At 44.4% G+C, this 65,152-nt stretch overlaps 2 protein-coding genes across 3 annotated transcripts; one reads left to right on the top strand and one right to left on the bottom strand.

Annotated features, from left to right (window-relative positions):
* Positions 1 to 9,611: 9,611 nt before the first annotated feature.
* Positions 9,612 to 14,140, bottom strand: RPS23 (ribosomal protein S23). Of its 2 annotated transcripts, none has more exons than XM_086629479.1 (4): positions 14,050 to 14,140; positions 12,157 to 12,316; positions 10,224 to 10,344; positions 9,612 to 9,801 (listed from the first exon to the last, which is right to left on the bottom strand). In XM_086629479.1, exons 1-4 carry the CDS (start codon positions 14,129 to 14,131, stop codon positions 9,655 to 9,657), a joined length of 510 nt encoding a protein of 169 aa, XP_086485605.1. In that variant the 5' UTR covers positions 14,132 to 14,140; the 3' UTR covers positions 9,612 to 9,654. The 2 variants fall into 2 exon arrangements, with proteins under 2 accessions (XP_086485605.1, XP_086485606.1); XM_086629480.1 differs by lacking the exon at positions 14,050 to 14,140 and adding an exon at positions 12,607 to 12,638.
* Positions 14,141 to 19,073: 4,933 nt separating this feature from the next.
* LOC104383418 (V-type proton ATPase subunit S1-like protein) lies at positions 19,074 to 35,228 on the top strand. The gene is made up of 7 exons (XM_086629031.1): positions 19,074 to 19,288; positions 28,219 to 28,259; positions 29,902 to 29,963; positions 31,399 to 31,640; positions 32,549 to 32,599; positions 33,372 to 33,615; positions 34,840 to 35,228. The coding sequence occupies exons 1-7, from the start codon at positions 19,194 to 19,196 to the stop codon at positions 35,140 to 35,142; spliced, it is 1,038 nt and encodes a 345-aa protein (XP_086485157.1). The 5' UTR covers positions 19,074 to 19,193; the 3' UTR covers positions 35,143 to 35,228.
* The last annotated feature ends 29,924 nt before the right edge of the window (positions 35,229 to 65,152 follow it).

Here is a 65,152-nt window from a genome sequence, read left to right as displayed (position 1 = left end):
GTCTCTAAAATGGAGACACACGGATTTGACAGATGGACCACTCAGTGGATAAAGAACTGGCTGGATGGTCGCACTCAAAGAGTTGTGGTCAATGGTGCGATGTCTACATGGAGACCAGTGTCAAGCGGTGTCCCTCAGGGGTCTGTTCTGGGTCCAGTGCTGTTCAACATCTTTGTCAGCGACATGGATGACGGCATTGAGTGCACCCTCAGTAAGTTTGCCGATGACACCAAGGTGTGTGGTGCCATGGACTCACTTGAGGGAAGAGATGCCATCCAGAGGGACTTTAATAGGCTTGAGAAATGGGCCAGTACTAACTGCATGAGCATCAACAAGTCAAAATGCAAGGTCCTTCACCTGGGTCGGGCCAATCCTAGGCACAAATACAAACTGGGCACAGAGTGGTTTGAGAGTAGCCCTGAAGAGAAGGATTTGGGGGTGTTTATAGATGAGAAGCTCAACATGAGCTGGCAGTGTGCTTATGTGGCCCAAAAGGCCAACCCCATCCTGGGATGTATCAAGAGAAGTGTGATCAGCAGGTCAAGAGAGGTGAGTCTCCCCCTTTACTCTGCTCTTGTGAGACCCCCACCTCAAATACTGCGTCCAGTTCTGGTGTCCCCACCATAAGAGAGACGTAGATTTGTTGGAGCGTGTTCGGAGGAGGGCCACAAAGATGATCCAGGGGCTTGAGCACCTCTGCTACGAGGACAGGTTGCGGGAGCTGGGATTGTTCAGCCTTGAAAAGAGAAGACTTTAGGGGGACCTAATAGCAGCCTTCCAATACCTGAAGGGAACCTACAGGAAGGCTGGGGAGGGACTTTTTACAAGAGTGTCCACTGATAGGACAAGGGGAAATGGGTTTAAGTTGAAGGAGAACAGATTTAGATTAGATCTTAGAAAGAAATTCTTCAGTACAAGCGTGGTAAGACTTTGGAATAAATTGCCCAGAGAAGTTGTGGATGTCCCCTCCCTGGAGGTGTTCAAGCCAGGTTGGACGGTGCCTTGAGTAGCCTGGTCTAGTTGAGAGGCGTCCCTGCCCATGACAGGGAGGTTGGATTAGATGAGCTCTAAGGTCCCTTCCAGCCTATGCCATTCTGTGATTCTATGAAACCTTATTACAGATAATACTGTGATATCGCAGTTCCTGCTTCCAAGACAGAAACAGAAAGAGCTGGTCTTCAAGAAATGCCTATGAAACTATGCTTATAAATTTTGCACAGCAGCATCTTAGCAGTTGAATCTTCTCAAGGTCTAACAGCTAATACTGAAAATAGTACTCAAAATTATTCCAGGCTCTTTTCTTCGCCTTTATCAAGGAACAGCTCTTGTCCAGTATATGAGATCACTAAACCCAGCATTTCAGCAATAAGTTACTCCAAAGCCGTCACATATTCAGGATTGCATTTTATTGTTTCTATTATTTAAAAGTGGAATTTCTTCTGTATATTCAACTCTCAGTGCAGTACCAGGTAACATCTGTGTTGCTTTGGGAAAATGAGCGTAACTGATCCTCAGATACGCTGACGCAGCATTCAGTGCTGACATATAGGGAAAAACTCCATCAGTCCTTTCCACTTCCCTGATCCTAAGGTCGGCAGGAGCTAATTCAGACCTTGGTTTAAATAAAGGTACCTGAGGCCAATTCTAAGTTATGCTGGGAATAAAGGTCCCAAGGGCTAGCCAGCTCAGCGTGAGCGTGCCGGTATGCTGGATAGGGGCAGGAGAAGCTGACACGAGAGCTGCTTAGCAATGCAGGGCAGCCGAGGAGGGCTGATTGCTTTTAGTCTTCTGTTTCAGTGTATCACAAATGAAGATCACAGAGCAAGGAAGAAGATTTAAGAGCTCTTAAAACTGCTGTTATCTGGGTTTTTTTTTTGTTTTCCTCCTATGAGAGTCTCCCTTAAATTTGAAAATGGCTATGGATGCAATTATCAAGCGTATGTTACCAAAAGTGTTAAAAAGACAAAGTAATTACTGTTACGGTACATGAATGGAAAGCTGTATTTTGTAAATCTTAAATGGAGAAATGGCTTTTCAGGTTGTTCTGATCCAGATTAGGATAAATAATGTGCTTTCATTATTAATTCCAAATGGCTGGCAAAAGAATTTTGCACCAATGGAATTCTAAAGACTGTACTGTATTTCAGTCCACCAATAACATACGATGTAAGTTAAAAATAAGCAACCAATCAAAATATCTGAAAACCCAGAATCTGAAACCTGATGCATTTCACATTTCCAGCTCTGATGTGGCATATGTTGGACTCTGGATGCAAGTGACATATTGTTGAACATATAAAGTAAAATCTGTAATTCCATCTCAACTGCTCAGGACTTGTGTTCTGGTTTATATTGCAAATAAAATGTGATTGGGAAAGAATCCAAGATGACTTGTGTGGAAGCTACTTCTAATCTGTTTTTCACTGATTGCACTACTATGCTATTCCTACTTGCCCAAAATTCAACAGCTCTCAGGGGAGGCTCGCATAAAGACTGCAGATAGGGACCAAACCTGTGAACAACTACTAGTACAATGAGAAATACTAATTGACTACAACAGTAACTCCCACAGGGTATGGCAAAGCTTCCTTCAGAGGCAGCGAAGCACAGAAAAGCCAGATGTTCCCATACGATAGCATGAGGCACCTTTAACTCTAGAACTGTACATGCTCAGTCAGATGTAGAGACATAAAATGGTTTGGGTTGGAAGGGACCTCCAGCAGCAGAGGCCAGGTGGAGGGACATTTTATTCAGGGGCTTCCTTGCCCCACCTTTGTTGCTGCCCAGGATTACGCAATAGATGGAGAAGTATTCCAGTAAGGAAGTTTTCACCGGAAGTCATCTGCATCACCAGAAACAATCCTCAGTGTTGAGCCTGTCTCTTCTGGAATACATCACTTTAAAATGCTCAGAGGCTTCCACTGAGCAAGTGCTGCAGTCGATGCTGCACCGCTTCCAGGGGCAGGTAGAGCCCATGGCAGGGGAGAACATGGGCAGAGCATAGGTGGGAAAAGATTTCATGAAACGCGGAAATGAACTGATCCTTCTTTCCATTGCACCTGATCCAAACCAAATCCTGATCTGAATTTTGGTGAATTCCAGCCAGGCCTCTCTCCGCCAAGCATTGATTGCTTCTCCAGGGTTTGTAAAGTTCATTCTACCAGATTCAGCAGTCAGGTATTGTTGGCTTCATACGATTAGCCAACTCTTTTAGTATTTACACATGCTTTCCTAATGAATTAGAAACATTGACTGCTGTAGTATTGCACGAGTTCACCTCCTCCTCTCTGATCTCTGTGGAGGGGATTCTGCCCCTCTGCTCTACTCTCATGAGACCCCACCTGCAGTACTGCATTCAGCTCTGGGGCACCCAGCACAAGAAGGACATGGAGCTGCTGGAGCGAGTCCAGAGGAGGGCCGTGAAGATAATCCGAGGGCTGGAGCACCTCTCCTATGGAGACAGGCTGAGAGAGTTGGGGCTGTTCAGCCTGAAAAAGAGAAGGCTCTGGGGAGATGTTCTAGCAGCGTTCCAGTACCTGAAGGTAGCCTACAAGAAAGCTGGAGAGGGACTTTTTACAAGGGCGTGTTGTGATAGGCAAGGGGCAATGGCTTTAAACTGAAAGAGGGCAGATTTAGATTAGATATGGGAAGAAATTTTGTACATTGAGGGTGGTGAGGCAGTAGAACAGGTTGCCCAGAGGAGTTGTGGCTGCCCCATCCCTGGAAGTGTTCAAGGTCAGGTTGGATGAGGCCTTGAGCAACCTGATCTAGTGGAAGGTGTCCCTGCCTGTGGCAGGGGGGTTGGAACTAGATGATCATGAAGGTTCTTTCCAACCCAAACCATTCTATCATTCCCTTCCATTATGGACGATTTGGGTTGTATAACACATAGTTTCAATGCTCCTTTATTAGGCTTAAAATCCCACTAAATATGAGGTTTGGCTTGGCTCATCTTCCTTTGACTTGTTTCTACAGTGTGCAGATCTCACAAGTTATTCCTGGGCACTAACATAATCCACAGGCATATTTGCTAGAAGAATCCTGGTGCCCAAGTGTTGACTAGATGTTATGTAGTTGTAAAACCAGTGATAAAGTGCAACTCAAAATGTGCAAGTAGCTTCAATAATGTTGTGCTGTGCTTGTTCTGCTCCCAGGTATGTGCGTTTTCCTACTCCTGGTGACTATTATTATCCCTTTACCTTAACAGCAGTCTCATTTCTGCTACATCGCAAGAAGTTTAAACAAACAAACAAACAAACAAGCCCCTAATGCAACCAAATCTGTTAAATGTGCACATGCTTATGGAGTAACAAGCACCTGTGTTCTTCTCATCCATGTTTCTGATCTAACAAGATTTCGTGTGAATTTACTCTATAAGCTGCTGTGCCTCTGTGTAGCATCTAGCCACCATTCAGCGACACAGAGGCGACAATGCAGTAAGTGTCCCATTTTCCTAACAGGAACTCACTGAAGCAGTTAAAAGCTAAATTTCCCGGTTGTAAAAGTTTCTTTGTTAAAGTCCAAATAAACAACTTCTTGGCTTAAACCTTCTGTGTGTCAGCTTTTCCCCTCATTGTACAGATAGCAACATCTAGTGGCAAAATGGTCTCATGACAACGCCCTACTTTTGGAAACTGGTCCAGCTCCGTCTGGTTTATTTACCTCTGGGTAAATCTTCATCTCTACTGCCTGACTTGACTTTAGCATTTGAAAAGATTTTGAACGGCAAAGACTTCGATAGTCCTCTTCACTGGCTGCAGTAAAATCCTTTTTCCTCAAAGGATTTTCACTGGTAGCCCCAATAATAATTTTTGCTACGCAAAAAAAAAAGGAAATCAAAGTAACAAAACCAAACAGGCTCAGTTTGCTGGAATAACAAAACCAAAGCTGCTGATTTTCTTAGTTGAAGTAATGCATCTCTTGTAGAAATTGAGCTGGAATCCTAGCACCAGCAGTTGTGTAGGATAACATTTGCATACATAAGACCATGATTTCTAGATTAAACTAGCTGACTGGGATCTGTCTTCTCCACTAGGAACTGCTGTCTGCGAGCAGTGAGTCATAGTTCGGTGTTTGGGTTTGCTCATCCAGTAGCTTCTATTCTTACTGTAATTAAGGATCACCTGTGTCATGGTTTTATGGGGGGGGGGGTGGGCATTCTGGTGGCAGGAGAGGGGCTTTGCTCCCTGTGACCTCCCTGGTTTTGGAACCGGGTTAGACTTGGTTCTGGCCACCAGATCAGACTCCCATCCCTCTCAGGGTTGAGCCAATCAGCGCCTCTGCGAATTGCCCTACTTAAGTCGGGACAAAGGAACCGGAAAAGGTGCTTTGCCCAGGAGCCAGGAGAGAAGGGAGGAGGGCACTGCCGCCGCTCCCTGGCTCCCAGCACCGCCCACTGAGGATGGCGGTGGCAGAGCCGGCTGGGGAACTCAGGGAGCACCCCACTCCCGGGGTACCCACTGGGCTGAGTTCACCTGGAGAGGACTGAGATCTGAGAGAAACAGCTGCATCGACACCAGGTCAGTGAGGATGGAGCGGGAGGAGGTGTGCCGGAGCCGAGTTTCACCTGCAGCTGGTGGTGAGATGGCAGGCAGCCCCCCTGCAACCAGGATGGCCTCGGTGGAGTAGAGACCCACTTGCAGCCTGTGGGGAGAAGATGCCTGAGCCTGAGGATGGTCGTGTTGGGACGCATGACAAGGCAGAGAGGCATCTGGAGTCTGCGTGACGACCCACGCCGGAGCGAGTGGCTACAACTCCCTAAGTATCCGAGACTGTGGTAAAGCCCACACTGGAGCAATCTGTGGGGAAGGATTGCATCCTGTGGGCTGGACTCACGCTGGAGAAGTCTGTGGATTTTTCCTCATGAGCAGGGGATCCACTGGAGCAGGCGAAAAGGGTGTAAGGACTCCTCCTCCTTTAAGAAAGAAGCAGCAGTAACAGCACGGAATGAACTGACCTGCACTCCCCCAGTCCCTGCCCCCTGCGCCACTGGGGGGAGGAGGTAGAGCCGGGAGGAAAAGGAAAGGGGGTGGGGGGGAAAGGAAGGTGTCAGTTTTAAGATCTGGCTTTGTTTCTTTTTATCCTCTCAAGTAACTGGTTTTGTTTCCCTTTGTCCTTTTAAGTAACGGTTAATAAGTTGTTTTGCTTTTAAGAAAGCCCAGTCTGTTTGCCTGGGACCGTGGTTGGTGGGTGCTCCCTCTGTTCTTGTCTCAACCCTCAGTCCCTTTATTATATTTTTCTCCTCTCCACTTTACTGGAGAAGGAGAGACTGTGTGAGTTTTAGTTGCTGGATTGGCCTAAAACCACAACAACCTGGAAAAAAAAAAATATCAGTGATGTTCTAGCTGTTGTGCTTTCAATTTTATATCTGATTTCTCTCACGTGGGTACCTGAAGTTGGTTTGATGCATATTATTAGTAAATACAGCTGTGCTGATGGCAGCCAATGCTTTCAAACCTTGCTGTCTACTTAACCGTGTTCTGCTCCTGGATGAAGGCTGGATTTCAGAGACTTTGCAGTAGAATGTGTCTCTGCTGTGCGCTGCCTCCAAATACTGCCTATTCCCAGTTTCACAGAAGCATTAGACAGAGCCGCAGCAGACGTGGTAAGGACGTATCTGGGATTTCTGGGCATATAACAGCATGGTTGAAATTACTGTGCATAAACAGTAGCTTGGATCCAGTGAAGCTGTAAGAAACACTGGGCAGATGTAGAAGATCCTCAAAATCCATCCACGTAACGTTTTGGGTGAAAAGCGAACACAGCCAGAACGCATATATGGTTGCATGAAAGGAAAAAAAAAAAAACACAAGCAGTTAACCCTCCACTATCCAAGAAAACAGGAGGGCTAGGAAACCAGAAAGCACAGTAAAAAAAAAAAAAGCGCGATATTGGGTACCCCGGGGAGCCGTGGGGATAGCTGATGGCACGCTCCACCCAGACTCTTCACTTACGCTTCAATGTGCCCGACTGAAGTGTCTCACTCTGAAGATCCGAATGGGTGTTTAAGTCAGGTTCCAACATTAATTCTGGAGTCACAGAGAACAGCTTTTCCAGTGTTCTCCCACGAAGGTGGGAAAGTGCTGGTGCAGCGACAGCTGTTTTCGTCATGACTGAGGCTCCTGCATTCACATGGATTAAGGACACGCGAATTCAACATCGCTTCTGCGCCCGAACAAGGATCTGAATGCAAATCGCAGAAATTCCCAGATGACTAAGTTACACAACACCCAGTCCTAGGGATTCTTGGTCTGTTCTTCCATTTTACTCCATTTTCATATAAATTAACGAACACTAATTGAAACAGAGCCTTTTGGATGAACACACAGCTGAACCGTGATTATAATGAAGGAATTGTTTACGCTCTGACTTCAGACAAATAAATATTTTTGAGGTTTTATTGCATAAAATAGCTCTAACGTGAAACAAAGAACCCAACGCTCTGCTATAAGCTTTGTGCAAAATACACCTTCCAGGGGCCAAATTCAATATAAAATGCATGAGTGCAAGTATCAACAGAAGATTCGGCAATGATCTGAAGGCTGATACAGAGGGACACGTTGGCTTCCTGGTTGATGTTCTGTTCTCTAATTCTGTATTAGTTCTGGCATTCACATTTTAAAGTCACGTTGCAAAACTGGACAAAACATAAGAGAAAAATGATTGAAGACATGAACCGATGAAAGGTTCGGGTTTTCCAATAGCCAGATTATGGTGCAGACATCTTTGAAAAGTTAAAAAAAAAAACAAAAACCAAAAACCAACGAATATTTAGAAGTGGTTTTAATCTAGTGAAGAAAGCCAAAAAGCCCCACTCAAAGACACTGTTCAGCAGTTAAATGGTAACAGCTGGAATGCACTCAAAGAAACCCGTGTCTTCAGATCAGGCAGACTTGCCCAAGTCCAACTATTAAGACTTAATTTGCACTTAACATGAAAGCAACTGGGTGAAGTTCTACAGGCTGAGCAGGATAGAGATGAGATTAGATAAAATACATGGTTTAATAATCCCTTCGGGACGTAAACCTGATGGATTGTGTGTCTGGTGCTGTGGCCTGTCTTCACACTAGAAACCAGAACTGCTGTCGTCATTTGAAGACCATGAATAAACACCATTTTCAACATTTACAGTGATAATTTTCAATTTCAGGAAGGCTATTTTCCAAAATACACATTAAAATCTATGCAGTTTCTGCTCCCACCCTGCTTGAGGGGATGTTTTCATTCCCAATGAATTTAATAGTTCCAGAGAAACATTAGGTATTTTTTTGTCAGACCTAGCATTAAGAAATTTCATTTCAGTTCCTATGGGGATGACGTGATGACTGAAGATAAAATTCCAGCTACACTAGACAGCAGTCTATTTCTTCTAAAAAAGATTTGAGTCTGCAACTGAGTTCTGGATTATGTAGAATCTATCACAGTTAATACAAACATCTCCCTAACAGTATCTATGCCCAGCCACTGAAGAGACAGGCAAAAACAAGAGAGTAATATATAATACTTCAGCTTTCGGAAAAAAAAAAAAAACAACCCACACACAACCAAACAACCACCTTTACAAGGTTATGTGATAGTTGAACTATTTAGCATTCAAAGAAAAAGTAGTTATCCTGTGGTCCTGAAAAGCAATTAATTATTCTTTGTAGAGTACAGCACTATTTTACAAAACTGCCATTACCTCTTAAAAAAAACCCCATATATTCGTCTAGCAAAAGGTCACAGTAGATCTAACAGAGATACCAGATCTGATCTTGCTGCCTGATAAAATCTTTTGATCCAAAGTTATATTCCATCTGTAAGTGCTGTACTAACATCCAGTCAGAAATACCCACTCCAGACCCTTTACTGAAAGGGGAAACTAAGGAAATGCAACTTTTCTGCAAGGTATTGCAGCACACTTGTTAGTCTCCCAACCCCTTCCACTGCAGAAGCCATCCCTAACGAGATACACTGATTTGTGACAATGCAGCCCCCTTGGGATCATTAAGGCTGTGACACCAAAGCCGTAGTTAGCCCACTTTGACTTTTGGTGCACACAGGACATGCAGCTGTGTTGGACAAGTGCCAGGCTGACAAGCTGCAAACACAGGAAACCTTTCGATTCTCCTACAACACAGCTTACTTCCTCAGGTCAGACCTCCAATTAGCTGTGTTACAGTGTCATACTTGGACCCAAGCTTCAAAATCCTTATGGTTCTGCACAACTGGCAGCGTAACAGCCCAGAAATTGCTTCGTGGTGCCCTTTCCATGACAGGTTTCAAGAAGAGCAGTTTATGAGGGGACAGAGGCCCCAGAGTGATCTATCAGTCCATCCTGACAGCAGGGCAGTCGCTACTCTATTTAATAAATCTCTGAAATTCCCATCAGACAGCTGTGCTGCTCCACACAACACAAAGGTAAATTTGGAAATGCAGTGCTTTTCAAGCTCACCTGCTGGTTATAAGGATGCTCTGGCTCTCTTCTGTCATTCAACAGCAAAGCATTTCTTACAGAAGGAAAAGCCAGCTGCCAACAGCGAAACAGTAGGCCCCAACATCTCTGACACACGTCACTTGCAGATATACATTAAAAAATTGTAAGCCTTAAATAACAAGCATAGAAGTTTTTCCAATCAAAAATTTTATTGACATTATTGGCAAATTCATCTAAATTTATGACCTTGGTCTCTCCTTCTTGCCCTTGTACAAGGCCAACAGAGAAACATTGGCTACTTTGACAACCTTGAAGCGAACTCCAGGAATGTCACCAACAGCATGACCCTTCCGACCGAAACCAGCAACCAGAACTTCATCATTTTCCTGCAATGAAAGACCACAGAGTTAAAAAGCTATAAATAGTAAACCTGTGCGCATACTTCTGAAATGGGTAACTTTAGGAAGTCTAGGGTGTGGCTCAAATTTAAAGAAAAGGTAGAAATTCTGAAGGCTATTGATACACATTAATAAAGGTCTGTTATTCCCTTCAGTGTTTTGGAGAAAGGAAACTTAAGCAGATGTCATTCAGCTTGCAGCAGCACAGCTGAGAACTGGCTTTGCTAAGGCAGCAGAAAGTACAAAAACATCTGTCACGTTTGTCATTTACCTCTGTCACTACAGCTTTAAGATACAGGCGGTGCAGAACGCCACGAACCCTTGCCTAACTGCTGCCTAAATCCGTCAATTATGAGTTTCTTTACTTTGATACACAACATTAAGCTTAAAGATCATTTATTGAAAATTACCTCAATGAAGTTCAGGCAGCCATCATTGGGAACAAAAGCTGTTATTTTTTTGCCATTCTTAATCAGCTGGACTCTAACACATTTCCTGATGGCAGAGTTGGGCTGCTTAGCTTCTACTCCACTAAAATGGAAGCACATGGAATAAAGTAGCAAAAATCAGTATCATGAACTAGCAGATACTCATTACATCACCCAAATTACTGTGTTACTTTGTACTAAGTGTAAGCTCTATCTGTTCTTCAAAAGCTATTATTAGTTCTCTATTATATATCTAAAAGCTATTATTAGTTATGTCCATGTCCACGTGGAAGCCTGAGTTGAGTGGTGTTCCTCAGGGGTCAGTACTGGGACCAGTGCTATTTAACATCTCTGTTAGAGACAGGGACAGCGGGATCGAGTGCACCCTCAGCAAGTTTGCAGATGACACCAAGTTGTGTGGTGCTGTGGACACGCTGGAAGGAAGGGATGCCATCCAGAGGGACCTTGACAGGCTTGAGAGGTGGGCCTGTGAGAACCTCATGAAGTTCAACAAGGCCAAGTGCAAGGTCCTGCATGTGGGTCGGGGCAATCCCAAGCACAAGTACAGGCTGGGTGGAGAATGGATTGAGAGAGCACAGAGGAAAAGGACTTGGGAGTGCTGGTGGATGAGAAGCTCAACATGAGCCGGCAATGTGCACTGGCAGCCCAGAAAGCCAACCGTGTCCTGGGCTGCATCAAAAGAAGTGTGGCCAGCAGGTCGAGGGAAGTGATTCTGCCCCTCTACTCTGCTCTAGTGAGACCCCACCTAGAATACTGTGTTCAGCTCTGGAGTCCCCAACATAAGAAGGACATAGAGCTACTGGAACAAGTCCAAAGGAGGGCCACGAAGATGATCCGAGGGCTGGAGCACCTCTGCTATGAAGACAGGCTGAGAGAGTTGGGGCTGTTCAGCCTGGAGAAGAGAAGGCTCCAGGGTGATCTTATTGCAGCTTTCCAGTACCTAAAGGGGGCCTACAGGAAAGCTGGAGAGGGACTTTTTACAAGGGTGTGTAGTGACAGGACAAGGGGCAATGGATTTAAACTGAAGGAGGGGAGATTTAGATTAGATATAAGGAAGAAATTCTTTACATTGAGGGTGGTGAAGTACTGGAACAGGTTGCTCAGAGAAGTTGTGGATGCCCCATCCCTGGAAGTGTTCAAGGCCAGGTTGGTTTAGGCTTTGGGCAACCTGGTGTAGTGGAGGGTTTCCCTGCCCATGGCAGGGAGGTTGGAACTAGATGATCTTTAAGGTCCCTTCCAACCCTAACCATTCTATGATTCTATTTAGAGGTACTGAATATATAAAAGCTCAGTTCCTAAACTGATTAAAAATTTAAAGTTAATCACTTACAGACACATACTAATTCAAATAAATAAAAATCTAGGAGGGGGGGAAAAAGCGAAAAAAAAAAAAGAAACACCTTGGAGCCCAGGCAGTGTCCCAATGAAGCGTACAAATGACCAAAAAAAAGAGAAAAAGGCCAGAAGACAAATAGACAGGATCTTTGACACAAGGCAGGCACACAAAATCCACCCTCCTCCACCCAATCTTGAGCTGAGTTTAGTGGCATTTTTATCCTTTTGCTTCTAAATAAGCAGATTTTTTTAAACTGACACGTGTAGCAGAAAAAATATTTTTCAGCACAGCCACCTGGAAAAATAAACCAGGTTTTCAATCCAGCGTATAAAAACTAACAGAAATGTAGCATGTCACAGGTAGCACAGCCGTCCACCTATTTAAAAAGGTGCCTTTAAAATAAACCAGCGGTGCTTCTTTCTTGAGGTCCCTCTCAAAGGCCTGATTTTTCCGGGGGACTCTCCAGGGCAGCCAGGCGCCTCACGCCGCGCACCCCCGCCCGCCCGCCGGTGCTCGCCCCACGGCCCACCCACGCCGCCTCCCCCGCGCTCCACCTACACTTTCTCCAGGACGATCCCCTTGGCGTGGGAGGCGCCGCCGAAGGGATTGGCCTTCAGCGCCGTGCCCAGGTGGGCCTTCTTGTACTGCTTGTCGTGCCACTTCTGGTCGCGGCGGTGGCTGCGGAGCTTCCGGGCGGTGCGGAGCCCTCGGCACTTCCCTGCGGAACGTGGCCGGAGAGGGATGAGAGGGATGAGCGTGCCGCTCCCGCCGCCGCACACCCTCCCTCCCCGCCCCTTCCCTGGGCCCGGAATCCGGCCCAGCGCCGTGCGGCCATGCGGCGTGTAATGGCGGCGGAAGGCCCAGGGCCGGCGGCAGCTCGCGGGGCGGGCAGCGCACAGCGCTTGCGGACGCTCCCGCGGTGCCCCCGCCACCTCCCCTCAGGCACCTCGACCCCCGCCGCCTCAGCCCAGGCGCCCGGCCCGCCCCGCGCCCCGCCGCGGCGCTCACCCATCTTTCCCCCGCGGCGGCCGGACGCGAAAAGAAGGAGCCCCGCCCGCTGCGCGCCGCCTGGCTGCGCCCGCGAGGCCCCGCCGCGGGCTGCCCGCCCCGCGCCTGACTGAAACTGCCGCCCGGCACCGCGCGGGGCGACCCGGCGCGGCCTCGCCTGGGCGGGAGGGGCGGGAGTTCGGTTCTCTCAGGGCGCCGTGGCGCTGCGGTGGCTGCTCTTCTGCCCTTTTAGTGCGTTTAATCCGGGTTGTCCAGGAGCTGCCGGCCACGGTAACTTACGTTCAATGTGGAAAGAATAAATAATCAAAGAAACGTTGAATAAATAACAGTAATAATAAAAAACCCCACCGCATCAAAAAAGGAACCAGAAAACCCAGCGACGGTTTCAGGAGCAAACATTACTGTGATAAAAAGCAGCTCTTTAGAAGATGCGATTCCAACGTGGAGAATGCAATCGCTATTTGGTAATTTTAAGAACAGGGAAGTCCATCCAGTAAAAATGCTTTGGCCTTACTTTACAATCCTAAGAATATTGGGAATACTTAAAAGCTGACTAGGAAGGACGTTGATGAATAAATAAAATCAATATACTGAAACAAATTACGGCATTTGATGCACAAATACTGACTGAGACGTTGAGATCTAGGAAGGAGATGATTTGAGATGATGCTACTGTAGGTTTTGCTGTTTCTTTTTAAACTTTAGTTGGACTTTGTGACACTTCTGCTATGACAGCTTTTTTTTTTTTTTTTTTTCATTTCAACATGTTCTTCGAAATCAGTATTGTTTGTTTGATCCAAAACCAAAGAGAAGTGCTCAGGTTTAGTTAGGGTCATCCATTGCAAAAAGGCTCCCTCGGACACGTCACCCAGTGTTCAATAACACGCAGGGGACATATTTGTACATACAAGCCGTTTATTACCGCACAGGCAGGCATACAGAAATTATCAAACTAAATGTTCATTAGTACTCTAGCTTGCACAAAAGGAACTGATGATCTTGATCTCCTTCTTTTCCTTGTAGAGAAATAGTGGCTGCTTTGACAACCTTGAACTCCATGAATGTCACCAACAGGGTGACCCTTCCAACCAAAACCAGCAACAAGCACTTTGTCATTTTCACAGAATTTAGCAGTAGCGAGACTGTCAAAAACAACTGTACAATTTAATTGAAACAGCAAATAAGAATAAAGCCAAGTAAGGCTAACAACTAAGACTCGCTTCGGTAAATTTACGTGCATATGGACAGTGGAGTAGCTGCACGCTTGTGGAAATAGCCTCAAGTTGGAAAATTGGAGCTCAACGATTTCACAGTCTTGTGTTTACTCACTCGCAGAACACAGTAGTTCTACACTCCCCAAAGTGCAGGGTGACTAAAATTACTAATTCTGAGCAGTTACACCAGGGAAGTTAACTTTATTGATTTTGGATGCAAGTTATTTACCTCGATGAAGTTCAGGCAACCACTGTTGGGAACAAAGGCCGTTGTTTTCCTTCTGTTCTGGGTCAGCTGGAATCCAGCACATTGCCGGGTGGCAGAGTTAGGCTGCTTTGCTCCCACAGGACTGTGTGACAGAGGAGCAACCCAGACACCGAGCAGCAGTTTCTGCTGCCGGCACCCCGGTACTCATGGATGTGGCCCCATCCCCGATGCTTCTGGCAGTAGGTGCCCTGCCAGGCTCTGCAGAGGTGTGCTTGCAAAGGTGGCCACGAGACCCCGCTCTCACGGGTTCCTTCCTCTCCCTGGCTAGGTGTTTTTGCAGAGAAATATCCCAAATTAGGAACTCTGCGGGAAACGGCCGCCCGGGAGGACTGTTGGTGGCTGGGTGGAAACGGGCTGTTTTCTTTGGAGAACGCCAGCACTGTTACATAAGCATTTCTAAAATTAAGTGTTTCGGTATGCCGAGCAGATAAATCCACCCAAAATCCCACAATTTATCTTAAAACTCCCGGTATAATCCGATCCCCAGTGTTCCCTGTGAAATCTGATTTCTGATGTCCCGTGGAGCTGTAAAAAGGGGAGGAGGCCGAGGACCGAACCCCCGCTCCCCGCCGCAGCCGCTTCTCCGGTCCCCTCCGGTCCCTCCCGGCCCCGCGGGCCGCAGCCCCGCCCGCACCGAGGGGGCCGCGCGGGGAACTACAGCTCCCGTCGTCCCTCGCGCCGCCGCCATTTTGGGCCCGTGTGTCCCCGCCGCAGGCGCGGGTCGCTGCTGTCCTTCCGGGCTCTCTTTACCGCGCCCCTCTGGGAGCGTGTGAAATGCCTTCGGTGTTTCCTCATGCGCCTTTTCCAGAAGGGAGAAAAGCGAAAAAGGAGGTTGAAGGAAAAAGGGAGGGAGAATTAGGGCTTTTGTTACCTTATCTGTTAAACCCTCAGAACCTGTGGCGTCCTCTCACTTGAACGGCAAGTACTTTACAGAACACTGTTGGCTATAAAACAAACCAGACCTTCTGGTTGCCGCAGCTACGTTCTCCAGGGGTGTGGAGATAGGCAAGTGCTGGGACCCCCCTCCCACAGTGATAGCTCTACTCTTAGTTTTTTCTGCTCTTCCCCCGAAGGCAGGCCAAGAATCAAAGCTTCATTCTTGATCCTATCTCCACCCAGGTCAGCTGCAGTAGGGTCTGCAGGCTGTATGGAGATTTCTCAGGATAGGATGGCATCCTTTGGGGTGGTTAGGATGGGTGCCAGGAGTAGAAGGGAGGCAGGAGAGAGTCGAAGTTGTAACAGGATTAATTTTTGCTTCATCTCAGCCTGCATGGTGCAGATGGAGGCTGAAACGCCTGCGGGCAAATCAGTTGCCCAGAGAGAGGATTTTCTTGGAACAGAGACAAGCTATTTCTATATATTAAGACCACTTTTCTGTCCATGCTTCGGTTGCATTGTCAGTGTATTGTGATATATCTGCATCAGAGGAACAAAGTGTATCTCCAAGTAAAAAAGCAGTAATGATATGTTAAGTGCCAGTACCTTGTACCGTGGCTGATACCTCATACTTTGCTTGAGACGTGTTATTTTAGAAAGTTGCTCAGTTCATGGTGACCTGATATGGCATCTGAAGGTAACTCTAAACTGTGTTGAAAATAAATCGTGCCGTTGCCTGCCTGAGGAGATGCTAGCCAAAGAGAAAAATTATCCATGTTTAAACTCATGTCTGCAGTCTGATTCATTGCATGCAAGCTCAGTGTGTGTATAATCATTGCAGCATCAGGCAGAACAGCTGTCATCTCAGGGTCTCCATCAACGTTTATGTAATCGTCTCGTTTGGCAGAGGGTTTGCTGGACTGTGGTGACACATTCTAGAATGTGTGAGATGCCAGCAATACTGACTGGGTAACCTATCAGTCTCTGATTGTTTGCCTCACAAACCTCAAAAAACTGTGAGCCCTTACGCTGAATATAATTGCCAGCTGTTTTCTTGGCTACCTTTTCTGTGGGGAGATCCAAAAAAAAGAGCAGTGTTTGAAGTACAGTAAGATCTCTTGCTGTGCCTCCTCCCTTGTGGGAAGGTCTGAACTGCCACGATGCTAAGTAAAAAACAACTAAGTGGTAGCTGCTTTATCATCAAAGGACGAGCTTTGCATGAAGAGTAATCATGAGCAAAAACTTATTGCTGGAGGGGGGGAAAAAAGATAATAAACAGAAGTTTAATCCTCTTATTTGGAATATTGGCCACTTTTAGCCTGCCGTAGCCCATCTTGTAGGATGTAAACAAAACTTTGACTTCTCATCAACTTTGTCCCGCAGGAGGTTCATTGGGTGCCATCGTGGAGTTGAATGTGACCTCATGTATTCCATAAAACAGTGTGTAGGCTTTGCCCATGATCCTCTCTTCACCTTTTGTGCACTATATATGTAGTTGAAGCATGTTTTGTTTTATTTGATTGATTTCAACGTAGAACAGACACATGTACAGCAGCAGTTTGTCAACTGAATCACAAGAACTCATCAAATCATGCCCCTTGACAGGACTACTGTATGTAAGGCTCCATTCAAGTTTTCTGTTCAAACTCAGTAATGCAGAAATGGTGGTTTTGTAATCGTTCTTCACCAGAATGAAGTAAATGCATGGGATGAGTTCTTTGCTCTCAGTAGATCTCATTTCTTTCTAGATACCACGGGAGTCTGTTTGTGCTCGAAGCTCATAAAACAACGTTTTTAAGAACTGTATCAAATACTTAATATTATCGTTGGTTTTATTGTTATTATTAGCAAGTGTCACAAGGTAAGGAAAGACTTTTCTCCATGCTCTTTGCTTCCACCGTTATTTCAGATTATGATTGCTGATTAGTGCATTACTATCAGCACTCATGGTATTAGTGGATAATGAGGAAGTCAGTATATTTTCACTGATTTATATGGTTTTAACCTATGCTAGCGGTGTGGCATTGCATGTTTTCTTGATTGTCTGCAAAAAAACCCTTTGCTTCCGAGCAAATCAACATATACTTTTCCCCTCTGAGACTATGTGAACCTGGTCTAAGAGGGCAGGTTCCCTTTGGAAATTGATAGCAGCATGGAAACGCACAGGCTGGAATTACAATTAAAGATACATTGTTGTCACAGAATGGACTGCAGGACAATATCTTGGGTTCAGCCTGTGTGACTTACGGGAGCTGCAGTCTGCCACGTGTTGTTTATACGGCTTTCTCTCCCTTTCTCTTCCCTCATAGGACATGATTTGTTAATTCATCCATACTCGTTTGTATTTCAACATTTTTGTTTCTTAGCTTTTGATGAAGAACACTTAGAAAACAGGAGCATGTGAATGAAATCTCAAGGCATCATCAGAAAGCCTCTATGTGCCTCCCTCCCTTCCCCTTATTTAAGAGACAGTATGGATCACGAGTACTGAAATGTTTAACAGGTCAGTGGCATGAGTGGCTTCACAGTTTTTTAGAAAGGTGCGTGGCGCTTCTGCCTGCTTCCAGGACTGCTGAAAATTTTCAGCTAAACTGTGTCTCTGTGCTGGTGTAATTATTCTGAGTGTAGCATCATACATTTGTGGTTCTTCACAAAAAATTTAGAGGTTGTTTTTGACTGGTCTTTGTTTGTCAGTACACTGTCTTATCTCATTTTTCCAGCTGGGATTCTCACATAAGTATCTGGATTCCTCCTTAAATTGGATAGAAGCAGTACTACTGAGGACAAGCTGTTAAGAGATTTTTAAGATTAGTGAATACTCTCTGTATCACTGAAAGAGAAATGAATTAAGATGCTAAATCCTTTTTAATAGTTACGATGCTAAACCCCCTATCTTTATCTTATATCTGGAATGCAGCAGACAGGAGTTCTTAATCAGTGAAGCAGGGCTTACTTGTGTGATCACATCAGCAGGTAGCTGACGTTAGCTGCGGACAGAGCAAGAAGGCAGCGGGTGTGTGGGAGGTAGGTGTGTGTGTGCACAGACAGCTGTGTACACATAGCTGTTAGCGGGACTGATCTTTGAGTGGAGAAGGGCACAGTGTGACTAAGAGTCAGCCAAGCACTGGTCTGAGCTTGCTTTCGAGAGCGAGCTGCCCACACTGAATGCAGGTACCAAGAACCCGTTTCTGCCTGGGCCTCAGAGTTCCCTTGAGGCTGGTCACCGGTCCATGGCTGTGTTCATGAAGGTGGCCAGACTGCACATTAGCACGCTGTTGTCACAACTGCTCCACCAGTAAGTATCCTGGTTTCAGCTTTCCTGGTCCTGTGTAGGCACTTGGAATGCAAGTTGCGGTTTGTGAGCAATGTGTGGAAAATGCATGTGGGTCATAGGGTTTGAGGAGTCAGCTTATGTGCCTTGCTCACTTTCAGAGGGTCTGCAGAAGAGGTACCTGTGCCTGTGACCCATGTATCTTTTGAGAATGACCCATCTCAGAAGCAACCTGCCTTATTAACTGTGATGGGTATACACCCTGCTGTCTTAGTCAGAAACAGAGGCACTGTAGTTCTATGGGCTTTAAACAGCTATGATCTGGCTTAGAGTTATCTGTAAGTATAAAAATCATTCAGCCAGAAAGCTGGACACACACAAACTAAATTAGTGCTGAAGAAAGGAAACCCAATTCCAAATACTTGATATCTAAGCTCGATATGTCTGCTTTCACATCTGTAAAATAGGGATAAGACTGTTACTCTGAAGGTACTATAAGGTTTCGAAATACATGTAATTCTTTCTCTGATTATCATATGGAAAGAGAAATTTCAGAACTGTTTGGAAACAGCACCTTCACCTTTCTTTAAGGTTAGGGTTGACTGCAGGTGAGAAGTGCTCTTCAGTGTGATTTTAGAGCCTGGAGAGACCATCTGATTTTATCTCTTTTTTTCCTTATCAAACACCTCACATCATGGTACAATTTACCCAGAACGTGTAATCTTTGATTCACCGGGAAGCTGGAATGTGCCAGCAGTACGTGCCTGACGTCAGAACGAATCTGAGCACACAAAGAATTTCTCCCGTTGGTACCGGTGCAGTGATGGAGTGGTGAATCCCGACCCTGATTGGCTGGATCTGCTGCCTGTCACGCTGCCGGGCAGAGCGCGGGCACCCGGCTGCCCGCTGGACCAGAGGAGCAGATGTGCTGGGTGTGGAGGGACTGGCTCTCTTCTCAATGGAAAGAAACGCTGCCACTGGGTTCCTACTGCTCTTTTTGTATGTGGGATTTTCAGTGTCTGTGGAGCAAATGATTGCGACAGTGGATGGCAGGTCAGTAACTGAGCGCGTATCCACAAACTCTGTTGCTGGAGTTGAGTGCATGTTTTAAATGCTGTAATTTGGCCATTTGTGCTGCGTGGAAGCAGATTCGATCGCAGTTTAGGACATGATTTTACATTTCTTTTCAGGTTTGAAAACACCTGGGGCTATTGTTGAATTGTTTTGAAGCATACAGCACATTAAAAATGTAACTCTAAAACAATTTTATAAACAATACTAGAATTGGTTTTAAAATAAGTGGTCTCTGGGCATCTGTCTTGTATTTCATTACATTTTAATGACTCTTACACTGACTTTCCCTGGTTTGTCTAAAAACGGAGTTATGAATAGAATAACAGCAAGGATGTGAAAACTACTCCAAGAAACATAGGTCCTAAAATATTCTACTTGTGTAGAATGATATTGGAAGCATGAATTCAGTATTGCAAAGAAGTACTACACTTAGGAATTACTAGAGATTTAGATTTATCATTGCTTATGGTACTATTTCCTTCTTTAATGAGATGTAAATAGGAAGCCCAAGTCATAGCAGGGGAAAGAGAGGACTTTCTAGAGCCAAGCGTTATGAAAGTGAAAACAGCCTAAACTGTATTAGTTGAATCATGTCCCGAAGTCACTAATAACACACAGATCAAATATGCTGATGAATAGCACAGCTGGCAGTAAAATCTGTGCGTTTCAGGCAAGGAGGACATGTGGTGATTTGCTTAAGCTTGTATTAAGAGATCTGATAGTTACTGATAAATACTACAATATGTCTTCATTTAAATAGCTTACTTGCTGTTCTCCTCTGCAGTTTTCAGATTTGTTAGTGTCTTCTTAGCGTAATTGCACTTTTTTGCAATCAGATCAAAATCTGAGAGATGGCAAGCAGTGGAGCATTATGTGGACTTTACTGCAATAAACGTTATGAAATGAAGTCGCCATCCTGATGCCAATGAATTGAATGGGGATTTTGCCTTTGCATTTGGTGGAGGTGGGATCGTGCCTGCACAGTGTTAATCTGCTAGAAGTTCTATGAGCTCAGTTTCTTTTTGTATATTAAAAATGAAAGCTTGAGTATCTTATCGTTCCGATCCAGTTCTTATCTGACATCCGTTAAAGTGCAGATCAAACACCAGTACCCAATACGTTGTAAAATAATAACTTAATTACTAGAGTAAATCTGTCTCCCTGTGTCAGATCACACATGAGGCTACCAAAATATGACACAGAATACTTAAAAACTGTGAGAGTCATGGGCTTGTAGATATTTCTTAGTGATAGAATGTAAATGGATACATTTAAAACTCAGCTTTTTTTTTTTTTTAGGATGTTTCTTAGAAGGAACTAGCTTTTGTCCTGAATGTAGGGTCCCAGGCTTACACGTTTATGATTTTGATAACTTCATTGAGATTACTTATGACCAATGTCCCTAGGACTACAACCAGTTCATTGCTACCAGGCACTCAGCAAGCATTCATCACCTTTCATCATCATAACTATGTTCTTAGTGCATTTGAAGGTTCACATGGTATTTTTCAATTAAATGCTTCATGGATTAATTGAAACTAGTTCAGCAGCCAGTGAGGTAGTCCACAACTGGACATTGTTAGTATTAGAGCGATAATTCTGAACTGATGAAAATACTGCAGTAGAGTACATTTTACCCTCTGATGCAGTTTGTCGGAGCAGGAATATGAAGAGGAAAAGACAGTGCGAATATGGCTTCCTTTAACCTGATGGTGTGAAAACCGTCTGTGGCCTCCACACTTGATTGCTGTTGAGTGCCAGGCTTATTCACACGACTGGTTTGAGGTAAAAACAGACTACTCACGTGAAAGTCTTCAAGGGCTGGAGTCCACATGAACTTTTTCAGATGAACAAGCCAGACTTGGTTATCTTATGTGGATAGATAATGTCATCTGATAAGAGGGAGTTTACACTTCTTTATACTTATAATCTTATTTAATTGGGTTTTACATAGTGATTAGTCATCCAGTGCTTTGTATTAGGGCTAATCCAATTTCATGTAGGTTCCTGACATACTTGGTATGGTAAATTCAACATACGACATACAAAATATATGTCTGGGTATATCTGGGCTGATTATTTACAAATCAGTAAGGAAAAATATTAGTCACCAAAACATATAGCGTGTGTGCAACTGCATTTGAAGTTTTAGGCTAGAGTGGCTAGAAAAAATTATAAATTTAAAAGTCTAGTCTTTAATTCGATGTGCTAAAAATCATTTGCTGTCACTGATTTGCAGGTCTTGCCACTGTTTGCTCATAGTTTTGCAGGCAGTGGAGAAGGCAGCTCTGGTGCTAGCTAGTTTCCTGTCTTTTATACATGTAATTAACATTTTTATATACAAAAGGGAATATGTATTTTTAATGTGTTGCTATTTTCCCATTTTTTCCTTCAATGCTTTTGTTCTATGAAACATGCTCAGCAGCTGAGGGCAAAAGGGCCTTGCTGCCAGAGATCACCTGTGAAATCTCCAGCTTGCCTTTTGGTTAGAAAGGCTGCTGATTTAACAGCAGGATGGCTATTGAAGGCTGCCCATTCCTGTCACAGATCACACACTTCTGTGACACATCAAGGTTGAGCATCAAAGGCAGCTGACAGATCCGATGGCATCAACATCAACTCGTGCTTGCTCAGAAACCAGGAGAGGAGACGATCCTTCCCTTGCGCCGCTGGCAGGCTGCCTGTGCCGTAGCGATTGGGAGTTACTTCACTTGCGTGCCTCCGCCTGCCTCCCAAGCGTGCCTGCCATGGGGCTGATCGTATTTGTCAGACTGCGGTACTTCGCGGTGGTTCCCGGGACACTCTCTCCACTTCATTCCTCATGAAAGCATGAATATTTCATTAGCTGTGCATATTCATCTATGTTTGAGCATCTTCATGCTGAGAGCAGAAACTTGACATTTCTTCTGGAGCAGCATGACTGCACGTTGCTGTGGTTTTACGTGCGATGTCGAGGAGCTGAACTGCGTTGTCACGAGCTCCCAACCTGCGCCCGCGGGCTGTGTGGAGGCCGGTTACAACCGTTCTGCACAGGATGTAACTCCACAGGGGCATTCACAATGACTATGCCTTATATATTCATTGTAAGCTCTTGACAGGCTTGATGTTGCCTATCAGTGAGCATTCCTCAAGGTGATTTAATCGACATGACCAAGGTATTAGCCTTATCCCAGATGGGAAGCTAAGTAATGATTTTTTGTTTTAAATTGATAATCATGAAAACAAAAATAACCCTTCCTCTTCCCAGAACAACATAAATACTTTTCAGGTTGTCCTGGTTTCAACTGGGACAAAGTTAGGGGTTTTTTAGCAGCTAGAAGAGCTCTGTGTTTTGGATTTAGTCTGAGATTTGTTATGACAAGAATGTTGATAGTGCAGTGATGTTTACAGTTGGTGCTGAGACATCAAGGACATTTCAGCTTCCCGTGTTTTGCCGGTGTGCAGGAGCACAGCAGGCTTGGGGGGAGCATGGCTGGGACAAAGGGCCCACAATTCCTCTTATGATTTGAATTTAGGCTCAGTATTGAAAGTCAAATTGTCCAATGGAGTATTTCATGTCATGCAATGTCATGCCCAGTATATAGGTTGTCATGGTTTGATGTGGAGGGGGGGGTGGTTCTGGTGGCAGGAGAGGGATTTTGCTCCCTGCGACCTCCCCGGTTTTGGATCCGGGTTAGGCTTAGTTCTGGCCGCCGGATCAGACTGCCATCCCCCTCGGGGTTAAGCCAATAGGGCGCCTCTGCGAATTGCCCTATTTAAGTCAGGACAAGGGAACCGGAAAAGGTGCTTCGCCCAGGATCGACCAGAGAAGGGAGGAGGGCACTGCCCCCGCTCCCTGGCTCCCGGCCGGGCGGCTGCCTGCGTCGGGCCGGCGCCGCCCACGGAGAATGGCGGCGGCGGAGCCAGCTGGGGAACTCGGGGGCACCCCACTCCCAGGGTGCCCACTGGGCTGAGTTCACCTGGAGAGGACTGAGATCTGAGAGAAACAGCTGCATCGACAGCAGGTCAGTGAGGATGGAGCGGGAGGAGGTGTGCCGGAGCCGAGTTTCCCCTGCGGCTGATGGTGAGATAGCAGGCTGCCCCCCTGCCACCAGGACGGCCTCGGTGGAGCAGCGACCCACTCGCAGCCCGTGGGGAGAAGATGCCTGAGCCCGAGGATGGTCGTGTTGGGGGCACGGCAAGGCAGAGAGGCATCTGGAGTCTTCGTGACGACCCACGCCGGAGCGAGTGGCTACAGCTCCCTAAGTACCCGAGACTGTGGTAAAGCCCACACCGGAGCAATCTGTGGGGAAGGATTGTTTCCAGTGGGCTGGACTCACGTTGGAGAAATTTGTGGATTTTTCCTCGTGGGTAGGGGATCCATTGGAGCAGGGGAAAAGGGTGTAAGGACTCCTTCTCCTTTAAGAAAGCAGCAGCAGTAACAGCACGGAATGAACTGACCTGCACTCCCCCAGTCCCTGTCCCCTGTGCTGCTGGGGGGAGGAGGTAGAGCCGGGAGGAAAAGGAAGGTGGGGGGGGGAAGGTGTCGGTTTAAAGATCTGGTTTTGTTTCTTTCTGTCCTCTCAAGTAATCGGTTTTTATTTCCCTTTGTCCTTCTAAGTAATCATTAATAAACTGTTTTGCTTTGAGAAAAGCGCTGCCTGTTTTGCCCAGGACCATGGTTGGTGGGTGCTCCCTCTGTTCTTGCCTCAACCCTCAGTCCTTTTGTTTTTTTTTTTTCTCTCCTCTCTACTTTATTGGAGAAGGAGAGACTGTGTGAGTTTTAGTTGCTGGATCAGCCTAAAACCACGACAAGGTGAAGATAGACTGGGAAGAAGCTTGGGCACTTCCGTGGGCTCTCTTGGACTCTTGGAGTTATCTCTCTCTCCGCACCCCCCTCTCCCCTCCCCCCGGCCTGGACCTCTCACTCGACTGGGATTGTGGTGTTGGGAATTAACTGTTTCAGAATCATTTACTGGTGTGGCAGAGGTGTTGGTCACTGGGTGGTGAGCAATTATACTGTGCATCACTTGTTTGTATATATTATTGTCATTATACATACATATATTCATATATAATTATTACTATTAATTTTATTTTATGTTAATATTATTAAATTCTTCTTATCTCAACCCACGAGTCTCTTTCCCTTTTCCCCTTTAATTCTCTTCCCTATTCCCCAGGGGTGGGGGACAGTGAGCGAACGGCTGTGTGGTGTTTAGTTGCCAGCTGGGTTAAACCACAACACAAGTCAAATGAGGGAATAAAGTGAATCAACGCAATTTTGCACCAATCTTCTCTCATCCTAATGTTTTGGTCTGCACGCTACAGCATAGCAATTTCCAGACTGGAATAATGGGCCATGAGCTTTTAATTATGTGTATAGGGAGGAGCTATAAGTATAACTAAGCATAACGAAATTAACTGGCTGAAGGATAGAAGCCAGAGAGTAGTGGTCAATGGGACAGAGTCCAGTTGGAGGCCTGTATCCAGTGGAGTCCCTCAAGGGTCGGTACCGGGACCTGTATTGTTCAACATATTCATCGATGACTTGGATGAGGGAATAGAGTGCAAGATCAGCAAGTTTGCTGATGACACTAAACTGGGAGGAGTGGCTGACACACCTGAAGACTGTGCTGCCATTCAGAGAGACCTGGACAGGCTGGAGAGTTGGGCGGGGAGAAATTTAATGAAATGCAACAAGGGCAAGTGTAGAGTCTTGCATGTGGGTAAGAACAACCCCATGTACCAGTACAAGTTGGGGACTGAACTGTTGGGGAGCAGCACAGGGGAAACGGACCTGTGGGTCCTGGTGAACAGCAGGATGACCATGAGCCAGCAATGTGCCCTTGTGGCCAAGAAGGCCAATGGCATCCTGGGGTGTATTAGAAGGGGTGTGGTTAGTAGGTCAAGAGAGGTTCTCCTCCCCCTCTACTCTGCCCTGGTGAGGCCGCATCTGGAATATTGTGTCCAGTTCTGGGCTCCTCAGTTCAAGAAGGACAAGGAACTGCTGGAGAGAGTCCAGTGCAGGGCCACAAAGATGATTAAGGGAGTGGAGCATCTCCCTTCTGAGGAAAGGCTGAGGGAGCTGGGTCTCTTTAGCTTGGAGAAGAGGAGACTGAGAGGGGACCTCATTAATGTTTGTAAATATGTAAAGGGTGACTGTCATGAGGATGAAGCCAGGCTCTTCTCAGTGGCATCCAATGATAGGACAAGGGGAAATGAATATAAGCTGGAACATAGGAGGTTCCACTTAAACATGAGGAAGAACTTCTTCCCAATAAGGGTAACAGAACGCTGGAACAGGCTGCCCAGGGAGGTTGTGGAGTCTCCTTCTCTGGAGATGTTCAAAACCCGCCTGGACGCATTCTTGTGTGATCTGATTTAGGTGGTCCTGCTCCAGCAGGGGTATTGGACTAGATGATCCTTCGAGGTCCCCTTCCAATCCCTAACATTCTGTAATTCTGTGAAATCTATGTAGGTACAACTAAATATAGCTAATGTTAGTATAGCTAAATAATTTACATTAATTTCCTTTTGATGTGGGTCGTTTTTGTAGCTATATTGTGAAAAAATGCCTCAGAATTGCCCTTTCCAGCCTGAAGACGTAATCTGTCAGGAAGGAAAAGAAAAAGAATGCTGCATCAAATCACAAAACCCATGTTCCAAATTGTTAAACAACCTAAGAGAGTTTTGCCTGAGCAAGAAAACAAGGTTTATTCCATGCTAGCGTTGTCTTTCATTACCTGTCTGTCAAAATCAGGATTATTTCCGTCTATCTCTGAAGGCTGCTTGCTGTTGGCGTGAGACCTTCGAGCAGCTTGGAGACCTTAGTCCAGCACAGACCCTGGCACCTGGAGGGGAGCAGGAGAAAGTGGGACCCACTCTGAAAATGCACAACCTCCTTGAAGTCACAGGGATTTAACAGCTGCAACTGAGGAGAAAGTTGGATCTCACTATATGTAATTAAATCTGCTAGATTGATTTTAAACAGTGTTATCTACACTGAACTTTTTTGAAAGTAAGGTCTTTTTAAGGTTCTTTCAGCCAGATCACAGTCAGTGCTGCGAAGCCTCGCTGTCTTTTTGTGCTGTGTTATGTTTTCTCTGTAGACTATCTCCTGCTTTATCGGCCTGGTTGCTGAAGGGACCGAGCAGCCTGCCCGATGGTCTGGAGCAAAGCTGCTCATCAGTCCTGGTGTTTGGCAGCAAAGTGACAAGCTGTGATACAGACTCCGCTTCACTTTTGTCTGTTTTGCCTTCTGGGTTTGAGGAGTTTGCAAGGGGACACAGCTGATCTATTTGTGGCAGCAGAGAGTATGGCTGCGAAAATACATTCTTACTGGAGAGACGCTGATCAGAAGAAAGAGCCTGCTGCCCTCCTGAACCACGAGTGTAAACAAGACATTGTGTGTGAGATCTAGGCTTTGCTGAAGCTGTTAGCATTGCCATGGATTTCAGACAAGCCAGGTTCTCTGTGATCAAACTCCCTGACTGCCAGAGCTGCATGAGCATGACAGCAAGCAAGGCAGGCTCTAGGACATCCCATATTTCTCCTTTGGTTGTGTTATGTTGCTCAGACTCATATTTTTCTGCTGTAAGGATGCCGCGATGGAAATTAGGTTGGGATCACTCCTGCAGTACATGCTGGGGCATAACACAGATCTCCCTACCCGGGGAGTCCATCAGGGAGTGGGTTCACTCAGCAGTTCATGGGCTCCCTAGTGAGGCAAAGGCTTGGCTCTGCAATTTGAATACCTTACAGTACAATTTACACATAAATACTGAAAACTGCTTTTATTCCTGTTCCTTATATGCTGTTCTTAGTGCACATCTTTTAAAGTATTTTGCTTCTGTGTTGGATTGGAAAGGTGGTAAGAAACAAGGCAAGAAAACAAGATGGAAGTGTATTTCCACATCAAGTGGCTGTGCAGCAGGTCTGTCCTCACCATCGCTTATGGCCTGGAAGGCACTGGGAGGGCAGAAGTAAGGCAGGGCATATGGGATGATACTCAGCTGTGAGTGTGGGAGGGCCGGTGTGTTCTCCTACTGGAGAACGCTGACAGCAGGCTAGAGAATTGGATACGTGTCGTCAGGTCAGCCGCTCAATCCACTGTGGGGGGCTGCAGGTCCCAAGGAAGCTGCCGTGGTGTGGAGTGGACAGGAAGAAGTTCCTGTGACTCAAGGAGTGGAGTCTGGTCCTAAGGGAGAGCCTGGTTTCTTGGGCTTTGATCTTATAGGTCTTTTGGTGATGTACGTGAATCTACTGGGTTTGATTCTCTAGTTCAGGAATGCAGATTATACTTACACCAGCTGAAGACTTATCCCTCAGTTACACCCAAGTGAAAAGTCAAAGGCTGAAAATTTCACAAGCCTAGTAGTAGTCACTTGAGATGTGCTTCGCGTGCACCCTAGCTTGCAACTGACTCCATGAGATTTGGGGTTGCTTGGAACCATTCGGGAGCTGTCTTTACATGGCTGTGTATCTGGGCTTAAGGCATACTAGCCCAGTGCATTTGCACCATCCTGGAGAAGTTCAGCATGTTGCTTCTGATCCTCACTGGGGGCTGAGGATGGTACAGTGCTATCTTTGTATTCCCCTGCTTGTGGGCTGGAACTGGCTCGGTCTCTAAGCCAGAACTGATGTCTCATGAAAAGGGATAAGAGGAGTAATGAAACATTTAGTTGATATGGTAAGGACATAATGGGGCTGATCTGCCTGAGGGACATCTGAAAACAAGGGATTTTTAGCCTGGGTACACTGGCTTTGGGATTAATTTGCCCTGTTCCTGTGACATTAACCAGCCAAGGGTCTGAGTTTGTTTTGAATGTTTTACTGAATGAAGCAGGAACAGGAGTTCTCCCCAGTAAACTTGCTGCAGAGTTTAAATCCAGATGCTGTATAATACATATTTTTCTCCTCTCTTCTAGTTCACATGCGTTTTCAGATCAAGATTCTCTGCAAAGAAATGGTAAGGCTTTCAGTGTGCTGAATGCCTGGATACTGGTTCTCTTAGTGTGACTGTAAAAGATCCTCATTCCAGATGTTACTTCTATTGGCATTAGTGACTCTTCTGTCAAATGTTTTGTTCAAGCATATCCCACTTTAAAAATATCCTTTAAAGGATTTGTCTGGTTGAAATAACCAGTTACTGACTGACTCTGAGATACAGTGAGAATGTGGAAGAAAGAAGTTTTCACTTTTTTTTTTTTCACTCAAATGAAAACAGAGTTAAATGTTTGAAGGATGAAGCTATGAGTGTCCATGAAATGATCTGTCATCTGTGAAATGTCACTTTCCTGGCAAGCAGTCAGGCCGTCAGGTTATTTGTCACAGCTTCCCAACTCTGGCCAGTGCAGGGAAAGAAATTCCCACCCATAGGTACACACTTGTGCCATGCAATTCAACACGTGTCCTTGACAATGGATTTTCATAGATTTCATAGATTTCTAGGTTGGAAAAAACCTTAGAGATCATCGAGTCCAACTGTCCCTAATCCCCATTAAACCATATCACTAAGTAGATCATCCACCCTATTCTTAAACACATCCAGGGATGGGGCCTCAACCACCTCCCTGGGCAGCCTATTCCAGTGGCTGACAACCCTTTCAGAGAAGAAATACTTCCTAACATCCAACCTGAATCTCCCCTGACTAAGCTTATACCCATTTCCTCTTGTTCTATCACCCAACACTTATGTAAAGAGCCCTTCCCCTACCTCCCCACCATCCCTTCTCAAGTATTTGTAGGCTGTAATCAGGTCTCCCCTCAGCCTCCTCTTCTCCAGGCTAAACAGCCCCAACTCCCTCAGCCGCTCCTCATAAGTTTTATTTTCCAGCCCCTTGACCAGTTTAGTCGCCCTTCTTTGGACTTGCTCCAGGAGCTCAATATCTCTCTTAAAAAGAGGGGCCCGAAACTGGACACAATATTCCAGGTGCAGCCTCACCAGTGCCGAGTACAGGGGCAGGATCACTTCCCTGTTGCTGCTGGTTACACTGTTCTTGATACACGCCAGTATCCCATTGGCCTTTTTGGCCACCTGTGCACATTGCTGGCTCATATCAAGCCGGTAGTCAACCAACACCCCCAGGTCCTTCTCCGCCAGGCAGCTCTCCAGCCACCCTTCCCCGAGCCTATAGCGATGCTTGGGGTTTCTATACCCCAAGTGAAGCACTCTGCACTTGACCTTATTAAAGCTCATGCCATTGGCCTCAGCCCAACTATCCAGTCTGTTCAAATCCCTCTGAAGGGCCTCCCTACCCTCAAGCAGATCGACACAGAAGAAAGAAGAAGCTTTTGTTAAGAGTGTTTGGGATGAATAAATACATGTATAGGCTGAATCCTGTCCTTTTTGGGCACTGGGCTTCTTCCCAGAAAGGGTGGCAAGATGTCCAATGAAAAGAAGAGAGAAACCTTGTTGTACGAGACTTGAACATGCATGTGTTGAAGGCAATATTTGCATCACGCCAAACATTTTCCAAAACAAAATCAGGTATTCTGAAATGCACGTGTCGTGCAGGGATAATTATTGTTTGCATAAAAGCGTACAAGATGATACTTTTATAAATGATTGGATGCTTTCTTTGTAGGCTAATAACACACTTTTTCTGCAGGTCGACATTATGACGGTCATGTGAAGCCAAAATTGAATGTAAATCAACTATCAATTGCACAGGTAATGTTTGAAGGACTGGATCAATAAAGGTTTTTCATAGCACATTTAGATCTTTTAACTTACATTATTGAATTAAATGATGCATTGTTTACAAAAAATAGCTAACAAAACTCTCTAAATCTTTGTGATGTGGTACTGATTCACTATGTGCTGTACAAGATATCTTCTGCTTTCCTGAGAAGTGAGGTGAGACTTCAGTTGCCGTCACTGGTGCTCACTGTCAGTGGGTTTGGGCACAGGGTCCTGCTGAAAGAACCAAATCCTATCATCCATGTACAATGCCATTTGATTGCTGCAGCCAGTATCTTGCTTATATCACTTGGTACTAAAAGAATAGCTGAAGCAAAACTGCTGATTGTTTAAATTCAGTGGGAGTTTTTCCTGAGTCCAGCCTGTAGGTCTTTTCGAAAGCTGAGCATAAAAGGCTTCCTTACCAAAAACCCTTCAAGTGCTGCAGTCTAATGTAAATAACCTGTTAATTAAATCTTTCTCATTTGCATTTCTGAGAAGACAGCCTTATTATTTATACAAATGACGGTCATAGTCAATCTTTCTTGCTGGCTGGCGTCACGTTTTCTGACCATGATCTTACCTTGATTTCAGCTTGTTGCTGTGGGTACTTAGTAACTTTAATCCTAAAGCAGTCTTGTGCCATATGTAAGGTCAAGTATCAAAAGGGGTCTTTCAGGGTCTGAGCTGGGAGACGTGGTTCGCTAATCTGAATAGCAAAAAAAAAATCTCTCTTTAAGCCAAGACAAAGCCTTGAGGCTTAAGCACGTCCCTTCTGGAGCCTGGTAAGATGCTGTTTATGACTGTGACTCAGAATACCTCACTTATTTATGTGTGGTTTGAACTTAATCATATGACGTGCAAAATAGCCATGCAGACAATGTATATGTTATCACATTCAAATAGGACATACGTGTAGATGGACAAGAGCTGGTATCTGGAAATTTTAGTTTGAAATATGGAAATGACAGTTAAATTTTGAAGTCTTTTCCAAGCCCTAACTCACTGTCTCAAATTATAGTGCTTTACAGGCAAGTTGTCTTCCTTTTGCTGTGAAATTTGGCTTAGAAGGGAAAGCATTTTTCTAATGTCTACAGATGACATGGAAGCTGCAGTCCCTAGGTTTTAATCTTGTGAATGACTGATTTTGTAAAGTCGGGGGTCCACACTTGAGCTATCCTGTTCTGCAGCAGGCATTTTCCCTATTTTAAAGCCATCGGGAGCCAAACTGTCTGCAGATAGATGTAGCCTTGGACATTTCTTTCACCTGTACAGCTGCCTAGCATGCTTTCAGCGTGGCAGAGTGTGTCCTTGACTGTAGCTGAGTCCTCTTTAGTGTGTTGAAGTAATTCTTACAGGTGCCCTAGAGAGTGTTCTGCTGTGGTGAGGACTTTGTGGTTCTAGCTTTCCTTCAACTTTTTATCAGGTTGTCAGCTACAACTTGAGCAGGAAAGGACAGTGGGAAAGAGCATCCTGGAGGCCGTTCACCCACAGCCACTACAGCCCTCTCAACGTCACGGTTAATGGCATCCCTTGCATTCTTTTCTGGGCCAAGAGGATCATGATTAAGTTTGAAAACCACACGCAACTGGATTTGACGGAGAAGACATTTGGTGTCCATGCAACAGTGGATGTTGGAGATTCGAACTGCAGTGAAGACAATGCAATGTAAGGTGGCATTCTACTCTGCCAGAGGAACTAGTACTAGGTACCAAGTCTAGTATATACATACTGAAGGAAAACAGGCCTTGTACTACATGGTGTAGAGCCCTAGGGGCCAGCTCTTTCCTATAATGTTCTCATTATGTATAACGTTACCTATAATGTTCAGATGCTGCATGGTTTCACTATGTTTTGTCTCTAACTTAGACTGAAAATGTTATGTCAACACTGAGAATCTATCATGCAGGTTTTAAGAGGCAAAATATTATTGTTAAGCCAAAAAAGATGTATGCCACTCAATCATGCAGTGCTACAATTCATTAATTCCAGAGATGGTTGAAGGATAGTAGAGTATGCATTAGTTTACAATTAACCTGCTAGGGCCTTTCACTTTAGTAAACTTCAGGTGCCCATGCTCCCTGCAGATAAGCTTTGTAGAGCTACCTCACAGTCGTCTTGATGTTGCTGTAATGATGCACATGTGTGGAATTTGAACTCAAATGTTGTATGCATTTGTTATGCCCTACTGTCTAAAAAGATGAGAATCATGTGGCTGTTTACACTTTCTAATGACACACAGAAGTGATTCATGACTAAGATATCATGGCTTGAGAAGGAGAGCACTGATCAAATTAACTTAATTGTCAACTGATGTTGGAAGGAGTGGGGTTGAAGTGTGTTGAAAGTTGAGCATGCAGTTCTGTTCTTTATGGATAGTCTAGGCCTCGTTCAAATTAACAACTGTACTACTGGATTTCACTACAGGAAGATTTAATCCTTTAAGGCTTTTTTCTACTGACTTCAAAGGTATACTGAGCAAAAGTCTCCACTGTGCTTAATCTTTTGTGCTGCTTTTTTCTCTTAAGATTTCTGAAGTTTTTATCTAGCTTGATGTTACTTGCTCTTTGACCTAGGCTTTCTCTGAAGTTTGGTGACATTGGCAATCTAAAGGGACTCATTATTAGGTAAGTTTGTATGATAAAGAAAATATTAGGTGTTTAAAGAACAGATAAAGATGGTAAAGAAAATATTACATGTTAATACCTATTGTTATGCAGTTGCTTGTGCAATTTGTTTTGGGAGAATTTATGTAAACAAAAATAATGTGATAGAACTGTTGATTGTATAATCAAGACACCTGCATTTACTAGGTCTGGCATTTTACAAACAAGGTCTGCCTTGTTTCATTAAGATGTTTCTTCCTCTATGTTGACTCTTCTATCAATGAGAAAAGTTCGATTCATCTCTTTTGAATAGAATCTTCCCATGTCTGAGATTTTTGCTAAACCTTGCTAATTAGCTACATTTCTGTCTGGGAATTTTGCCGCAAGAACTGGTAGTGCAGGCTGTTCAGGCATCAGACTGTGACCTACTTTATGTTTGCTTCTTGGCAATCACAGAAAACGACGTTTCTTGATAAATAGTTTTCCATATCTTGGATGGATGTACAATACCAATGTTGCACATAGATTTTTTTTGCAGTGATTTGGGAAAAATCCTTCACATTTCGTCTCACTGTGTGGGAGAGCAGCAAACTCCTTCAGCTGCAACAATGAAGAAACTCAAATCTCTCTCCACACTCAGTACAAAGAGCTACAGCTCACACTGATATAAATGGGTGAAACTCTGGTATTAGCAGCGTATCAGAAAAGATCGTTCAACGTGTGAATTTAATAATTGCAACTCTGAGTTAGACTTGTTTTCTTACTCATCTTTCCTCCCATACAATATTTTCAGATTCTTATTAACAAGCAGCTATTACCAGCTGTCTGTTCAGAACTGGTTCAGTTTACACAGACTGCAACTTCTTTACAACCACTCCATACAAGCGACGTTTAATGCAACCAGAATATACGCACCGGCAAGTTACTCCTACCACTGTGAACATGTGAGCAGCTTGCAGAGATATGATGCGCTCCTCATACCCAGCTCTGCAAATGATCTTTCTAAGCTGTGGGAAGTCACTTTTACTGATTTCCAGGTAATGTCATGGAATTAAGCTAAATGTATCCCATAGGTAGACTGATGGGAAGTTTTGCACTTCGCTGCCAAGACACTACCATGACCTTCCATATACAGTTTACGGGATCTCTGTGGAACTTGACATAGAAACTGGATGGAAATAAAGACTTAAATTATTATACTTATCTTCCTGTCTAAGGAAATTAAGGGCTAAATACATTTTCTGTAGTCTCTTGCCTGGGTTTCCCTTAAGTGTGGGGAGTGAATTTAACTTTCAGTGTTACATTTCTCTGAGCTGGGCTCTCAAACTGGCATCAATGACAGCATCAGTCACCAGATATGGGATTCATCTCCCTTAACTTTTGATGCCTAGTAATTTTAACCTTGTGCCCTGATTATAGTCACCCAAGGCTGCCTCTAAAGCCAGTGGATAATTCCTCTGACTCGTCTTAAATCCTTATTTTAAGATGAGATTAATAATCTTCTGAAAGTACCTATTTTTCTGCATTTGACAATAAGGAAGTCTAAGATGACTGGGCTGGGACGTCTTGCTTTTAGATACCTAAGTCACAGGGGATGAAGAGTTGAAAATGGGGATTGGGGGGAAAGCTGATTCCCCCTTTTCCACCATATAATAAATGCCCATGGATTTATCTAGTGAAGCAGTCAGTTCCCTGGATGCCATTGTGGTAAACTTCTTGTTAGAACTGAAGCCACAAGTGAAACTTACTGATATTGGCCATAGATGAAAGCAACTTCAAGTAGTTTAGCTGATTTGCTGCCATATACTGCACATTTGGATCTGGTGATAAAAATCTAATATTAGGATAGGCAACTGAGAATGTTTCCTTGCTTGTTGTGTTAAAGTTTATGCAGTTTGAAACAGAGACTCTGGAGATTCTCAAATTATGCTGGAAGTGTGCCATTAACTTGAAAGGTACCACGCTTACAATTAAATATGACTGGGCTATCAAGATTCATCATAGAAGGTTTTGTTTAAAACACAACTACAAATCCTTTGGGCAGCAGAGTGAAGGAGATTAGAATAACTGGCAGTTTCTAGAAGACTGACCTGGATAAACTCTGAGCGTTAACTTCAGCTAGCCCTGATAGATTTCAGTTTTGCAATAAGCAGATATTAAATTAAAAATTCCTACTGTCATCAGGAGCAAGTTCATGAAGTTTTTTGTAACCAAGACAGCAAATACTTTATTTAATATGAGCCCTTTTATTCTCTTTGTAGATTCAAGGTTTTAACATTCAAGAAGGACATTTTGCCTATGCAAAAGACTGTGCATCGTTTTTCTCTCCAGCAATACTTATGGGATTGGTTATGTCGCTGATTCTGCTGCTGGTTCTTGCCTATGCTCTTCACATGTTGATCCACCTGAAATCTCTTGACAGGCACTATGAGTGCAAAGCTTCTCCTGCCTATTTTGCACAGATGAAAGACAATGACATGGGGGATGAGAAAGAGCCTCTGAGAAGCAGTGGAAATGAGTCCTATGAACTTAGAAACCAACAGTTCTGTAAAATCTATATTTAGCGGTATGCGTCTGTCTAGTGGAACAAGTGATATTTTCTTCCTCTGGCACTGTCGTATGTAGTTTGTGCAGATTTTTCAGGAACTGATGAGAGGAAAAGTAGGTAACAGACTGTTTAGCCAGTTACTGTCTGTTATTTGTTGATAATCATCTCAAAGATGCCTTGGGAAACAACGTGAGAGAAAAAATCCCTTTTGAGTAAGAGATTTCATGTGATGGGAGTTTATTCCTGTGGTACAAAACCAAAATGCGTATCTTTTCAGCCAGCTTACCAAGTTCTGAAGACACAACCAGTAATGGAGCCTTTAAAATGAAATAAAGATACAAAACCTGTAAAAAACTCACAACCTCTTTGCTTATTCTTTCACAGGGCAAGATTTTTCCTGGTTTTGTATTTGCTTCATGCACTCCTCTCTGTGTCTTGTCAAAATAGCATCCATTCCTTTCTCAGTATATGTTTTCCTTTTGTTTTCCAAATTACATCTTCTCTTTGGCCTCATAAACTGCTTTTCTTCCTTTGGAATCTTCAGAGCCATACAAGCTGTGTACTCTCCAATACGCTGACGAAATGGTGATGGCTCCGGTACAGCAGCATCTTGATACTTTTCTCTGTCTAAGCTGGAGGCTTACTGTAAGGATCTAGTGGGAGAACAGTAGACATCTGGTCAAAGGCTTACCCTTAACTTCCCTGCTCAACTCCATGCCAAAAGACGGATTATGAGCATTATACTCTGTAATTCTAGGTTAATTTCTTTTCTATCAAATCCCATCAGTCTCCTTTGGGAATTTTACCTGAATGGAGAGAGCCAGTGCTATAACTGAAAATATATATAAACAAAGTGGTGGAAGCTCCCCAGCGGTGAAAAGGATACTGTGATGTAATTGTCACTTCTCCGTCTAAGCATTTAAGATACTGTCTTCCCACTCATCCTTTCTTCTGTTAGAGTCATAGTTTGGGAACTCCAGGTTAGCCTGTAATTTGGCCCTGTTTTCTAGCAAAGAAGAACGCAGTAATGTACTAACTGTAGCATTTTTTTAAGTCTTGAGTAATACAAAACCCAGCACGTTAGAAAATCTTTCGCAAAATCAGATTTTGTAAATGAATGCCTTTTTATTCTAGATAATAGATCTAATTAGTTTTTTATGGTCTTCATAACAACTACACTGCAGTGCTCTTTGAACACCTTGAGATGTCTAAAGATCTCCTGTTTATTAGCACAGATGACACACAGACTAGATGTGTAGTCCAAAGCAGTTAGTTGATCTAGGAAGGCACTTCAGAGGGAAAAAAAACCCCGTCTTTGAACCATACCCAGACATAAGAGACAAGCTTCAGGAGACTTGGCAAGGCTGCCTGTGGCCATTTGCTGCCAAGCTTTATCTGTTTCATAAAGGAAGCAAGCGAAAACGTGAGTGTCTGGGAATCAAAATAAGTGTAAAATGAGAAGGTGCAAATAAAACCCACAGTATTTTATATGGTAGAGTGACAAAACACTTGCTGACTTGGTCTCCTCTGCTTACACACATTCGATGGCAGATGTAGGCTGATGACAATGTTGGAAGGAGTTCAGGATGCCAGTGCTAAATAGGAGATGTTCCTCAGAGACTGGAGGGCAGTGCTGTTCTGCCTGAGGTTTGCTTGCCTGTCAGGCAATAAAAAACCTGACGCTACTCAGTGGTAGCCTGACTCAAAATTACCATCATCCACTGATGTAAAATACCCACCCTGCACAGCTGTGCGTGGTGGCTTTGGGCATGGCAGCCCTCTCTAAACCTCATGTGCTCTGAGGCATAAGTGTGCTAGTTCATCCCGCAGAGCTCATTTAACCTCTTGGTTAGCATCTGATGATGCTGCCAGTATAATTCTTACCTATCCTTTTCTTGCATGTTTTGAATAGTCAATACTAACATCATTGCTGGAAGAGGTGCTTATGAAACTGCTAAATCAGGAATAAGGGAGCTTCCCTCTAACCACGTCCCTCGCTCCTCTTGTCCTTCTAAACCTCTTTCCCTAGCTATTTCTGACCCACATATGTTCCCGTTTTGAGTGTGGGATCATATCTGCTGACTTTATGTTCTAGAGTCTCAGCACTGCAAATCTCCAGCACGGGTCAGTGCAGAATTTTTGGTGCAGAATTAAAAGATGAATGGAGCCCTTTCAGCAGGAATGCAGTTGAACGAGAAGAGATGAATTTATGCCCACTATTTAGCAAATAGCAAACTTCATAAGAAAAAGAGAATGCAAATAAAAATAAAAAATAGTCAAGAAAAATAAAATTCCTCTCCTTTCCTCAGCTTTTTCTAAACCAGGACACAACTGGTGTTACACCTAGGAGTGAGTGGAGGAGTACAGTTAGAAGCTATCTTTTCTCTGCTAGAATTTTCATGTTGCAGTCTTGCCTGGCAGTGGCAGATGATTCTACTCTGCCAGGTATGCTCAGTATCATCACTTTTCTACTCAGGTACCAGCAAGAGTTGAATAGGACAAACACATTAATTGAATTAGACAAGAAATACAATGTTCAGTCACAGGACTCATAATTATGAGCCATATATTAGTAAAGAGTTAATGATGCTGTAGTGGGAAAACAGCACCAGAATTAAAACTCATCATCACTGCAATATCTGTCTTCTGGTGCCGAGCACCCATGGTTGAAAAAGACAAAATGTGAATTTTTGCATTCCCAGTAGACTGTGTTTTCTGTGAGCCAAACAATCTAAGGATTGCACGTTTTGGAACAACAGAAGCATTCCGTTGCTCTGGTCCTGAAACAAGAAAATTCGAGTTTAATTAATTGCTTGCTACAAAAATAAGCTACATTGGCACCAACAGACTCATTAATAAAAAAGAAGCTTTTTTACATGACCCACATTCTGCATAACTTTATTGCTGCATGAGAACACAGCAGCCTTTTCAATACACATACGTTCATTCAAACAAAAGCCTTGTAGCATCTTTTCAAAACTGATTTGCTGTTTCAAGTTCAGGGCCCCATCCACTCTCACTCAAAGTCAAAAGGAAGAGTCTCGTTTCCTGAAACAGGATTAATTTCACAGATTATGCAGCTCTCACTGTCCAATGGTAACACTGAATTGAACAAATGAAAACACTTGTTTCGCATACATTTCAGCTGCTATAGATAAAATCATATGTAATTTCCCCTTACCCCAACGTTAGGCAACTTCACACCTGCAGAAAACTAAGATTTCAGGCAATACAGTAAATACTGTTGTTTGAACTAAAGCAGTGGACTGTTGGCATAGTTTTAGTTATAAAGGCACAAAGGATAATCAAAGCCAAGATCACTGTGAAGACAGAGAGAAGAACCATGGTTCCACTAGCTGGTACTGAATTCCACTGAATTCCAGCAAGCCAGAAGAAACAGGTTTCTGTCTTTCCTTCAGGTATTTAAAATGGTGATATTTCCCTCTCTTCCTTAAAACATTGATTCTTGCTGTAACAGCACTGGTATTTCTGACAGATTTTTTTGTTTGTTTAGTTGTGGACTTTCAAAAAGCTGGATGCAACCTTCAGTTTCAGAAACTGTCCCCAGGAGCACAAAAGGAAGGCCTCTCAGGGAAAATAGTAGCCTAGTACAAAGGGAAGAATTTCCACTTGAATCCTGAAAAGCTATATTGAAACATGAGTAACAAAGAACTATATCCTTCGCTGCCGTTGCTCCTTATTTATGTGCACAGAAACTAGAGTCGGTAAAAGAACAATTCCCAAGCCAGAGATGCTACAGCTGACTGACTGGCAAAAATATGAAGATCACCTCTGTAAGGATTGTCTCACATGGGAGAATCTTTACTCAGAACCATCCTAAGAAGATGTTCCAATACCCAACACCAGGGCTTTGGGCTAGCCTTCAGGTTACCATCACTGGTTGTCTGCATTAAATCGTCTCTTAGTAATTCAGATAGTAGCAAATCAGTCTTCAGTTCTCTCCATGGCTTCCATAGTCCAGCTAAGCTTCTGATGTTTGCATTTTTCAGGATGGATCTGTTCTTCACTGTTACTTTAATACTTCTTAAGGTTTTCTCCGTTTCACACAGAATCACACAGAATCACACAGAATGTTAGGGATTGGAAGAGACCTCAAAGGATCATCTAGTCCAATACTCCTGCTGGAGCAGGACCTCCTAAATCAGATCACACAAGAATGCGTCCAGGCGGGTTTTGAACATCTCCAGAGAAGGAGACTCCACAACCTCTCTGGGCAGCCTATTCCAGTGTTCTGTTACCCTTACTGGGAAGAAGTTCTTCCTCATGTTTAAGCGGAACCTCCTATGTTCCAGCTTATATTCATTTCCCCTTGTCCTATCATTGGATGCCACTGAGAAGAGCCTGGCTCCATCCTCATGACAGTCACCCTTTACATATTTACAAACATTAATGAGGTCCCCTCTCAGTCTCCTCTTCTCCAAGCTAAAGAGACCCAGCTCCTTCAGCCTTTCCTCATAAGGGAGATGCTCCACTCCCTTATCATCTATGTGGCCCTGCGCTGGACTCTCTCCAGCAGTTCCTTGTCCTCCTTGAACTGAGGAGCCCAGAACTGGACACAATATTCCAGATGCGGCCTCACCAAGGCAGAGTGAGGAGAGAGAGGGGGAGGAGAACCTCTCTCGACCTAGCCTGATCTAGTTGAGAGGTGTCCCTGCCCATGACAGGGAGGTTGGATTAGATGATCTCTAAGGTCCCTTCCAGCCTATGCCATTCTACGATTCTATGATTCTGTGATACTAACCACACCCCTTCTAATACACCCCAGGATGCCGTTGGCCTTCTTGGCCACAAGGGCACATTGCTGGCTCATGGTCATCCTGCTGTTCACCAGGACCCACAGGTCCCTTTCCCCTATGCTGCTCCCCAACAGTTCAGTCCCCAACTTGTACTGCTACATGGGGTTGTTCTTACCCACATGCAAGACTCTACACTTGCCCTTGTCGCATTTCATTAAATTTCTCCCCGCCCAACTCTCCAGCCTGTCCAGGTCTCTCTGAATGGCAGCACAGTCTTCAGGTGTGTCAGCCACTCCTCCCAGTTTAGTGTCATCAGCAAACTTGCTGATCATGCACTCTATTCCCTCATCCAAGTCATCGATGAATATGTTGAACAATACAGGTCCCAGTACTGACCCTTGATAGACTCCACTGGATACAGGCCTCCAACTGGACTCTGTCCCATTGACCATTACTCTCTGGCTTCTATCCTTCAGCCAGTTCACAATCCACCTCACTACCCGATCATCCAGACCACACTTCCTCAGTTTAGCTGTGAGGATGCTGTGGGAGACTGTGTCAAATGCTTTGCTGAAGTCAAGATAGACCACATCCACTGCTCTGTCATCATCCACCCACTGGGTGATGTCCTCATAAAAGGCTATCAGGTTTGTCAAGCACGACTTCCCCTTAGTGAAGCCATGTTGACTGCCCCTAATGACCCTCTTATCCTTGATGTGCCTAGAGACAGCACCAAGGATAAGTTGTTCCATTATCTTTCCAGGGATGGAGGTGAAGAACCACTGGTTTCCAGTGAACCATCCATCTATCAACTGATGTCTGATAGATCCTAAATCTACTTCAGTGGTCCTAGCTCACACCTTCATTTGTTTGCTCTAACACTATGGGCAATATTTGATTTTACAGAGCAAAGATCCAAAACCACCTTCAGAGCTGTGCAAGCCATGTTAAGAGCCAGTTGTTTAATATGGATCATATTCATTGTAAGAAACTTTTAATTAAAATTCAAAATTTGCCCCGGATTAAGGAGCACATCATGAGCTGTGACTTGCATGTGGCCACACTGGTTGGGATGCCACGCTGCGTGGTCTTCTAAGCTTGGTTTGCTTGCTGTAATAGAATCAAGTGAAGTGGACGCATTCTGAACAGTCAATTTGGGATTCATCAAGTCGACAGGTGCACCTTCCAAGAGGACTCAGTGCTGCTCTCTGTCTGTCTGTGCAGGTAAAGCCTCATTGTGGAATAGTTCTAAAATTAACATGAAGCATTTTATTACGGAAAAATTTACGTCTCCTAAAGGAGAATAAACAAAGTAACCCACCTAAGGGATCTCAGATTTTCCAGTAACAGTATATACTGCAAATAATTTCAATAAATGTGATTTTCTGTGCATGTAGCATTTCCACAGGTAATATCGATGTACTTGCAGCTGCTTCTGAAAAGGAAGGCAGCAGTAGGGAGACAGAAGAACAGCTATGCTAGTAATCAACTCTTGCGGGAAGATGGCTGTCAACACAGGTTCAGGCTCTGCTAAAAACTCTATTTTTCATGACATGTTCTTGCCCTCCATGAGAACTTACAATGAAAGCTAAGAAATAATGTTCCTGGGGTAGAGTTTTAGACGTGGGCTTAACCTCAGAGGAACAGTCTGTTAACATTAAGCCATTCATGAGATAAGAAACCAGAAGAGAGTGCTAAACCTTGTATATACATTTTTGCACTTTTCTTCCTTCAAGCTGCTAGCTTATCATGTATCAGAATATGTAATTGTCATGGATTAGGTCACTCCGGCAACCAAACCCTACACAGTCACTCACTCACCCTCCCCCACTCCTAGGGATGAGGGAGAGAATTAAAGGAGAAAAAGGGAAATCCGTGGATTGTGATAAGAACAATTCAATACAGATAAGTAATACACAGTGTAGATGCTCACCACCCCCTCTTATCCACAGCCTGTGTCGTCCCGAAGCTGCAATCCCGGACGAACGCAAGGCTTCAAAACAGGGAGCGAGAGAGAAAGCACCCTGAGAGTCCAAAAGTGAGAGTCTCAGAAGGGCAAAAAGCCCTTCCTTCCGGCTGACCCTCACTTTTATACTGGGCATGACGCTGCATGATATGGAATGCTGATTGGCCAGTTTGACCCTGAATCTTAAGTTCCACCACAAATCACAAGGGGAATCGTGGCCCCGTTGTCCTGGCTGTGCTCCCCCTTATCCCGCCATGCTTCTGCACTCCGGCCAGAACACGGCACACTGAAAAGTCCTTGGAGTTCCACTTCCAACCACAAACATCAGCTTGCTATCAACATTCTTCTCAGAGCGAGACTCTGAGTAAAACCAAAACACGGAGCTCTTCTAGCTGCTGAAAAGAAGAGCTAACTCTGTCCCAGCTAAAACCAGGACAGCAATTTGTTTCTTCTGAGTCAGTGGTATAAATTTGCTAGTGACTCATGTTATTTTTGATGCCTAACAAAGAGATTCAATTCCTGCAAATTTTGGAACAGCCTTCCTGAACGTTTTGCATCTGTCTATCTGAATGCTTTTTCTGGATAAGTTTTGTGATTTCAGTACATCAGCATACCTTATGCTGGCAACCTAAAGATTTGAATTGGCTATCGTAAATAACTTCTTAGCATGTTTGTAGGTAAGTACTGCTGCTTGGGAACATAAAGGAATATTGTTTTAGGATGAAAACTCACACTGATTTCTGCATATAGCTCTTTTCTCTACTCATTTACCTGCTCCGTAACCCTCTCCACTTACATGTGACAGAGCGTTTTTTGTCTTAATACCATGATTGGATGATCCATTTTCTGAACTAATTTATCAGTGTTCATAATCAGAACAAAGTGCATTATTCCATTTATTTCATTAAATCCTGCTGTATGAGGCAGAGACAGAAATTTCCAGTTTGCACTCAAAGAGCATCCCTGGAGCTATGCGCCTCATTGTTCCTCCGGACTGGGCGAAAAAGAGACAACATGACAGTGAGCAAGTGCCATCCACCCAGCCGAGGCATCGCCAGCAACACAGTGCTCCGGGATCTGCTGCCTCTGGCTCCATGGTCCATCTCTGATGAGTGAGCTGATGGGTGATGAAGCCACCTCTAGGGACTGATCTCTATTCCGAAGCAAGCTCCTGCACTTCCAGCACTTCAGCATTCTTTTATAAAAGTAAGTTTTCCAATTAAAGGACTTTTTTTTTTTCAGTGCATCCTAGTGAACTTTTGCATGCACAAAGCATTTTATTAATACCAGCTACTTGATCATTGCAGCCTTTCACCTTCCTGTCTTCGGGAAGTGCAGTCTCCTGCCTTTAGCTTGAAGGTTAAGTGGGTTGATCAGAGCCACAGAAAGAGCAGCAACGCAATTTGTTTGGCCCCATGCTGCCTCTTGGGCTGTTGAGTTGCCTGTCAGATGCCCAGGAGCCAAGCTAGCTGCCAGAGGGGCAGCATGGGGCACCACCACCAGAAATGCTTGTATTTAAAAAGCATCTTCAGGACCACAACTGTCAGAGGTGTTCAGTCCTGAATATATGAGGCACAGGCAGCTTCTTCTGTCCTACACACAGGTGGCACGATGCCACTGGGTTTTTGTCATGCTCTGGAGGGATGCTCTGCCTGTCTGTAATGTGGTTTGGAGGCCTTCCTGGTTCCCAGGAACTGGTGTGGTGTGAGGGCCCATGAGAGGACAGTGGGATGTCGAGGAGAGGTGGGGACCTGGGGTAGGGTGAGGGACCGTGGGGAGGATCAGCAAGTGCATTTAGCCATTTCTGCTGCTTTGCAAGTGCTTGCCCGTCAGTTTTGCAAGGCAGGGCAGGATGTGTATTTGCTTTGAACAACAGCTTTTCACAGTCTGAAACTCATCAAGCGCTTGTCCTTGAAGTTGCAATGGTTCTTCTTATCAACAACAGGCAGGTTTTTCTCTCCCAGCTGTGTTGTCTGTCACAAGATATTAATCCAGGCTCTTCAAGGAACTGAAAAGCTTTGTTCCAGTTACAATCGTAACTTCAAAAATTGTGAAGCCTAAGAGAAAGGGACCGTTTTAGCCTCAGTCCTTGAAAATCCCACACTCAACCAATCCAAAGCCATGGCCTGTGAAATGAGATGCGGAGTTGTTACAAACCTTGCTCCTAAGCAGTGAGCTGTGGAGCAGCAACTCGTAGCTCTAAGTCCAAGCACTAAACAAAAATAGCTGTGGTGGAGCACCTGCATCCCTGCTGGCAAAGTGATGCCATCCAGAGGGACCTCGACAGGCTGGAGAGGTGGGCCCGTACCAACCTCATGAAGTTTAACCAGGCCAAGTGCAAGGTCCTACATCTGGGTTGTGGCAATCCCAGGCACAAATACAGACTGGGTGGTGAATGGATCGTGAGCAGCCCTGAGGAGAAGGACTTGGGAGTACTGGTGGACGAGAAGCTCAATATGAGCCGGCAATGTGCTCTTGCGGCCCAGAAGGCCAACCGCGTCCTGGGGTGCATCAAGAGGAGCGTGGCCAGCAGGTCGAGGGAGGTGATTCTCCCCCTCTACTCTGCCCTCGTGAGACCTCACTTGGAGTATTGCGTCCAGTTCTGGAGTCCCCAACATAAGAAGGACATGGACCAGTTGGAGAGGGTCCAGAGGAGGGCCACGAAGATGATAAGAGGGCTGGAGCACCTTTCCTATGAGGACAGGCTGAAAGAGTTGGGGCTGTTCAGCCTGGAGAAGAGGAGGCTCCGGGGTGACCTTATAGCGGTCTTCCAGTACCTCAAGGGGGCCTACAATGAAGATGGGGAGAGGCTGTTCAGGAGGGCCTGTTGTGATAGGACAAGGGGTAGTGGTTTTAAAATAGAGGGAGGTAGATTCAGGTTGGATATTAGGAAAAAATTTTTTACCATGAGAGTTGTAGAACACTGGAACAGGTTGCCCAGAGAGGTGGTGGATGCTCCATCCCTGGAGACGTTCAAGGCCAGGTTGGACGAGGCCCTGAGCAACCTGATCTAGTTGGAGATATCCCTGTTCCTTGCAGGGGGGTTGGACTAGATGACCTTTGATGGTCCCTTCCAGCCCTAACCATTCTATGATTCTATGATTCTATGATGTCTTCATGAAATATGGGAACAATATGCTGTCCTCGTGGTATTTTACCTTACTCAGAAATAATTCCTCCAACTGTGTGACTGCTTTTCAGAGTAAAGAAACCGTGATATTAAACATTCACAGCCAAGGGAGAGCAGACAGAAAAGAAGAAAAAGTGGAAATGGTGGAGAACCTGCATTCAAAAACACTGTGCAAATGTCCTCCAACCTAGACACGTGTTGCTCTGCAGTTGTATCTAAAAATGCCTTGTGCTGGTTGGGTTTGTCCTGTAGAAGATGGTATGTTCCTGGAGAAATCCTTTGAGGTCTGTCTTTCCTTTTTGGGTGTCGGTGGAAATCTTTAACCTATTCCCAAAGAAACATAACCTCAGTATTGGTGTTCTTCCATTTAAAATGTGTTTCTGTTTCGCTTGGCTTGAGGTGACTTGGCTCTGTGCATCATACAAGAATTTTAAATCTGTTTGTTCATCTCATGGATGCCTTTTGTTATTGTGGCTGTTGCCTGTAATGACGGCTGGAAATTTTTAAGGGTTGAAATAGTTTATGTAAACACTTACAGTAAAACTGAAGCTCTGCCAAAATCACTCGAGACCTCTGTCCCCAGGATATGCCGTGCAGCTTCTTAAATTTTGCAAGAACTCCACAGTGAAAATTAAGCAGATACAGAATTACACATATAATCTTGCTGTAGCATTGGGAAGATTAACCGAGCACTGCCATAGGGGAAGTGATAGCGTAAACCTCTCTGAAGGCAGATTTTACATGTAATTAAAGAGATGAGGAAAACTTCAGTTCTCCTGAAAATCTGCTTAGTGAGCTACATAAAACCTTTGCAGGAATTTGTGTGGAAGTAGCTGAAGCATCATACTCAAGTAGTGTCTGAGCACATATTTGCCTGTTTCTTTGGCTAACCGCTAGAAAAAAATATTTAGGCAACGTTATAACACGATTTTCTTGTTGTTTTTCTTAGGAAGGAGCCATTGGGATGGCTGGGAGTGGGAGTGGCCTTTGGAGCTGGATGTTGGGTTCACCCGGCGCAGGACAGACCCGTGGTGAGAGCCTCCCACCTCTGCACCTCCCCAGCCCAGGGGTTTTGCTGCGGGTGGGGAAATTCAAATAGAGTAATTATCCTGCTTTCTGTTTTTCTTCCTGGGTAATCAGGCCACACTATATGACTACAGTCACCCTGGCAGAAGGTTTTAGTCATTTTATTTGTCAAATTATTATGGAAAAAGATATGACCTATTGCTAAGGGACTTTATTTTTCAGCTACTGCAGAAGCTCATCCAGACCCATTGAAAAAGCTGTTAGAAAGACACAGAGGCAGGTACGAGAGTGAGCTGCTGGTGCCAGCCTGGGTCTTGCAAGCCATTCCAGGCAGAGGGAGTCCATCATGTCTCCAAGCCCCATGGTAGATTTTGATTAGATATAAGGAAGAAATTTTTTACAATTGGGATGGTGACACAGTGGAACAGGTTGCCCAGAGGAGTTGTGGCTGCCCCATCCCTGGAAGTGTTCAAGACCAGGTTGGATGAGGCTTTGAGCAAGCCACTGGTGTAGTGGAGGGTGTCCATGCCCATGGCAGGGGGGTTGGAACTAGGTGATTTGAAGGTCCTTTCCAACCTAAACCATTCCATGATTCTATGATTCTATGAAATCTGGAGGTTACAGATCCAGAACACTGCAAGGCATTTATGCAAAGAGATGACACCAAACCAGAGAATACTGGTTACACAACCAGCTTCAGTGGTACCTGATCTCAGTAGGAACACTTGTTTTATGTGCAAGGTGTGTGGGATCTGAGCTTGGAGCTGGGATTTAACTAATTTTTCTTTTCTGCTTCCAAACTCAAAAGTGAGTTAATCATTGCAATTATTAATGAGTGTTTTGTGATCTGTTAGGAGGCCTTAATGTCTGAATCGTTCTGAATTAATAAAGTCTCATTGCTTCCAGGACACTTTACAAAGAGTTGCTGCGAATTTAAAAGGAAACACAGGTAATGTTCCTAGACGGAGTTACGGAGAAAGAAAAAGCTCACGTGCTGCTGCTGGAGAAGTGCCGGCTGACTGCAGCTGCCACATGGCGTCACTGGGCAGGAGAACATCCGCAGTGCTGAAGGACAGACACCAGTACAGCACCAGGACCAGTCTCTCTCCAAGGGGCTCTCTAGAGGTAGGGTGGGGCCTTAGCTCCAACATGATGGTGCCAATCTCATGGACTAGTCCCATGTGCCCCTCTCAGATCTCCCAGCAGGAGACTTGAGACCCATGAAAGGCTCCTGCCATGTGAGACCAGGTGCCACCTCCACTAAAGGGGAGGCAAACAGTAGGGGCTCCATGTGGAGACCCAACTGAGTCCTTTAGCATGACGTGAGCCTGGACAAGAAAAATGCCATTACCAGATTGCAGTGAGGACTGCTTCCTAAGGGTCAGGGAGATGTCCCACAGCCCCTGAGCATGGTGAGCATAGACTGAGGGCCTGGGCTGCGCTGAAATGGGGCCCTGGGAAATGGGCAGTGGTGGGGGAGGCTGGGAAAAGCCCATTAGTGTCCACAAGGGCTCTGTCATCTCTCTCTTGATCTCATGTTGTTTTCTGGAGAGTTTGCTTTCTTCCTACCCTTATCCCTGGAGGAAGCAACATCCTCTGATTGCTGTCCTTAATAAATGCACAGAAATACTGAGGCTAGTTGATACGTGAGTCTGATTAGCCCTTTTTGATCTCCCTAAGAATCTCATGACGCAGGGGACCTTCACTTCAGTTATTTATCAGGGATTTAGAAGTTTTCTTCATGTTGCACATTTTACCAGACATCCTCCAATTTCCTATAAATTAAATAAAAACTCACAAGACATCACTGAATTGCTAGACTAGCCCTGGCTTTGTAGGAGCTGCTTTGTAAGAGCAGCTACAGAACATTCTAAAATTAATTCTAGTAGGTGAAGCTCAAATAAATGTTGTTGTTACTGACCCTCTGTATCTAATGACCTCGAAAAGTGGCCTCCCTCTCTTGTATTAAAATTCTACAAACAAAACAGCTTCATTAGGCCAATTAGTTTACGTACACGTGGGAAAATGGCTGAAATTGGAGGGGAATGGGAGAATATTGTTCCCCAGAATTCAGCTAATATTAGAGCAGCTCTGACATGAAGCACAGCTGCTGCTCCCAGGAACAAACAAGGCCTCAATATCCTTGAAATGGGGAGTAGAGTGATACAAAGGTATCATGGCTCATCCTTGTTATCGGGGATAAGAAATAATGAACAAGGCCCACGCAATACCCTTGAAATGGGGAGTAGAGTGGTACGGAGGTATCACAGCTCATCCCTGTTATCAGGGATGAGAGGCGCCTGGTAAAGATAACCATAAAAATGCCATCGAAGGAAGTGAATCACAACCACTGCCTCAGCAGTGATGGCGAATTGTGTCCTTCAGCTACTAAGTCACACCTCCACCCGCCTCCGAGCTGCGACCACCCCTCAAACGAGCAATTTACACCAATCCTAATTTGTGAACACCCCTCACGAGAGAAATTTACACCAATCCTAATAAAAGTTATGTATGACTAGAGTCACTCGAGCTCCACCTAAAAGATATGAAAAAGGTATAAAATGGCAGCAAACAAAGGGGATGTTAGGGAGAAGCCCCCCCATTGGAACGTCTGGGATCAGTCGACGGGCTGAACCTCTCTTCTCCCCTCCATAGGGACGCCTATTGGGTAATAACTCTGTGTTATGTGCACTTAATTACTTACTAACATCTTGCTAGCTATTTAGTATTATCACTGATCAGTAATTGTTTTATATTATCACTGCAGTATTTCAATTAAAGTTGTTTTTGTAGTCAGTCACTATCACCAGCTATCCTCGAACCTGTATTCTGTCACAAATAAAATATATATGCATGTTTCTGGAAACTTTTCAATTATTATAAGGAGTTGGCCCATAGTGCTACTAGTGACGATCCCTAATAAGTGGGTGAACCATCCTCTGATTCACTGGGCTGCCAAGGGAAGGCAGGGGGAGTTGGACCCAAGGGTCTCGCCTAACTTGGGAGCTGATAAACTGGTCTTTTGACCTCAAAACGTGACAGTACATATGTTAACAAAAAGACTTCACTGGTGGAGGAAAAATTCAGCTGAAAACTCAATCTTAAATTGAAGGGATTAAAGGGAATCAAGAGAATCAATCCCAAATTTGTGTTAATCTATGGACTAATTGCCTGACATCACTTTATCTGAACATCTAGATTTATTTTTCTGTTCTTAGCTAGGGACATTATTTGTTCTTCCTAACCAACTTGCCATACACCATGTATTACCAGCAGAGCTTACGTAAGCTCCTAGGACTTGAGACTTATAAAAGCATCTCAGTTTACAAATTAACAGGATAATTCCAGAAGATTTAACATACTCAGGGCTACGACCTTTGCCAATCAGCAATGCCCCACTCCAGGCAGCCCATGGCATATTCTGGTGCTTTCAAAGCTCTCTCAGTTGTGAAGCCCACCCTGGTGCTCTGTGGCTGTGCAAGGGACTGAGACATGTTCTTGCTAGTGCAATATTTGCACCATGCACTATAAAGAATAATAGCACCACCGTTACCACTACAGCCACAGTGACTTTCATTTCTTCTCAATAAGCTGAGGAAATGCCTCTTGTGGAACCACTGATCTGTGGAGCCAACAGCTACGCAAATCCTCAGCTGCTCTCTGATGCCTACCAGGGTGGATGTCGTACAACGCTGGTTAAAGACAAACAGGTTGTCTCCTTGACTGGCAGGTGGGGAACAAGAGAAATATTCGATCATTGACAAACCCTTAGCACCTGTCGCAGCTTGGCTGGTCTTCAGGAAAGCCGAGGTTCAAGTACTAAAGCAATCAAGAATGATATTGCTGAAGTTGTGTTAATACACTCCTGTCTGGTTGTGGTTATATGCAGAAGCATAGAAAAATAGATGCACTAGTCAAGAATAAGTTCCACTAGGACTGTTAATCTAGATAATATATATTCCTTACGTAAGTACAGAGTGCTATGTTCTTCCATAGTAAAATCTGGCAAAAATTTGTAAAGTGACTCAGTTTCATGTTGTAGCAGTCTTGAGACTCCAGAACGCCAATATCTCCTTCCACTTCTCTTGTAATCAGTTTGATCACTGAGGGAACCAAATTATCACTTCAAACAGATGGATCCAGTCAAAAATTTCTGGGTCTCCTTTCCACAGTGCTGTGGTCAGTATATTTTTTAAATGCTTTTTAAGGTCTGAACATAACCCAGTCAAGGCTTATTTTCTATCACGTACTTAAAATCCTTATTCCTTAAAGGGTAGATACACATAAGTTTCATGTACGTTTCACAAAACAGCAGCAGTCATAAAAAAAGTTCTGTTAGGTGCCAATTTTGTCTTCCAAGTCGTGTTTTCTGATGAATTATCTGTTTTGTATCTGTTAATAAATAGACCTTAGCAGAAAGCTAGCTTGACTGGGGCCGGTGTATAATCACACCAAAACTGTGAGAAATTATATTTAAAATTAACGGGTATTGTTTCATTTCTTTATTCTGGAGACAGATCATTATTTACCCATTTTCTGTATCCAAATACAGTAAAACATTGTATAATAGGAAGAAGATCCCAAACTTTCAAAAAGAATGTGTCGTGTTGATTTTTTTTCTTTCAGGCACTTTGTCTCTTACTAATGGGTATTTCTCAGCAAGACTGGAGGCTTTGTCATGTCCCTTAGGTGAAGGTGGTGGTTATAGGTAGGCAGCCATCTTCCTGTGGAGGACAGATGTACCTCTGATAACTCCTCAGAGATGGTTTTGAACACAACAAACATCTCCATAGGCATACTAGGATCAAGACTGAAAATGTGACAGTACACCTGTGGCACTTTCACTGGTGGACCTGTCATCTCTGGAGCTGGTGGAAACACTTCTTTCCTCCAAAAGGTACCTGATTTCAATACCTTTTCCACAGTCTCTGCCTGAAACCACTCTTACTTGCAATGTGATACTGGAAAGGTAATACCATCAAGAAGAAAGATAGTATCAGTAGTTTTCACCCACACGTTCAGATGCTTGCAGTCTTTTATGTGAAATGAGGGAAGAACAAGACCTGGCTGAAAATCTTCTATGCTCTTCCACAAGATTTATGATTTTTTATCTCTTTTCATCTTTTTTAGGAGTTACAAGGAGACTGGATTCCCTTGTCAAGTTGTTTTTTGTCGAGTCTTCAGTCCTGTAAAAACCTGCTCGACTGTTCTCCTTTCATCCCAGGATAACAGGACTGATCAAGTCTGAGAGTATGAAGTCTTGATCTGACATATGCAGTAGTTTTTTAGTATGAACTGCTCTTCCAAGGATCCTAGGACAAAACTGTAGCAATAAGCTTTTAATGATTTCTTTAAAACCAGATAATTTCCTTGCAAAGCCTATTTTCTTCTTTCAGACTAGGAAATAAATAAATAATGGTAAACCTGTCTATGTTTATTATGGTTGACAACTGTTTTTGCATTGTCTATCCTAGGCTCCTGTGTCATTTTTCTACTGCACAAAAATGCGTACAAGATTCATGTTTCCACAGAAGTCATCAGGATGTCCCAAAACCGCAGGTTTTCTGCTGTCTAGATTGGAGGTGTGTGGTGAAATGGGGTAACCACCTTCTCAGAGAAAGATGCTCTATAAGGAGGTGCTGAGACAGGGTTGAAAATTTAAAGAAAATTTCCGTAAAACAACAACAAAAAATCTGACAGTCTCCTTATCCCCGAGGACATTATTGTGAACGTAGTATTTGTTTCTCCTTATCACCTTGATCCTTATCTTTGAGGACTTTAATGTGGGCATATTATCTTTGTGTCTTTAGGTCTGTATTTCAGATTCAATACTTCATGAAGATTTATTGATGAGGAAATTACTTGAACATCATTAGCTATGGACTCAGCATTGTGGCCATGAACAATTTCCTGTTGTCTTTTATAGGAGCAGGATGACACACAGGATAGCAGGAAAGCAAGGATATGGTGCAAAAATCCCGTATCCATGTAAACAATCAGAAAAGCCTTAACAGTAATTGGAGTCTGAAAAAAAGCAGAGACACTTGCCATAAAATGGTATACAAGAGTAGATTTGCTAGAGTTTTCTTCAGGGTTTTGAGAAGATAATAATTTATTGAGTAGAAGATGTGTCTGGTAAAATATTACATTCTCTGTCCACCTTTGCATTCTCTCTGTGACATTGCTTTATAATTTTTGTAAAGCTAATGAAACTGCTGCTGATGCCAGCACTGCGAATTCAGACACATCATAGTTTTCTCTGAAGACTGACATTTATTTATTATTTTTAGGACATTTTCACCTTTTTTTTTTTCCCCCTTATCTCTTTAAAGAGACAAACAAGGACTCTTTGCCACAGAAGCAAAGCAATTTACCTCTCCTGATGAATCAAATCAGAGATAGAGCAGGAACTAACCCTGGCTTTAATCTGTATGAGAAGTGAGATAAATTATGGGTATTTACCTATTTGTATTCCCATGGAATGCACCAATTAAAAATAACATGTTACTTAGAAGGTCAGTTACTTTTTATAGTCTGTGAGTCTTTTGTCTCTGTCCACAAGTTCTTGTATTGACTAATCCATCACACTCTGTGTCCAAATGTCTGTCTTCAGGCAAGATTTACTCATTGTCTTTCTTTGTCTCATGTTCCAGAGAAGGAAACCTGCCCAGAGTGTTAAAATTCCCTGCCACCCATGCTCCTCTGGGGCAGGATTGGAACCAGCTGGTGTGGCTTGTGGGACAGACCAGGGTGGAGAAGTGGACAAGGCAACTGGGAGCTGCAGAGCTTCAGGATGTCTTATGGTTAACCTCCAGAAGCTGATCTGAGAGCTGCCCTCCCCTGGTAGAGCCACCAAGTAAAGGATGAACACCTCCCCTAGCCCAAGGGGTTGAAATACATCCCTTTGTGAACACAGAGGAGTTTCATTTGCCTGTTGTAAACAAAACACATGAGAACATCTGCTGTCACCCTGTGCTTGTGTGCTGAAACAAGACCTCTGGAAAAAACATAGGTGGCTTTTGAGTATTTTGACAGGAAATGGAGTTATTTCTAGTCTAAGCTTTTCAGTCCAGCACACTGAAAAAAAAAATTAGTGAAGAAATCTGGTCGGTAAGATGTTTTGAGCCTATCTTGTAGCTGCAGTGTTCATATACCCTCTTTGTGGCTTCTCAAAGCCAATAGAATTTTGTTTTAAAAAGTTTGTTTTCAGGTATCAGACTTGTCTATTTCTATGTGATAGGTGTCAATGCTTATCAAATACCACAGTTACTTTTAACCCACCCAAAGGCACTCTAGATAGGAATGTCAGTTTTATTCTGAAAAGCCTGGATAGCAGCCTGGATTTATGCACCTTTCCTTTTATCAGGTGGATAGCTGGATCGTGTGCATTGAGGCAAGAAAACAGCACTGTGATTTGGGGGATACACACAGAAAGGTGGCAAGTTCCTGCTCTGCCAAAATCGGATGAGACTCTACCTGGCATCATACTACCATTTTCTAGGTCCCTTGAGTCACCAGCCGGGAGACAGGGGAGAAATGAACACAAGAGAGACGCAAAAATGATTGTGAGTCTGAAGATCCTTTCATTCCCTGCCCGAGAAAAACCCACTACCACCTCATTCCTGCCTTGCCTCATCAGTCCTAGACTTTTCCTCTGTCACAGCAACTGTGTGGCTGCCCTTGTTGGGTCTGATTTTAGGAAAAAACCCAAACAAAGCATATACTGCCCTATAATGAAGCTTAACTAGATTGTGTGTTAACGGTTGGGTCTATTGAGTCAGATTCTCAGCTGGCACATAAGCAATTTTAGACGATGTATGTGCTGCTTTCCCCTCTTTATCCTGACTGTTTCAGCCACATACTCATTTAAAATATAAAAATCTAACTGAAATACTTGAAGAGCCAGTGGGGATATCTCCAGGGACATAATGGGCTTTGGCGTTGGCACAGGTGGGTCGGACCAGTGGTCTATATTCCCTGCTACATCAGTGGTGAATAATGGGGTAGAATGGGATTAGATGAAACCTGGGGTGACTCCAGCAGTCTGTGCTGTGCAGTACATCCAAGGGGAGTCCTGTCGACCTCCCATGGAAGCACAGCCTGTGCCCTCTGGCAGGAAGAGGAGCCTCTTGCTCTGTGTTGGCTGGGGAGTTTGTTTTTCTCTCTGCCCATCTCACTCCCTCTCGTTACTTGTTCAGCTCGATTTCTCGTAATAAGATGTCCTCCTCTTGACTGTCAGTCAAGAAGATTGGCAACTGCCTTGTGCAGAACGGCTCCCTTAATTAGCCCCAGGAGCATCCCACTTGTGGTGTTTTCCCTTTTCTCTCTCCTGCCATGCAGACGGCTGGTGAGAGCCTTCCTTCTGTTGATTTTTGCTTCTGCCCTTGTCATGCAATTCCTACCTGACCTTTTCCATAGCAGCTCACCAGTGACACTTGGGTAGGCCAAAGCCCACTCTTTGGTGGACCACCTTACAGGACAACGAGGAATTTTCTCCTGTCTGCCTCGGGCTCTCTTTTCCCTCCTTCTTTTCCTCTCAACCTTTTTTGAAATCTGAGAGGTTTTATACTGAACAAGCCTGAGCGCTGCTGCTGTCTGCCTTCCCGTAGATGCATTCTTTGGGGTCTGCACTTCCCCTCTTCATTCCTTACAGTTGTCAGATGTGACTTCCCATGGTCCCTTACAGAGACAAAGCAGAGGAGTGATCTGAAGCCTCAGGCATTCTTCCTCTTTCAGGAGAGGGTCAGGGCAAGGCTGAGCATTGCCAGTCTGATGAAGGCAATCTGTTTAATAAGGGAGAGGGTCAGGGCAAGGCTGAGCATTGCCAGTCTGATGAAGGCAATCTGTTTAATAAGGGGATGCAGATGCTGGGGAAGAAGGCAGCTCTTCTACAATCCCAACTCGATGCAATTAAAGATGTGGAAAATCTTTTTCCTCCGCATATCCTGAAAAAACTTGTGGCAAATGACTGTGTCTCACTGGAGAAGAGATTAAAGGAGGTCATTGTATGAGAGAAAAGGTCCAGAGTGTGGCAACAAAAATTCCCCAGTGCCTGGGGAGGAGAAACCACATGAGGAGAGCTTTAAAAAGACCAGAACTATTTAGTGTAGAAAGGCGAACAGGAGGAGGAAATACGATAGTGTGACATATTTTATTGGAGGATATAAAGACAGCCAAACAAGGGATATTTTCTCAAATAAACCCCTTGATCTGAGGACACGAAGTCACTCAGCAGCATATAAGGGCAACATCTTTCAAACAAGTCAGTTGAATTTGTTTGTGTCATGCATATGTGCGGCTCACAACGGCGCAAGGAAATCCAGGAGCAAGGAAATCCTGCTCTGCCAGGCCTGGCGTGCAGAAAGTGAGATTCATGTAGCTGGCTCTGGTTTTGCAAGTCCTTATGGAGGGATCCATGCTGAGCACATGTGCAGCACGGAGTTGCCGTCCTCTCCTCCTTTTCCCCACATGTGAGCTGACTGTGTCTGGCATATGAGATGATGTAGCACGAGAGAGGCTCCGCTACACTGCAGAGGGAAATGGACCATCTGGAAGAGCTGTGTTGCTCCTCCTCCCATGTCTGCATCTCCTCCTCTGTCGTGCAGTGTCCACCTCTCAATGCTGGGGAGTATGTGCTTGAGAAGCTGGAGTATATCATCCGCCTCTAGTAGGTTGGAGAAGAAAGGACAACAGTTGATAATCCATAGCATCATATGTGTGTGTGTATGCTTGTGTGTGTACAGAGGAGTATTTAATCTTTTATAATTCTTTTAGACACAGCATAGTGTTTTATGATTTCCTTTTTGCTGGGAGATGTGGGAGCTCCCTTGAATTGGAGGCTGCTGTTGAGTTTAAAAGTAGCAATGTCAAATAGAGAAATGTCAAATAGAGAAATGTAATGCCTGAAAGAAGCTGCTTGGTTTTCTAAGGCTGTATATAGGCATGAGCTATTGCTCTGTAGAAGGCAGATGCTATATATAGAAAAGATGATACTGGGTACTATGGAGAGACATTTAAAGAACAATGCAATCACCAGGCGCAGTCAACATGAGTACACAAAAGGGAAGTCCTGTTTATCTAATTTGACACCCTTCTATGACAAGGTCACTCCCCTCATGGATGAAGGGAAGGTGGTGGATGTAGTTTCTCCAAGTTTTAGTAAGGCTTTTGATACTGTTCCTCAGAGCATCCTTCAGGACAAGTTGTCCAGCTGTGGGATAAACAGGTTCGTGGTGCTCTGTGTGACGAACTGGCTGAAAGGCAGAACACAGAGGGTTGTAGTGAATGAGTCTACATCTGGCTGGGGACTGGTCACCAGCGCTGTTCCTCAGGGTTCAGTTCTAGGGCCAGTTCAGTTCAATATATTTATCAATGATCTGGATGCAGGAGTTGAACTCACCATTAGCAAGTTTGCTGATCATACCAAACTGGGAGGAGCTGTTGACTTTCTTGAGGGACAGGAGGCTTTGCAGAGGGATCTACATAAATCGGAGCATTGGGCTGTGATTAAGGGGATGAAATTTAACAAGTCCAAATGCTGGGTTCTGCACCTAGGACAGAGTAACCTTGGGAACAAGTGTAAATTAGGAGAGGAGTGGCTGGAGAGCAGCCCTGCAGAAAGGGATCTGGGGGTGCTGGTCGACAGCGGGATCAGCACAATTCAGCAGTGTGCCCTGGAAGCCAAGAAGGCAAACCGTATCTTGGGGTGCATCAAACACAGCACGACCAGACGGTTGAAAGAGGTGATTATCCTGCTGTATTCAGTGTTGGTGCGGCCTCACCTCGAGTTCTGTGTGCTGTTCTGGGCCCCACATTTTAAGAAGGACCTAAGGTCCTTGAACATGTCCAGAGGAGGGCAACAAAGCTGATGAAAGGGCTGGAAGAAATGTCCTATGAGGAGTGGCTGAGGACTTTGAGCTTGTCTAGTTTGGAGAAAAGGAGGCTGAAGGGTGACCTCATTGGTCTCTACAGCTTCCTGAGAAGGGCTCAGGGAGAGGGAGCTGCTGAGCTCTTCTCCCTGGCATCTAGTGATAGGAGACATGGGAATGGTTCGAAGCTGTGCCAGGGGAGGTTCAGCCTGGGCATTAGGAAGCATTTCTTTACCAAGAAGAGGGTGATCAAACACTGGAACAGGCTTCCTAGAGTGGTGGACGATGCCTCAAGCCTGTCAGTGTTTAAGAGGCATTTGAACAAGGCCCTTAACAGCATGCTTTAACTTTTGATTGGCCCTGAATTGATCAGGCAGTTGGACTAGATGACTAGTAGGTGCCTTCCAACTGAAAAATTCTGTTCTATTCTATTCTATTCTATTCTATTCTATTCTATTCTATTCTATTCTATTCCATCCTATCCTATCTTATCCTATGAGGTTCTCTGTTGTTCTGTTTTATTCTTTGAAGACATGATAAAAAAATACGGAGATGGATATAGTTTGCTTAAAGGTAAGAACTGTAGATCTTTCCCAGGTCAGTATCTGATGCAGATCTTTACTTCATTCTTAACATTGTGTGACTACAGTTGCAAGAGGTTAATTTTCCTTACAAGTTTTGGGAGCTTTCTCCACTCTAATGAGACAATGTGTGTGCCTTGCAGTGAAAGCAGCCCATGTCACTGTCACTCATGTGTGTGACACATCAAAAATCTTTGTGTAGGGAAGCATCACGGAAGAGGGGCAGGGCAGCTGATGACAGAGGATTTTATTTCCGTCTGCTACGGCAGCTCCCATTCTACTTAGCAGGTTTTTTTTCCAATGGTTGCAAAAATCTGAATTAGGTTCCATGTCAGAACCTGAGAGGTTTTCAAGTGCCCAAAAAATGACGATCTCCATGGCAGAAACTCTATCTGGCAGATGGCAGCTCCCCAAATTATGATCCATACAGGCAGATGTCTGGGAAATAACTGGCCACAAAGATTTTGAAGCTTGAGTCAAAACTGTCCAAAATGTCAGCTTAAGGACACGGTTGTCAAAACTGAGCAAAAGTCACAAAGCTCCCATTTGCTTTCTTTGCATTTTAACAGATTCCTTCAGGTAGTTCTGGTCACATTGGCTTCTCTTATAGCAGCCTGGAAACCCAGAAACGCTCAAATCAAAGTCAAAGCGTCAATAGCAGAGTGTTGGCTGCAGCAGCTGTGTTTGGCATGGGTTTATGTCTCCCTTGGCACAAAACAGATGCCAGAGAGTGGTTCCCCTTCCCCGAATTCCCTTTGACTATGGGGCCAGATTGTGAAATGTTGACCTTGCCAGGGAAAGTCAGCACTACTCCTTCTGTGCCGAAGTCCCTAGATATATCGAGTTGTGTCCTGTGTGCTGCTGAAGAGGACTGGCCCAGAGGTGGAAAAGCACCATCTCTTCATGGAGCGCTACAGCTGCCTGGGGAAGCTTTCAGAATACCTGGGAGGGAGCCAGGAAGCAAAGACCAGAGTTGGGAAAGTTTGGTGCGGTCCTTGGATTGGGTCTGAGTGTTCGGTGTGAGGAGGGTTTGCCCGCACCCCTGGGAGAAGCACGAAATCCCGTTCCCAGAGCAGTTTGGGGGTGGGATTTGGGTTTGCAGCAGAGACAGACCTGGCCACGCAGCAAAGGTAAGCAGCAACCAGAGGGAAATCGTAGAGAAAAAAATTTGCTGGAGAGAAGGCAATGGCTGTGCAGAGCTGGTAACCATATAGAGCTGATTCCTGCCTTCCAGCCAGATCTGTGAGGCTTGGCAGGGAAAAGAAATGCCTTGAGCCGTTGTCTTACAGACTGCTGAGTTGTGCTGGCAAACCTGCAGTCCTGCACCTTTTTCCTTCTGTTAAGGGCTGTGCATCCGCTCAGAAACACCTTATCTAACTGCTCTACCCATTTGGAAGGCCACGTCCCCTGATGTCTGCAGATTCAGTGGGAGCCAAGAAACATCAGGAACTGCAGAATCACATCCCTTCAGGGGGAAACACGAGAAACTCATTGTTTGTTAACAGTTTGATTCACAAACTGCTCTGAAAACAATCCCTTATGGGAGTCAATTAGCAGCAGTTTTTTGACATATCTGAGGAACCGTCTGTAAACCCAGAAAATTACTTATAGCTTACAACACCCATCTTTAAGTTCCAGAGCTGCTAAATAGTTCGGAAGTCCTCAGTTCTGAAATACGGAGCTGGGCTGGATTATATCATGTCGATTACACAGTGCTGCATGGTGGAAGGCATAGGCAGCTGCCTTAGTTATGGAAAGCAGGTGAGGCTATAGGAAGACAAAGCCTGGGAAGCATAAATCCAAATAACATTTCCAAAGGAAGATTAGAAAGATCCCAGGGGATATTGCTGCATTTTTTTTCCATCTTAGACCATTTTGAAGATGAATCCCCACCTTCATGTCTGGATCTAACGCTACCCTCTGAGCCTCTTTTGCAGTATGTAGTGTTTTCTGGATGTATCTGTAAATTGTGGGTCTGATTTCACCCCACTGAAGTCAGTGGGAGACAGGCAGCATGTTTAGCAGGAGATGGATTACCCCAGCCTTGTCAGTGTCATTGTCTTTTACAGCTGTGGAACAGCCTGGCTCTTGCTGTCACAGGGAGGTAAAAATTAAGATGTACTGCTTCAGGGTAGATGGTAGGTAGCCACACCTTGGATAAAGTTCCTTCTCCTGTGTCTTTAGTATATTCCCCTCTTTTGCTAAGAGTTCATGGAAGATTGAGGAGTAAAGATTTGCTTAAGGTTTCCCTGAGGGACTGACTGCCTATGTGCACTGCCCCACCAGCCTTTGTTCCAGCTTGGCAGAGTGAAGCTGGTCCCTGAATTTAGCAGATATCTCCCTCAGGCGATTTATACAGCTGCATGTAGCCTTTGAGAGCGTTAATCACAGCATCCCTTGTGACAATTCATTTATTTTTTTTCTAATTTGAAGATGATTACCATTTTCCTGTTAGAATGAATTTCCCAAGCCACTCACCTCTTAGAGGCTGTGCTCCATCTCACATGCTTTGTGGATTGGCAAGTACTCTGAAGATGAAGGTACATCTAAATTCATGCATCTCCAATCATGTGTCACTAGTGATTGAGGTCTTCTAATGATCAAATCTCCTGTTTAGGGAATTACAAGAACATTGATTTGGCTGAAAGAATATTTGTAAAACAGGAGCAGTGAGGAGTGCTGTTGCTGTTGCTGTTGACGTGCTCTTATCTTTGTTCAGTCTTCATAACTATGGTAGAATGAAGACAAGTAGGCATGAGCCAAGGATACAACTGACAGACCAAGAGAGATGATCAGTGCTGCCTCAAATCTAAGACTTTAGTAAAAGACCAATGTTCATCAGATGTTGTGACTGCAGCATCTCAGCAAGACATCAGTGAAATGTAGTCGATAGCAATTCCACATATGATTATGGAAAATTAAGTACACAGAAGCTGTTTTGAGAAGACAACTGTACAATCCTTTATGGTGTTAACTTTGTCCACAATGTTAGGAAACTGTGCACTTTGGCAAAGTTACGGCATTTGCCCTATAGCTTTTTTACTATTCATTTGATCGAAGGAGAATCTGGAACAAAAGGTAATAAAAGCGAAATTATTAAAGTAATTTTATTTTGAACTCTTTAAACAGCTGAGAAGTCACATGCCTTTTCTACATCAAAGCAACTAAACCTAAAAAAGTGTATATACTTTTGACAAACTGGAGTTCCTATCAAAAGCATCCTCTTGTAATTAAAACATTGCAGCTGCAGTACTAGAAGAATGGAATCACTGAAAAACAATAAAATCTTTCCACTGACTTAGATGGGCTTAGTGTCAAGACTCTATGAAGGAAAAACAGAGTCCACCTCCAGGATTTTAACATGGGATTCCTAACAAGATCTCCCTCTGCCTGAGTGGTACCAGGACTGCAAAATTCAGGGAATCCACTTGCTCATCATCTAAATCAAAATGCCTCATACAACGAAGTCAGCCCCTGGAAATGAATTGCTGTGAGGTATATCTCCTCCATTAGTCTTTGCTGCTGAATAAGGTTTTGGGCAGTATATAGACGAGGTGCAGAGTGGTCTGATGGTGAAGTCTGAGATGGATTGTCTGTCTGTGAAATCTGTCCCCTGCAACCCTCTCCGTGTTTTACTGAAAACTATAGCCCTTGATTTTTGGTGTAGTCTGACTTGCTCCAAAGACAGCTGTGAATCTTACACCAAAGAAGACCTCGTCTTTAAAGTATGGGTTTATTGGTATTGGGTGATGGCTGGATGTGTTAGTGACCATTGTTTTAAAAATTAGACAAATGAGGGCTACAAAAGTACAGTCTTGGTCTTTGTTGGGGGTGTTGCGTCTGGCTGAGATGGAGTAAATTTTCCCCATAGCAGCCCTCGTAGCCCTGTGCTTTGTATTGGCAGCTAGAAAAGGTATTGGTAACACGCCAGTGTTTTTACTACTGCTAAACCATGCTCTCGCTGCATCAAGGCTGTGTCTCCAATATCGCCCCTGCCTCACCCAGTAAGATGGGAGTGGGCAAGATCTTGGGAGGAGGCATAGCCAGGACAACTGTCCCAAAATGACCAAAGGGATATTCCATACCATATGATGTCTACTCAGCAATAAAAAACTAAGAGAAAGGAGGAGGAGGGGGGCACTCGTTATTAAGATGTTTGTCTTCTGGAGCAACTGCTACATCTACTGAAGCCCTGCTTCCTGGGAAGTGGCTGGACATTGCCTGCTGATAAGAAGTAGAGAATAAATCTTTTGTTTTCCTTTTCTTCCACACATGGGCTTTGCTTTTACTTCATTAAACTGCTTTTATCTTGACTCGTGAGTTTTTTTTCCATCTTATATTCTTCCCCCCTGTCCTGCAGAGGAGGGGAATGATAGAGTGGCTTGGTGGGCACCTGATGTCTAGCCAAAGTCAACCCACCACACTGGGGAAGAAGTGCTACCAAGAAGCAGAGGAAGGCTGAATTATGGAAGTCTTAAACAGAACAAATGCACAAGACATGATGCTGGAGGGGATGCACCCAAGAGTGTTGAGGTTGCCAGTGGGCATCACTGAATGTTTGTGTCATTTTTTGAAAGGTCTTGGTGATTATGGGAGGCTTCTGACACCTGCAAAAAAGAAATTGTCACACTTGTCTTCAAAAAGGTTGAGAAGAATGATGCAAGAAACAGCAAGGTGGTAGGTCTCCCCTCAGTCCTTCGTAAGATTGTGGAGCAAATCCTCTTGGAAGCCATATCGAGGCACAAGAAGGAAAATAAGATGCTCAGGAAAAGTCAGAAGGTGTTACTCAAGGAAAAAATCTTGCCTGATCAACCTAGTTGCCTTCTATGATGACTGGTCCTGCATATGAGAGAAGAGCAGCGGATGTCATGTGCCTTCATCTTCTGCAGTATCCTTGTGACAAACTCTGGAGATAAGAGTTGGGTAGGTGGAGTACAAAGTTGTGGAATCCTGGTTGAGTGACTGGGCTCGAAGTGTGATTTTTCAGTGATGTGAAGGCTAGCTGGCAGCACACGGTGCTCTGCACCTGACAGGGAGCAACTCCACGCAGTACTACAGGGCTCACCAATGACAGAGCAGGCGGCATCTTTGCAAAAAATGACCTGGGGGTCATGGTGAACAGCAAGCTGAACACAGTTCAGCGGTACATCCTTCTGATGATGAGGGTCAACCATTTGCTGGGCTGCATTACCAACTGTGGGGTCAATGAATAAGGGAAGTAATTTTTCCCTTCTACTTGCAATTCATGCAGTTGCATCTATGTGCAATTTTGGTGACCTCAGTATGTGAAAGACAGTGATAATGTCAGACAAGCCCAGCACAGGACCACAAAGACGGTGAGGATGTACTAAAGGAGGCCACAGGAATGGGGTTTGTTCAGTCCGCAGAAGTGAAGGCTAAGGGAGAGAAATCTGCTTTCTGTCTTCAACTACCCTCTTGATGGTTGTAGGGACTCTTTTGAAGTGCTCAGTGAAAGGATAAGTGACGATGGACACAAGTCGCAACACGAAAAATTCCAGCAGGCTATAAAAAAAGCTTTTTCGTAGCATGATCATTAAGCATTGGAAGAGGTGGCCCAGAAAACCTATGAACTCTTCATCCCTGGAGATATTTGAAATTCAGCTGGACAAGGCCCTGAGGAACTTGATGTCACTTTGAAGCAGACCCTGTTTTGAGCAGGGGAGGTTGGATACATGACCTCCAGGAGTCCCTTCCAACTTAAATTATTCTATGATTCTGTGATGCTGCAATGAGTTGGTTTGTTGGTTTTTTTTTTCAGTCTTCTGGAACTGCTTCAGCTCTGTCCTATGCATCACTGAGCACTGTCCTGCTCCCTTTACAAATTATTTCTTCTAGTCAGCCTTATTTGTGCAATGTAAAATCTCATCGTGTGATTGCTGTACAGCCTTTTCCATCAGCTATGTTGTCCATCAGCCTTATTTTAAGGGAAGCTCTTAGTTCAGGGAAAGCTCTGACGCTGTTTAATTCACCTCTGCTGAAATCAGACCTGGTGTCCATATCTGAATGCTGCAGACCAGGGATGTGGCTGTCTGCTTGTGAGATTGTGGCTCCAGCGTGTCAGCAGCCTGCCTCATAGGACCACGCTTATATGTTTTTTTTTTCCAAGGCACTGAAGGGAAGTGGGTTAACAAGCCTAAAGCATCACTTTGGATTATTGTGAGGAGACTTTGCCAGAGTCTTACTTCAGTTTAGATGCAAAAGAGTCCTGTCCTTGTGACATTTCTAGTAGATATCCATCACAGCTGTTTGTCAAAAATGTTTAGGCCGTGAGCATGAAGCCAGAAATGTGCAAATAATGAAAAAAAATGTATTTAGAAGATGGATCTGAAGAAAGTTGGACTCCTGATGTATTTCTCAGATGTTCTGCATAAGCAAGGAGACAGGATTGAGGAAAGAAGCAATGTTTCATTCACTTCATTCCCAATTGCAATAGCCCATCCTCCCCACACCTCATATGACATCATGTGGGGTTACTGCTTGACACAGTGTTCTTACAAAACAGGGGGGCAACTGGAATAGAGGTACGCTAAGTCCAGGGTGGGTATATTTTTATGTTTACCTCTTACAGCATAATTATAGGCACTACAACAAACTAAATCATTTTTGCCAGAGGTGTAGGAAAAAAACTTCAGGTAACAGTAAAGACATCCTCCCTATGGGTTGGTGATGTTTTGTGTCCAGTTACAACCTACAGACAGATAGGATACCAGGAAAAGAGTCCTTGTCAGAGGGGTAAAGACCAAAGGTGGTGCCCAGCCTTTTGCTTGGGCGCTGGCATACCCACGTGCTGTGTGCGTATGGGGTGAGCATGGGCCCTGGCAGGACGGGTGCTCCATCAGCACAGGGCTGTGCTTTGGCCATCTCGTGTCCTCCTAGGGGGCTCAGGCTCAGCAGCAGCACGGGGAGCCTCGCAGCCATTCCGCCATGCAGGATGGACACTCAGGAAGGGTGATTTCCTCTTTGCTGCTTCTTTGTTCACAGGAAAATCAGCTTCATTTGCTACCAGTTCTCTTTCTGCCTCCCTCTTTGTCACAAATCAGTGAGCAGTTTTGTAAGGTGCGGCTAATTAATAGCTCACTGATCTTGGAAAGGGGCAGCCTGATGCCCTGTGTCACCTCTAACTCCTCCTGGCATACTCTCAGGTGACTTTGATGCTTGCTGATCTCAGGGTAAACTTACAGATCAGAAAACTGACCTAGCAGATTTTCTGGATGCTTCGTGTACTTTTCCTGAATATAATTAACCAATGTTATGTCTCCAGCATGCACTTGTTTGTATGGGGTTGGTAAAACCAAAGTAACTACATTTCTGTAGTCCTCTGAATGAAAGCTGTTTTACCTCAAGAACACATTTAATTTTCAATTATTTGAATTTTTACCTAGCTAACTTAACCTTGATCTAAATAAATCTGGTTTGAATAATAATATACAAGGGCTGTTTTAAGGCACTTTGTTTAAATATGACAGCAGGGAGGTGAATAGACTCAGCTGCAGATGTAGTGATGTGAGTTCAAACCTTGTGCTCAAGGCTATTTCCAGTTCATCTAACTTCCCCTGTCCCACAAACTGTGGCAGCTTTGGTGTTTTTCCTGCAGGACCATAATGGACAGGTAGATTCAGGTAGATTTTGCCCTTTGAAACAGCTTCTATGTGCAGATCAGGTCAAACAGAAGGGTGG

This window comes from Tauraco erythrolophus, chromosome Z, assembly GCF_009769465.1.
Source record: "Tauraco erythrolophus isolate bTauEry1 chromosome Z, bTauEry1.pri, whole genome shotgun sequence".
NCBI classification, from domain to species: Eukaryota; Metazoa; Chordata; class Aves; order Musophagiformes; family Musophagidae; genus Tauraco; species Tauraco erythrolophus.
The sequence above is the reverse complement of the archived record's forward strand: the minus strand, read 5'-3'. Positions and strand labels throughout refer to the sequence as shown.

What these genes read in the sequence shown, in the direction of transcription:
- RPS23 (XM_086629479.1), bottom strand. Translation starts at nt 14,131, where the DNA reads ATGTGCTGGATTCCAGCTGACCCAGAACAGAAGGAAAACAACGGCCTT. An exon ending in GTTGCCTGAACTTCATCGAG is followed by an intron (nt 12,317 to 14,049) that starts GTAAATAACTTG and finishes CACGTTCCGCAG; the next exon opens with GGAAGTGCCGAGGGCTCCGC. An exon ending in GGGATCGTCCTGGAGAAAGT is followed by an intron (nt 10,345 to 12,156) that starts GTAGGTGGAGCG and finishes CTTCCATTTTAG; the next exon opens with TGGAGTAGAAGCTAAGCAGC.
- LOC104383418 (XM_086629031.1), top strand. Translation starts at nt 19,194, where the DNA reads ATGGAAAGAAACGCTGCCACTGGGTTCCTACTGCTCTTTTTGTATGTG. An exon ending in TGCAGTGAAGACAATGCAAT is followed by an intron (nt 31,641 to 32,548) that starts GTAAGGTGGCAT and finishes TCTTTGACCTAG; the next exon opens with GCTTTCTCTGAAGTTTGGTG. An exon ending in CTAAAGGGACTCATTATTAG is followed by an intron (nt 32,600 to 33,371) that starts GTAAGTTTGTAT and finishes CAATATTTTCAG; the next exon opens with ATTCTTATTAACAAGCAGCT.